The 72,089-nt window shown below is 42.6% G+C and overlaps 1 protein-coding gene across 1 annotated transcript; it reads left to right on the top strand.

Annotated features, from left to right (window-relative positions):
• Positions 1–20,731: 20,731 nt before the first annotated feature.
• LOC126284934 (odorant receptor Or2-like) lies at positions 20,732–59,064 on the top strand. Its single transcript, XM_049984197.1, has 5 exons — positions 20,732–21,531; positions 32,880–32,979; positions 40,524–40,625; positions 50,932–51,087; positions 59,008–59,064. The coding sequence occupies exons 1-5, from the start codon at positions 20,732–20,734 to the stop codon at positions 59,062–59,064; spliced, it is 1,215 nt and encodes a 404-aa protein (XP_049840154.1).
• Positions 59,065–72,089: the final 13,025 nt, after the last annotated feature.

Genomic DNA, 72,089 nt, shown 5'->3' with positions numbered 1-72,089 from the left:
CAAACACGTCTCTGACGATTGTCTGGTTGAAGGAATTTGCGACACTCATCGGTGAAGAGAACGTGATGCTAATCCTGAGTCGTTCACTCGGCATGTTGTTTGGAAAATCTGTACTGTGCTGCATGGTGTCGTGGTTGCAAAGATGGACCTCGCCGTGGACGTTGGGAGTGATGTTGCGCATCATGCAGCCTATTGCGCACGGTTTGTGTCGTAACACGACGTCCTGTGGCTGCACGTAAAGCATTATTGAACATGGTGGCGTTGCCGTCACGGTTCCTCCGAGCCATAATCCGTAGGTAGCGCATGGGTCATCCACTGCACTAGTTGCCCTTGGGCAGCATGACCGAGGCATGTCATCGTCAGCACTGTCTCTCTTCATCTAGTCCATGTTCGAAAAACATCACATTGGTTCACTCCGAGAAGCCTGGATACTTCCCTTGTGGTGAGCCCTTCATGGCACAAAGTAACAATGCGGACGCGATCGAAACGCCGTATTGACCGTCTAGGTATGGTTGAATTATAGACAACACGATCCGTGTACTTCCTTCCCCGTGGAATGACTGGAACTGATCTGCTGTCGGACCCCATCCGTGAAATAGACGCTGTTTATGCTAGGTTATTTACATATTTGGGCGGGGTTAGTGACACCTCTGAACAGTCAAGGTACTATGTCTGTGATTCAGTATCCACAGTGAACGTCTATATTCAGCAGTTCTGGGACCGGGGTGATGCAAAACTTTCTTTGATGTGTGTACATTTCATGCTCAAGGTAGTCATGTGTCTTCTTTAGCGGTTTCTATTTATATCAAGTGACTATAATGTGACCTGTTTTTTAAAAAAAGAAAAAGAATACAAAATGCCTTAAAACTAAAACTTAGAACAGATTAGCTTCTATTTACCAGTACTTCTATTTACAAGTGCCTCAGATAAATGTGACCATGCCACAACGTGATTTTCATTAGAAGGGATCCTGCCTAATGCGTTTTTGGTTAGGGAAACTGCGAGGATGCGTTTTTTGGTAGAAGGGAGAGTGCAAGAATCGTTTGTTGGGCGATTACGAGACTGTCGGAATATGCTAACGGCTAAGATATGAGACTGTCCAATGGTAATTCGAAATAAAAACTGATGCTGTTGATGATTTGTAGATTGAATGTGTTATCCTATTGAAGCGTGATTTTAAAAATTTTGTTAATATTTTAGTGTTTCAAATACCATGTTGACAGCATTAATTGACCGATAGAGTGTGAATTTGCAGCATTTATCAGGCAGTGCTTTATCCTGTTGGAAGTTAGCAAAACTGTGTAACTCCAAACTTTTGCTAGATCCGGAAGTGAACTTAGAAATGAAAGTGTAGCTTTCTTTTCAATTATATTAAGTTTTGTGCAGTGGAAGTTCAATATTTAAATTCAGTAAATATAATTTGTGATTTAATGTTGCGCATGTGACTGTCGCATTGCTGTTGGGAGTCGTGGATTCTGCTCCAACCATCGGTGAACAGCATTTCAATATCTGACTTAGAGAAATTTTATGTTGCATTCTAGAACTCGTAAACGATTGTGTATATTGTTTTGGAGGCGTGTTCAGTCATACGATCGCATGTTAAGTCGAAGTCAGGCGGATAAAAGGCGTGAAGCTCAAACTCTGTTAGATAGATCGAAAATGATGGAAGGACATAGGCCAGGTAAAAGACAGGCGGCAGACGGCCTGTAAGGGGTAGAGCGTGTATTCCAGCAAGGATACTTATGTGAACAGTGCGAGGTAGCAACGATATGCCACGTTATGAAACTGAGACAGATTCAAGGCACTCACATCGAGGGGTTGACACTGAGAACTGAGAAGAGGCAGTATATGGCAGAGATGTAAATTTAGATGATGCTGGGTTGGAGGATCTCGAACCGAGCATAGTTGTAATGAAACAACTGTCACATCATAAGAGCGAACGAATGAGTGTCAGTGCACTTGCCCTCTATTCAAAACTTAAGGTAACGGTTCAGAATAGACAGATGAGAGAAAGATCGCATAAATTACAACTGGTAAAGATACAAACGTACCCGAAAATATGTTTACAATGTTTGGTACAAGCCATGCAAAATGTTCAAGCGAGTTTGTTGGCACAAAGACGTTAAACCGAAAGGGGGTTAGCACAGACGAATACAGGTATACGAAATTTAATTGAAAGGATGGATGAGACTGGAAAGGAGAAAAAGAAGCACTCATGTTAGATGCGTTCTGAAAAGATTTAATAATCATATTTTGAAGATAGACACGAGTAACAAGGAGCAGTTCCAAAGACTCAGAGCGAAATCATTGCGAAGTACTGAAGGACTAAGTGATAACGAAAGCCTGTGTTCAGAGTTCGTTACGACGTCTGAATTCACTGCAAATTCAAACAGAGACACTGTAAAGCTCGTTCCAAAGTCATCTTCAGAGAATAAGGAAGTTCGCGAAAATGTGGCGAGTCGCGAAAGTAGCAGCATGTCTGAGTGCACAAATGTTCAAGGGATAAAACAAGGGAATAAGTGAGTACACCGATGCAGAGAATGGGTACTCGCAAGCTGCAGTCGAACGTACCAGTTGATCAGAGTCCTATAGAGACAGAATAGCGGGCAGCACAACATCATCAAGTAAGTCAAGTGCAAAATGTAAAGTATGCTGGTTAAAGTTCACGAGAGCAGTATGCAGTGCCGCAACAAGTAGATCAGGTAACAGCAATTTGCTACACGGAACAGTACAGGCGATACCAGAGTCTGATGCCACTGGCAAGAATGGATACTGATCCTGTCGTGGACAGTATGTGCCAAAATCCCACACCACTAACAATGACAGAGAAAACAGGACGTGTGGCTCAACTTGAGACGAATAACTATATACCTTCCAACGGTTTAATACTAATGTAGAAGATAACGGAAACGTGCAATATCCAGTGGTGGTACAACGCATAGACGTGAATGAAAGAGGCATCATTGAAGGGAGGAGTGCTCGTTGGGAACAAACACCATTTGGTGCCAACACTAAATCTGACAATGACCACTTCCTTACTGTAAGTAAACTTCAACATTGCAAAGAAGATGGAAAGTCCATGCATTCAAGGACCTTTATCAATTAGTTTCAGATTGGTTTACCAAAACATTGGCCATAATCGTACAAGTTACATTCCATTTGTGACACCTGTGCGGTGCGATTGCAGAGATGATGCAAAGGATAGCTCAGATTTGTAGATCATAGCTTTAAATCGCTATTTCTGTCACAATATTGGTCGCCTGACGCAGAAAACAGAATCGAATATGAACTGCTTCAGAAGAAAATGTGTGAGATTTCAAAAGAAAAGAGCTCAGTTAAATTCCTGGAGAACATGGTAAACAAGAACCAATGATTATATGATCCATTCAGTGATGGAGAAATAATCCACTTATGTACGATGAAACTGCCATTAAGATACCAACAATCATTAGCAGGCAGAGAAGGAGATAATACATAAGCTTTCAAGTGATTCCTGCATGAATTAGACTTGATAATCAGCGACGATAAGGCATGAAAGTGAAGAAACCAACAAGAAAATAACGGTGATAGGCCGAGGACAGGTAATGGGAACAATGGCAATACTAATTAGTCAAGGCAGAATTCCGGCCGGAATAATGGACGAAATGAGGGAAATTGGAATTCTGGTGAAAACGGCAATGGATACAACAGTCGATTTTACCGAAACAATAATAATGGCAGAAATGGGAACCGGAGAAATGGTGACCAAATTGGCTGCTGCCACAGAAATATTCAATTTTGAACAACTCTTTGGGGACAGTAAAAGAAATACAGAATCCGAGTACGTGAAATCGGCAATGGGAACACTAATTACCTAAGGTTGTGATTAGTCCACGTGAGCCAGAAAAACGTGATAATTGACTTGCTGCAGAAGTGGGGGACCAGGAGGATAACTCATGACCCACGAAAAATTGTGAAGTTTACAGTAAATAAATTAGTCGACTTGCACATGATTCAGAACAAAAGAAACGAGTGATGGAGACAGAAGATCTAGGATTGAGTGCACATTAGCATATTGGGACACGTTTGTTTGGCATTCAACTGATGATGATGCAGAAGTCCGACCAACTGAAATAAAACAGACAGAGGATGATAAGGCATTACACTGTTCATACAAGATGTTTGATACAAAGAAAAGAGTGGGTACAATTAATGACGATAACGAGCAATGAGGTGAAAGGCAAATTGGAGTACAGCCCGATAGTAACTGTATATACAGGGTGGTCCATCTGAAGTTTCGGATGAGATTATCTAGAAAACTATACATAAGGTAAAAATAGTGGTTAAGACAAGTTCGTAAGTTCAAAGGAGGACATCAAATGATACTACACGTGAACCCCAGCCCCCACCCCTTTGGTGAGGCGGGGGGCAGCTTTCTACATCTTAAATGGAAACCCCCATTTTTGTTACAGATTCGGTTCTCCATAAAAAAGTAATCAAGTTTTCCTTGAAACATTTTTTAAAACCATTGACAGATGGCGCTGAAATCGAGAAACATTAAAATTGGTGAAGAATTCCTATTTATTTAAAATGATCCCAGACTGACGCATAAAGTCGATACAAAATGTGCACCAATTCTTTCATTACGGCTAATTAATCTATTATTTTACAAAATGTATCCTACCCGTCACAGTTTTTGATGGAGGGAGGTGGAATGATATTAAAATGTCGTTACGAAACTCTTCACAATTGCATTACTCACCCGACTGTGGCGCTGACATGGCCAAACTGAGAACTATCGCTCATTATAAAGGTCGGTGCTATGTTATCAGACGTCCATTATCCTCCTACTGAGATTGCTGATATGATGTTAATTTTAATAAATGAAAAGCACCAGTTTGCTTTTATTCTACAATATTACTTTTATTGTTAACTGGATTTCGGCTTACTAGGCTATCTTCAGACATTTGCTGAGTTTTATCACCAAAGAAGTTACAATGTCTGCAAACAACACTGGAGGAGAAGTAACACGTCTACATTGAAGTAGAAACGTACAGTAACATCTCTGACACGGTGGTGGTAATGCAATGAAAAAATAAAAATTGAACACTACATAAATAACAATGGAGGAGACAGGAAAATGGGTCAAGTGGTTCAAATGGCTCTGAGCACTATGGGAACTAGTTAAACGTAACTAACCTAAGGACATCACACACATCCATGCCTGAGGCAGGATTCGAACCTGCGACCGTAGAGGTCTCGCGGTTCCAGACTGCAGCGCCTAGACAGGAAAACATTTAACACAAAAGAGGAATAGCATTGCTACATAAAAGTTTCTATTAATAAACAAAACTGTTAAAATAAAATAAAATTAGTGCTAGACGAGGCTACATTAGGAGGTAAGAAACATGGAGAGTGATAACCAAACAAATTTAAAAAAGAGTGAATTATCAATGTAGGTACAGAATACATACACTTAAGCAATATCAATAAGATAAATAGAAATAAATAAATGCAGGAAAATAGAGGCTTTTGAGGGATCCTACAGTTAATGCAATCTTTGAAAGTGTGGTGGTATTGCATTTTGACATCAACATTATACTCAATCCAATGGCTGTGTAACATTTTCTATTAAATACATGAACAAAGTAAAATATGAACAATATTTGATGAGACAACTAGAAGGGGTATTAAACATGGACATTAATACCCGTACCTGTAAAAGAAAGCCTTAACTATTGAAACTGCAGCCTATATGGAATATAAAGACAACTTCAACAAAACAAGAGAACTTAATGAATACATGGAAATAGGAATACGTAGAAAGAGACAGGAATGGTCATATGAAGTTTAGGAGAGGGGGATGTGTTGAGACTGTGTCTGGTCATTTAGGGTTAGATCTGGACTGTGAGCAAGATGTCTGTTAATTTCCAGGGCTTGCAGCAGGTTGAGTTTAAGGCCTTTGTTTGCTAGGTGAGGTACATGGGAGACTGGTTGGTAGTTGTGACCATCATTCAGTACATGCTCAGCAAATGCAAAGTCTGAATTCTGCAACCTCCAGCTGCGTTCATGTTCAGCCACCCTAGATGCTATGTCTCTGCCTCACTGACCAATGTAAAATTTGTTACAATCAGAACAGGTGATTTTGGCTAATAATTGGATCTTATCTTTGCTATTAAAATCACACTGGGCTGTCGTGTCCCTGACATAGTAGGAAAGCCTATACTTGCTGGATATCCTGTTAACAAGTTAACTTTAGGTGAATGACGTAAGAATTACGCTAAAGCTGCGCAATTGTGTGCGGATCGTTTCCCAGACAGACGACATCCAAGCGAAAACATTATACGAAATTACACTCAATCAGCTCAGAATGGATACATGCACCATCCACTTCGTCATCGCAATTACAATGAAAATGACGCTCGTACCCTTACCGTTCTCGCCTTTGTTCAACTGGATCCCGACATAAGTAGTCTTGCGATTCAGAGACAAACTGGAATACTGAAATCAACTGTTTTGAGGATTTTGAGGGCACATAAATGTCATACATATCATGTCACACTGACACAGTCACTAACGCCGGAAGATATGCAAATACGCGTGCACTTCTGCCAGTGGCCTTGGAAATGATAAGAGGTGACAACGATTTTTTTAGATACATTATGTTCTCCGATGTAGCCACATTCAAAAACAAGGGCAAATTAAATCGTCATGATTGTCATTATTGGTTCCCTGTCAATACACAGTGTCACAGACCCGTTGAGAATCAACACAAATGGTAGTTAATGGTCTGGTGTGGAATTTCTAACGGTTACTTATAGGACAGTATTTTCTTGAACGAAATGTTACTGGGAATCTTATTTACAACTTCTCTGTGATGACTTGTGGGAGCTAATGAAAGATGTTGATTCAGAAACTAGGCAACGAATGTGGTTCCAGCAGGACGGAGCAGTTCCCCATAATGCAAAAAGTGTGTGAAACGTTTTAAATTTATGGTACCCTGGTTGGTGGATTGGACACGGCGGACCAATTCAATGGCCTCCGTGTTCACCACACCTAACAGCTGATTTTGTTCTTTTGGGTTATTTTAAAAATAATGAAACTTCCTGGCAGATTAAAACTGTGTGCCCGACCGAGACTCGAACTCGGGACCTTTGCCTTTCGCGGGCTAGTGCTCTACCGACTGAGTTACCGAAGGACGACTCACGGCTTGTACTCACAGCTTTACTTCTGCCAGTATCCGTCTCCTACCTTCCAAACTTTACAGAATCTCTCCTGAGAATCTTGCAGAACTAGCACTCCTGAAAGAAAGGATACTGGTAGAGCACTTGCCCGCGAAAGGCAAAGGTCCCGAGTTCGAGTCTCGGTCGGGCACACAGTTTTAATCTGCCAGGAAGTTTCATATCAGCGCACACTCCGCTGCAGAGGGAAAATCTCATTCTTAAAAAATATTGTTTATGAAATACAACCCACAACCGGAAACGAAATGGAGCAACGCATTCGATGAGTGTGTGCAGTCATACCACAGGATGTGTTGCTAAAAATTGTGACCAACTTTCGCAGACGATGTATTAAAGCAAGTGGGGATAGTTTTGAACAACTTCTTCGTGGCTAGTTTTATTGATTAAGCACCCCAAATCGTGAGAGCAAGAGTGCAACCTGGTTGGTAGGTACTCAGAGAGCGCCCAGGATAAGGCTATGATTGTGTATGAGGCCATAAACAGTTACTGTGAGTTGCACAATCTTATTTTTCTAAGAACCACTTACTTACACATTGCTTTAAAAATCACAACCAAACAATACGGCTGAAGGCCTAGTCAAAGAACTTGAGATACTTTCAGGGATGAAGGCCCTAAACCACACCACATCAAGAACAGCTGAAGGCCAGGCTTAGAAATTAAAAGCAATTAAATATATAAGGTAAAATTATTTTTTCCTATTAAAAAAACATGCAACTGAAAACAATTAGCGGCTAAAGGCCTACACTACACGTCTGACGGACAACTAGAATTAAAACACATTAATAAATAATTTTTCCAACCAAAAAAATTCCTTTTAAACTTACAACAGGACAGCCAAACGCCTAATTGAAGAAATATTAACTTACTGCACGCTGAAGGCCACATACAAATTTGAAACAGTGGCTGAAGCCGTGACCAAGAAGTCAGATAAACAATTAAAAATAAACCCTTTCTTCTAATAAAAATTTTCCTTTAAAAAATACACACAACTAAAGGCATTATTAAAATGGTTTTCCGTTAATCCTCAGCCTAAGGTCACACATAACACATCGAACAACTAACGGCTTAGGGCCCGAATTACAAACAGTTTTAGATAGTACAAATTTGAAGGAAATTTTAGAAAATAAAATCAATCTTCAAAATTTTAGCAATACACAGATGAAGGCCTCACACAGTTCTTCAAACTAAAATGAAAATCACAATCTATAACAAACAGAACAAGTGGTGCACAGAAGTATTCCAATGGTCAGCCTGAGAAAGTACCTGAAATGTACGGTAAGGTGAGATAAGCAGCCAAGAATTACAGTTAAAAAATCGGATGGCAACTCAAACTAGGGACAGTCCAAGGACCGACCAATTATTTAACCAATTTCCCTCCATCCCACCAATGGCACAACGATGGAAAATATTGGCTGAGAATGAGGACACAAACAGCATTACGTCTTCAGAAATTGGTGACTAAAAACATGCAAGGAAAGAATAACCACTCTAAGCAAAATGTGATCCAAACAACTTGAAAGGCTGCCAAACTACACTCAGTGCTGGACATCATCAACACGAGAAGGAAATGCGCACTGCTGTAAAGCTACACTAACGACCAAGGCAGGTAACTGTAACGTTAATGGCGTCAGGCCGGAAAATACCGCTGGTGCACTTCACTGGCAAGTAACAGTCATTTTAATAATTGTTGTGTACATAGTTCCGCGTAGTCATCTCGTACACAACTTTCCCACTAGAGCGCGCCCCGCTAAGCACAACAGCGCAGGCGCTGCGCTCGTCCATCTCCGCACTAGGAGATGGCGCTGTCTTAGAGACGGACCAAATTCTGCTTCCGCCGATCCGCGTATTAATATGTAAGGCAGCCAATAAGATTGCTGATAACGTAGAACCTTTTCTCCTCACGGATCACACTCACACAGTGTTACCTGAATGCGCGAAGTATTATAACGAGTGTACGGACCTCCGATTAGTCAGTCTGCATTAGTCTGCGTTAGTCTGCATTAGTCTGCATTTGTCTGTAGTCAAGTTTCAGTCTGCGCCTAATAAGATTATCATATTCCTGTACATAGCCATGAAGAGAAATGTATAGACACCATCAGACATATGTGAGAATAAGATTAATGTACCAAGACCAAAGGAACTTCAGATTGTCAATTGTAAACAGCATCCAGAATCATGTTACGTAATATCTATGTTTTTATTATTTTAATAAATGTGTGAAAATTAATCAAATTCTTTTTAAAGTTGGTCACGGTCAATTTGCTACTCTATGCGTGCAAGTGGCATTTCTATCGTCTGACCTAACGGCAGAAGATAAACACGCCACGATAAGACCACGAGACATATTGATGACACTCGCCTACTTTGTTATAGCGACAAGTCAAATAACCTGATGGTGTGTATACCGAAAGTCTTACAGTACGCACACCACAATAATTAATCACAGTATTGGAAGACGGTTGCAAGATTTTGCCAACACCAACACATCGTATGTTGCTGGTAGCCTGAACGGCCCAGGGCACAACAACCCGCAAGTGAACGTAGAGATGTCACAATAGTTACAGTTTCATAACAGGTTAACTGATCACCTAACTTCAGCGACGAGGTTCGGTGGGCAACGAACTTTGCAGCTCTTGCTGCTAGTACCTCACGAGCCGACAGCACTTGTACGCCGCCTAGCCTGGCACCGCGCCTTGGAGACTTCCTCTTTCTCGATGCTCCGCCCCAACCAACTGACCACATCCAGCATGCAGACAGCGTTAAAATAACTGCTCAGTCAAAACCACACACGCTACACACGGTTCCGCGAAAACACTTCAACAAACAACTCGAACAATACCACAACCAATCACTGTGAAACAACTAGCAGGAATCACAAGTCGACACACACAGAGAACCCAGAAGCGGTCTTCAACCAAATACATGTCGTCCGATAAGACGACCGACCAAACGAACAACCTAGGTCGTACCCATTGAAGTCATGTGCGCCGGAAGATCCGACAGCACGTGCACGCTGCCTAGCCTGGCACCGCGCCTTGGAGACTTCCTTTTTCTCGCTGCTCCGCCCCAACCAACTGACCACATCCAGCATGCAGACAGCGTTAAAATAACTGCTCAGTCAAAACCACACACGCTACACACGGTTCCTCGAAAACACTTCAACAAACAACTCGAACAATACTACAACCAATCACTGTGAAACAACTAGCAGGAATCACAAGTCGACACACACAGAGAACCCAGAAGCGGCCATCAACCAAATACATGTCGTCCGATAGGACGACCGACCAAACGACCAACCCAGGTCGTCCCCATAGAAGTCATGTGCGCCGGCACCCGGCAATGGTCGGGCGAGTCATGGCTGTCCGGACCTCACTGCTGCTCCGTCCCCACTGAACACCCGACACACAGTGACCCGGAAATACTAGCGGTCACTTCAAAGGTAGTATGACAGTGCCTTTATCGATAAACGCTGCTGCTGCCACTCACGGGCAGGCTAGCCAGCAACTTAGTGACGCAAGTAAATCGAATAAGAAACGAGACGACAGTACTGCAAAGACAACTCGCACTTACGAAGTACCCCAACACGTGACAGGCAAGGGTACTCACACTAATAAGGCACCCCATGGGAACAGCGTTCAACTAGAATTAGACTTTCACTCTACAGTGGAGTGTGCGCTGATATGGAACTTCCTGGCAGATTAAAACTGTGTGCCCGACCGAGACTCGAACTCGGGACCTTTGCCTTTCGCGGGCAAGTGCTTTACCACCTGAGCTACCGAAGAGCGACTCACGTCCGGTCTCACAGCTTTACTTCTGCCAGTAGGAGACGAGATACTGGCAGCATTAAAGCTGTGAGACACGACCTGAGTCGTGCTTCGGTAGCTCAGACGGTAGAGCACCTGCCCGCGAAAGGCACAGATCCCGCGTTCGAGTCTCGGTCGGGCACACAGTTTTAATCTGCCAGGAAGTTTCATCATTCTATTGAGTACATGTCGTTGTTCCTGGATAACGCTAAAAGTAGGATACAGTACATTTTGTGGAAAAGTAGCTTAATTTGGCGTAACGAAAGAATTGGTGCATAATTTTTATCGATTTGATGAGTCTTTCTCGGATGGTTCTAATTAAATCGGAGATCTTCCCCAGTTTTAATATTCCTCGATTTCAGTGCCATCTGTCAATAGTTTACAAAAATTTCAGACAAAACTTGATGTCTACTTTTTTGGAGAACCAGAATTTGCAATGAAAAACGGGCGTTTCCATTTAAGATATAAAAGTTGCCCCCCGCCCCACCCAAGCTGGCGGGAGCTGGAGGTCACGTGTAGTATTATTTGATATTTACATTTGAGCTAACGAATTTGTCTTACCACTATTTTTACCCGATGTGTAGTTTTGAAGATAATATCATCCGAAACTTCAAATGGACCACGCTGTACAAAATTCAGAGGCCTGTTGTGGGATAGTGCGAGTGTACAGGGAAGATTATAGCGGAATTGTAGTAGCAAAGACTAGGGAAACCATTCAGAAAAAAGGAGATGAAGTAATCGATGTAGCGAATGACGAAGGTTTTGTCAAGAGTACAGAAATTAATAGAATTATTTATGACTCGATTGAAGAAGCGCCTATGATAGAGGGTGAGCGAAATTTATCTCTCGAGATACACACAGTAAATAGGCTCAATTTTGTAGCACAACTGTAAATGCAATAACTGACAGCTGCAGTGAGATGACAGACATTTGGGAACAGGCACTTAATCACTGCAACATTGAAGGTGAATTTCTGGCGTTTAAGACGCGAAAAACGAAAGGACTAATTGTTGGCCATAATCTGAAGGTTTTAGGGATCAGGCATAAATGTAAGGAAAAAAATGGAAAGTCATTGAGGATATATCATGTAATACCAGAATGAAATTTTCACTCTGCAGCGGAGTGTGCGCTGGTTGCAGAAGAGCTTCTGTAAAGTTTGGAAGCTAGGAGACGAGATACTGGCAGAAGTAAAGCTGTGAGTGCCGGCCGTGAGTCGTGCTTCGGTAGCTCAAATGGTAGAGCACTTGCCCGCGAAAGGCAAAGGTCCCGAGTTCGAGTCTCGGTCGGGCTCACAGTTTTAATCTCCCAGGAAGTTTCATCATGTAATTCATTTAAAAGCATATGTGGATAGATTGTGAGATACAGAATTCAAAAGATTGACTCAGATGAGGTATATTAGTGGTGTTCCAGTTTATATGATACTAATGGAGTTAGTATCTGCAGGTCACCTATATTTCCTATTACAGGTGTAGAAATAGAAAAAGAATCTTTGAACTATTGGAAGGGGATTGGAAATTATGGCCTATATATATATATATATTGTCATAATTTCTCATGTGTAAAGGTGCTGACAAAGCAAAGATAAATGAGACGAGAAATATGTCCAAGGGGTACAGGTATTCGAATAATTTGTCAGTATACTACTGAGATAATTTGATGAGCATATATGAATTCATCAGAAGGGGAACATAAGCAGCAGAGAGGAGACTGCATGGGGCAAACAAGAGTGATGAAAAAAATAAGAAGAAAACGAAACATCTGTAGATTTAATTTTTATCTTTCTCTGCATGAAAAAACGAACGAAGTTTGCAGTCCAAGAAATAAATACTAACTGCATGTGACAACTAACGTCTTCAATGTACATCACCATTATTCTATACTTTGACTTGTTGAGGAAACTTGATTAAGATTAAGCATAAATTTCATCTGTGTAAAGTAAAACAGAATTTCATTAAAATAATTGTTAGACAAGGCCAAGGCCCATTTTAAATTTCTAGAGCAGCTATGACGGGAAAACTCCAATTAGCATATCATAGATTAGAAATTTTTTTATAAAATGAGTTGACATGGATTACAGCAGCTTGACGTCACAAGTCGATGACGATCCATACGTCAATATAAACATCCCGCATCAGATGAGGTGCCAGAGTAATGGCGAGAGGGAAATGCGGACTGAGTGACAGGAGAGGCGTTTGAGTTTGCTGCTCCGTCCCTACAGTAGCAGACAGTTTAAAGTATACTACAGAGCAAATTAGCAGAAATGTTCATCCACAAAGACGGAACGAGAAGTTAGGCAGACGCTGGAGCAGCAAATGTAGTTTAGAACAACCGTTCAGCAATATTGCTGTCCGACAAGGCAGCCTGGAGCTAAAAAAATATCCATGTGAGAATTAGTCGTCACATTGAGAGGTGTATCTACCACGGGAGAGTGCTTTTGAAAGAATAGCATCTCGAGGAACATCATGGTAATTAACATCAATACCAAGTATCAGAAGTATAAATAAAAGGAGTACTGGAAGATGCACTGGGGACGACTGTGTTGACAGCAAACCACTTCATCCCTTACCACACTGTTAACCTCAGGAACTATTGAGAAACAATAATTATAAATCATAGAAATCCTAATTACCATATCCCAGCCCAGAGAAAAAACAAGATATAAGCAAGAAGAAAGGAAGAAGCGGCAAATACAGAAACGACAAAGTAGACGACAAGGAAGAAAGAAGATGAGCTAGGAGAAGGAATAACATACCCTCCCATATTCCATCCTTACTTATCACCATTACTATGAAACCAGGATTAGCATGCAACCCTGAAATGCTCAACTGGACGTCAAATCCACCTTAATAGTATCTTATCCTATGGGGAATGAGTACAATAGAGACTACAAAATGTTCAAATACGTTTGAACTCCTAAGAGACCAAACTGCTCAGGCCCTCGGTCCCTAGATATGCACACTACTGAAACTAAGTTTTGCTAAGAACAAAATTCACGCCCATGGCCGAATCTCCTGCGGGAGGGGCCGGGCGATCCGTGACACAACACCTCACACCGCTAGGCCACTCCGAGCGGCGAGAGTCCAAAATTATGTAATAACACTGATATGGCATAACGACATATTCGATGGGTTGACAAAGCCATATATCAACGAGGCATGTACAGTTTACGTGACTGCTCTGTGACGTTGATCTGCTAATAAACGTAACAGTCATAGGACTATATATGGAGCTCCGACGACACACTCTCGTATTACTCACTCTTGGCCGAATCCCTCCTATCGTCTACATGGCGTCGCACACCCAGTTCAGGAGACTTCGACATCAATATTTATGGAAGATGAGAAAATTGTGTAAGAACTATGTAGAATATTATATCGTGCTGTATCCTCAGAAAAAAGAAACTCAAAAATGTTCAACTCTGGCAAGTTTGGTGGCCATCGAAAGTGTTTAAACTCCGAAGAGGGTTTCTGGAAACAGTCTGGGGAAATTCGGGACGTGTGGGGTGTCGCATTGTCCTGTTTCGTTCAAATGGCTCTGAGTACTATGGGACTTAACTTCTGAGGTCATTAGTCCCCTAGATCTTAGAACTACTTATACCTAACTAACCTAAGGACATCACACACATCCATGCCCGAAGCAGGATTCGAACCTGTGACCGTAGCCGTCGCGCGGTTCCAGACTGTAGCCCCTATAACTGCTCGGCCACTCCGGTCCGCCGCATTGTCCTGCTGGAATTGTCCAAAAATGGTTCAAATGCCTCTAAGCACTATGGGACTTATGAACTCATCAGTCCTCTAGACTTAGAACCAGTTAAACCTAATTAACCTAGGAACATCACACACATCCATGCACGAGGCAGGAATCGTAGCTGCGACCGTAGTAGCAGCACGGTTCCGGACTGAAGCGCCTAGAACCGCTCGGCCACAGCGGCTGACTGGAATTGTCCAAGTCCGTCGTAATACACAATGGACATGAATGGATACAGGTGATTAGACAGGATGCCTAAGGACTTTTCACCTGCCAGAATCGTACCTAGAGGTGTCAGTGGTCGCATATCACACGCCCCACACCATTACACAGCCTCTACCAGTTTCAGCAGGCCCCTGATTACTGAAGGGTCCATGGATTCATGACGCTGTTGTCACGCCCGTAGGCGTTCATTCGCTCAATACGATTTGAAACGAAACTCGTCCGACCAGGGAACATGTTTCCAGTCATCAACAGTCCAAAGTCGGTGTTGATAGGCCAAGGAGAGGGGTAAAGCTTTGTGTCGTGCTGTCATCAAGAGTACAGCAGTGGGTCTTCGGTTTCAAAAGCCCGTATCTATGATATTTCGTTGAATATTTCACAGGCTGACCCTTGTTGATGGCACAGCAATTTGCGAAAGGGTTGCATTTCTGCCACATTGAACGATTCTCTTCAGTCGTCGCTGGTCCCGTACTTGCAGAATCTTTCTCTTGCAGCAGCGATGTTGGAGATTTGATGTTTTAGCCGATTCCTGATACTCATGGCACACGTCGTAAGGTAAAATCCCCACTTCATCGCTATCTGGGAGATGCTGTGTCCAAATGCTGGTGCGGCAATTATAACACCACTTTCACACTCCCATAAGTCTTGAAACCTCACATAGCAGCAGCAGTAACCGAACTGCGCTAGACACCTCTTGCTTCGGACCGGAGTGCAGTATTCTGCCTGTTTACGTATCTCTGTATTTGAATACACATGCCTATACCAGTTTCCTTAGTGCTTCAGTGTGTAATCAGAGTCTTCATCTGCTCCTGGGTATACCTTACAATCCAGTATCTAATTTTGCAACCTCCACCTGACCTTGGTGAACTCTAACTGGAATCTTCCCGCAATCTTCGGCCTTTTCCAAGTGTACCTCCTTCTCTTGTTATTCTTATATAGAGTATTCGCTATTACTAGCTAATAAGGTGGGAATTTAGGAAGATGGGACCTGGATAAACTGACTACACCAGTGGTTGTACGGAGTTTCAGGGTGAACATAAGGGAACAATTGACAGGAATGGGAGAAACAAATACAGTAGAAGAAGAATGGGTAGCTTTGAGGGATGAAGTAGTGAAGGCAGCAGAGGATCAAGTAGGTAAAAAGACGAAGGCTAGTAGAAATCCTTGGGTAACATAAGAAATATTGAATTTAATTGATGAAAGAAGAAAATATAAAAATGCAGTAAATGAAGCAGGCAAAAAGGAATACAAACGTCTCAAAAATGAGATCGGCAGGAAGTGCAAAATGGCTAAGCAGCAATGGCTAGAGGGCAAATGTAAGGATGTAGAGGCTTATCTCACTAGGGGTAAGATAGGTACTGCATACAGGAAAATTAAAGAGACCTGTGGTGAAAAGAGAACCACTTGTATGAATATCAAGAGCTCAGATGGAAACATACTTCTAAGCAAAGAAGGGAAAGCAGAAATGTGGAAGGAGTATATAGAGGGTCTATACAAGAGCGATGTACTTGAGGACAATATTATGGAAATGGAAGAGGATGTAAATGAAGATGAAATGGGAGATATGATACTGCGTGAAGAGTTTGACAGAGCACTGAAAGACCTGAGTCGAAACAAGGCCCCGGGAGTAGATAACATTCCATTAGAACTACTGACAGCCTTGGGAGCGCCAGCCCCTTACAAAACTCTACCATCTGGTGAGCAAGATGTATGAGACAAGCAAAATAACCTCAGACTTCAAGAAAAATATAATAATTGCAGTCCCAAAGAAAGCAGGAGTTGACAGATGTAAAAATTACCGAACTATCAGTTTAATAAGTCACGGCTGCAAAATACTAACGCCGATTCTCTATAGTCGAATGGAAAAACTAGTAGAAGCCGACCTCGAGGGAGATCAGTTTGGATTCCGCAGAAATATTGGAACACGTGAGGTAATACTGACCCTACGATCTATCTTGGAAGCTAGATTAAGGAAAGTCAAACCTACGTTTCTAGCATTTGTAGACATAGTGAAAGCTTTTGACAATGTTGAATAGAATACTCTCCTTCAGATTCTGAAGGTGGCAGGGGTAAAATACAGGGAACTAAAGGCTATTTACAATTTGTACAGAAACCAAACGGCAGTTATAAGAGTTGAGGGGCATGAAAGGGAAGCAGTGGTTGGGAAGGTAGTGAGACAGGCTTGTAGCCTGTCCCCGATGTTATTCAATCTGTATATTGAGCAATCAGTGAAGGAAACAAAAGAAAAATTGAATCTTATGAATTTGACTTTGGTGGTGGTGGTGGTTAGTGTTTAACGTCCCGTCGACAACGAGGTCATTAGAGACGAATTTGACTTTGGTATGAAATGGAGTGAACTACTGAGCTATAAATCTTCGTGACTTAGTGCGCACGGAAACAAAACATTTCACCAATAGCCAAAATAGTTGGAACTATATGTTACTGTTATTTGTCCTTAGCGACACTTTCTTTACAATACAAATTTTTTTATAGAAATTATTAGTCATTTACATATCTGTACGGCAGATGTGTAGGCAAGTACGAGGGGACTTCTAAAAGTAGGTTTAACATAATTACGGCAAGCCAAGTAAATTTTATTGACTGCAACACTACACTTCAGAATGACACAGATACGTGACACTCGTTTCCTACATTCTTACCAAGTACTCTACTTGTAAACCACTGTTCGAATTTTCTAACATTCGTTCAAATCCTCGACGATAGAAATCCACTCCCCGGGCACGAAACCATTCGAGACCCGCTCCTGAACGTACTCATTATTGGAAAATCTACAATATCTGCCAATCGTTTCCTCAATTGCCTGGACCTGTATCCTTGATACCTTTTCACTCTGAATTTTTATCCCACTCTTCAACCTATCATTTCCGTGATTGCTTCTTCGATGTATAGACTGAAAATTCTTTTAAGTGTGAGCACTTCGATGTTGGTCTTCCACTCTTATTATTCCTTCTTGGTTCTTATACATATTATACGAATGTAATAGCCGTCGTTTTCTATAGCTCCCCTCTTTCTCTCAGAATTTCGATCATCTTGCATCATTTCCCGGGTCAATATTTCCTTTTCTTCAGCCTTTCTACCATTACCGCATCGCCAGAACTGCCTCTCTCGTGTCTTTACCTTTCCTAAAGTCAAGCTACACGTAATCTCATAAATCTTGCCAGCAGCTTTGCGGCACGAACTGTTAAGCTGACTGTGCGATAGGTCTTACACCATGTGCCGTTGCTATCTTCGGAATTGTGTGGATAATATCTTTTTTAAAGCCTCATACATTATTAGTACCAACGAGTATAGTTGTTTTATTCCAAGTCCCCCTCAGTGATTTTAGAAATTGCGATGGAATGTTATCTACCTTGTGCCTTATCTGATTTAAGTCTTCGTAAACTCTTTTGAACCACGATTCTAGTACTAGACCCCCGCATATTCCCTGCAGACTCCTGTTCCTTCCTGTTTCATGTCGCGAGAAAAGTACCAAAAGTACGTCGCACATGTCTTCAATGTGCTCTTTCCACCTGCCTGTTCTTCCTTTTGCCTTTGAAAGTGGAATTCTTACTCACTCTTAATGCTACTACCCTTGCTTTTAATTTCACAGGGCCGGCCGGGGTGGCCAAGTGGTTCTAGGCGCTACAGTGTGGAACCGCGCCGCCGCTACGGTCGCAGGTTCGAATCCTGCCTCGGGTGTGTGTGTTTGTCCTTAGGATAATTTAGGTTAAGTAGTGGGTAAGGTTAGGGACTGATGACCTGAGGCTGTTTTGACCTTTCTGTGGGCAGAGCCAGTCTTCCCGACATTTATTCGTTTTCCGATTTTTCATGTTTTTCATGCTGTCATTTCGTCTTACCTTCCTAAGTGCCTTGTATTTCTCTATGCCTAAAATTCCCTAAACATTTTTGTAGTTCCTTCTTTCGTCGACCAACGGATGTTTCTGCTCCGTTACCTATGGTTTCTTTGCAGTTACCTGCATTGTATCTGGGTTTTTCTTTCCTACTTCTGGGATTTCCCTTTTTAGAGATGTCTATACGCTTTCAACAGAACTGCCTCTTGAGTTATTAATTTTCGCAGCATGTGTAGCCTTGGAGAACTTCAAGCGTGTCTATTCATTCCTCGGTACTTTCGTATCACTCTTGTTTTTGCTTTGATTCTTCCTGACTACTCTCTTAACCCTAATCCCACTCTTCATCATTACTGAATTGTTTTCTGAGTCTGTATCTGTTTCTGGGTACGCTCGACATTTCCCTTGAATAATAAATTACTTGTTTACGAAAATCTTATCAGATATGGAAAGGATTGAGTTCATAATAGTACAGAATCGACTGGTAACCAACATCCAGTCCAAACAGGAGTCATGTGTATACTCCTAGTACGATTGCTAGGATGGCACTAATAATGACATACTACATAGAAAAGGTAATAATTTGTATTTCTAGGCCTACATCTGTTTACAGGCGGCGTAGGTACAGTTAACACGTGGACTCTGTGGGGAAATGTGGGTTATCTGCAGTCCATCGGCGCTTCAGTAATAGTTAGCAGCGTATTATCAGAATATTTAATGTTAACAGCCTGCAAGTAAATGAACGAAAAGAATCTACGCTCAGTATGCCACATGTGTCGCTGTAATAAGTCGCAGTGAAGAGGTATTTAGCAGTTTTGATCGCAGCAACTTAAAATGCAACGAATAATGAACCTTCTTTCCCTTATTTCTCTAAAAAAAAGTAATTCTGTGTTTCGTGGTGAATGTATCGTTTAGCACGCTAGTTGGCTGTTATCACGAGGACTGATCTCTATAGCTTATGAAATGCAAAGTTCCTTGCAAGTATCTGACCCACTAGACTGAAAATACTGTTTATTTACTTACGTACTTCTGAAATACAATCAGTTCTACACAATCTGAAACTATATCGGAAATCGTTACTACTGAAAATTTAAGATATTCTCGAAAAAAGTGCAGTTACGAAAGGTAGTTATAATGTTCAGTACAGATGACGAAACATCTCAGATGCGGAAGGACGCACAAGGAACCGACTGTGGTCTTGGAAGAGAAAGCATCTCTGATTCGCTAGAAGTGAACAGCGCAAACACAATCACTACAAGGGTAAGCAATTCTCACATAGCAATTTGCTTTTGGTGTCATTTTTCGTATGCTTCCCCAGATGATCTACCAGTTTTATTTGTGAAGAACGTCTATAAATTATGAAGTGGTGCCACTGTTTCTGATTTAAAAGTCTGGCGATTTTTTTCCGCTTCAAACTTTTATGTGCTGCGGTACGTAAGATCATTACTTGTAAATGACACAATTACCCTCCTCGTGCGAGCCTATATTCAATACATGAGAGGTTATCTATCTTTTAGATTACTGGCCTGTTAAGTTTATTTATATTATATTACAGGGACCGAACAGGAGCAGAAGAGACTAAATTAATAATCCACAGAATACTTCAGTATTACTTGATAATTCAGAACACTTCTCCAGCGCTGCAAATATTCACAACAGCGGTCGTATGGCTATATAAAGAATATCTTCCGAGCCAATAGACTAAAAGGTCGAGAAGAATGAAAAAGCGTTCATTCGTTCTTCGCCTTCAGCTTATCTCACTTCCCTTAGTTACCGAAGGTATTTGATTAGGAACACAGATACTGAACGGTACAACATTATAAAAGAGCAAGTGTACCTGTTTCGGCTTTGTGTTGGCAACACGATACAAATGTATCCACGAGAAGGTATGATAAAGCCACTGTCTTGGACAGAAAGTGGGCAATCAGTCCTAAAACTGAACATCCGTCACCTGTGGCTCTTGGGAGTGTGGCCGATGGATGATTCTCCTTCAGTGTTCAAACTGTACACAGGCTTCACATTCGCAGTGGGCGTCTGGAGCGTTGCGGAATGTCTGTTGGCTGTTTACTTCAGTTGGGGTCACCTTGAGGAAACTACTCTAGTGTTTATATTCACTTCGACGTGCAGCTGCGGCATCATCAAGATGGTTTTCTTCGTGCGCAACCGGCAGAGCTACAGCCTCATGGCACGGGAAGTGGCTGGTCTCATAGCGCTACAGAACGGAGCCAGCTCCAAGGACCCTGCGCTGGCGGCCATCCTACACGACTCCCGCAAACATGCGTTCCGCATTACTATGGGCATGCTGCTCTTCATGTTCTCACAGTGCTTCATCTGGTATCCCATCCCCATTGTTGCGCATGCAGGAGAGCGGCGTCTGCCATTTTCGCAACACGGGTGGGACAACAACAGTAACTTCTACGAACTCTCTTACACTCTGCAGTGCGTGTCTGGTCTGTACATGAGCCAGATCAGCTTCGGTCTGGACTGTCTGTTTGCGTCCATCATGATCCTCGTGACTGCACAGCTGAAGATCCTCAGAAGACGCATTTTAAAGTTGCACAAGGAAGTGATCCCTGCCGATGGAAACGATAGTTTTCGTCGGTGGGATCAGATGCCGGCAGATAAATGCTACGATAATATGTACGAAAGATTGTGCCTTTGCATCGACAGCCACCAACATATTCTCAGGTACGCTATAGTAGTTAATTGTATATTAAGAAACGTGTTGTAATTCAGAAAGAATCATTCGATTTCACAAATGTCTTCTACGTGAATGGTAACAGAACTGAGGTACGGATTTTAACTTCTGTGTCGAAAGTAAAAAATTGCTTTGGCGATGGGCGTAAACTGCCATTTCATATGCTTGTCTGTATTGGTCTCCTTGAAGCTCCTAGGTCACTTGGTCGCCCTCACGTTCATTATCCAGCGTTCGACGAGTCGAGATAGTGAAACACAGCAATAAATGGCGTTCCCTGTGGCCTGGTTTTCAGGTCCTTTGAGGTAGTTGTAATTGTGCACCGTAATTTTCTTACGAATGTTAAGTTCTGTGTGGATCTTACGATCCATTGTTTGACTTCAAGGTCACGTGATCCTTCGGTATGTGATATTTGTGGAGGAAATTGTGAAAGACTACATCGCGATTGCACGCCTCCCTTGCCACACAGCAACAGCAATGGATGTGGTAATTCCTGACATGCTCGCGAAGGTATGATACGAGTTTTTACTCTCGTCCGGATTTTTATGGTGCTTCCAGTGAAGGGCACATGAAACATACGTGAAAGCTGTATGAAATCTTTGATCTCAAACAAAACTGTGAAGAGTACCCCAGGGTTGTATGAGAATTCACGTAAAGGCTATACGGTTATGAATTAGGACGAAGTTATTCAAAAAACACTGTTCGTGGTATTTTTTATCTGCTCCCTGGTTAGATAGAATGTAAACAGTAGTTTTGAAAGTAACTTTATATTCCCCCAAACTCAACCATATGATACGAATGCATAATTTTAAGGATAATTTAAATAGTCACTATCGCCATGAGTTGACAAGAAGTGTTCATTTCTGTTGTATATAACCTGTGCACTTAGCTGTGTGAAACTAAAGAGGTTAAAGTGGCATATGATGCTAGATAAAAGAGAAATATTGCACTTATTAGGTAATGTTACAGTGATTTGATAAGTCTGGTAAAAAGCAAGAAAAAATGTTTGTTTCGTCTACAACTTACCCTACTTCTCGAGATAGTCTTGTTTGAGGGTACACACAAATTGCAGCTATCCCCCAGCTTTTTCATCCCATCGGAAGAATAGGTGCTGTCAAACACGGCAAAATAGTCGTTGCCTGCAACTATCACTTCCTGATTCGCTCAAAATTTCTTCCCAACAAGTCAGAGTTGTAATTCAGGGAAGAGAAAGATGGATTAGGGGCTAATCTGCTGAATAGGGTGGATGAGGTTCCAGTTCAAAGCTTAATTCATGCACTTTTGCTATTGTTATCGCTGATGTATGGGATGGTGTATTATCTTGGTGAAAGAGTCCTTTTTTGAGTGCCAGCCTTGGTATTTAACCAGCCATGGCAGGTTTAAAATAATCCACCGATGAGGCATAATAGGGTCTAATTATGGTTTTTCCTATTTCCAAGTAATTATTATTGGAACTATTCCTTGATAATTTCCCCCCTTCCCCCCAAAAATAATGGCCATCACCCTATCAGTTGAAAAATGGTCTTTAACTTCGTCGGTGAACTTTCACCAGCCCTTTTCACTCGTTTTTACTGTGTTATGTAGCGATGGATCCGGGTTACATCAACTGTCAGAAATTGGCGCAAAACGACTTGTAGATTGCGATTAAACATCGCCAGGCATTATCTAGAGGTGTCGTGCAGGATGCGCTTTTGCTCGACTGTGAGCAGTCGCAGCACCCACCTCGCACACATCTTTTTCATTGCCAATATTCCGAGCAGGATATTATGAACTCACTCAGTTCAGATGTCAATAGCCTCAGTAGCCACACCAAATTTTCTTCGGCGGTCTTGCGTGACCACGGGTTTTGGTGATCTCACTTGGACGGCCGGAGCACGTTGCGTCTCCGATGCTTGTCCAACCAACAGATTAATCCAAAAGTAAATCGTATTTGTATGGAGTGTACCCATGTTCGGAAGTGAAACATGGACGACAAATAGTTTAGACAAGAAGAGAACAGAAGCTTTTGAAATGTGGTGCTACAGAAGAACGCTGAAGATTAGATGGGTAGATCACGTAACTAATGACGAAGTATTGAATAGAATCGGGGAGGAGTTTGTGGCACCACTTGACAAGAAGAAGGGATCGGTTGGTGGGACATGTTCTGAGACATCAAGGGACCACAATTTTCGTATTGGAGGGCAGCGTGGAGGGTAAAAATCGTAGAGGGAGACCAAGAGATGAATACACTAAACAGATTCAGAAGGATGTAGGCTGCAGTACGTATTGGGAGAGAAGAAGCTTGCACAAAATAGAGTAGCATGGAGAGCCGCATCAAACCAGTCTCAGGGCTGAAGACCACAACAACAACAACAAATCGTATTGAATGATGGTGCAGAGTCTGCGTGAAATACATCCACTTCTGTTCTGCCTTGTGCGGCAGGTCAGGCGTTTATAAGAAAATGTTAATAACAACACGAAGTAGGTCTATTCTTTTCTCAATCGTAGTCGACAGACTGACCAATTCAGACGGCTATCAACAATGAACTGTACGCTGCACTTTGTTGAAATTCTTTGTAGGATCCTCAGGAAGCTTACCAACAACGAAGGCTCAAAGAAAATATTCCATTCCTCTATGGAAAATTACCAGTCTTATCAAACCACACTTAGTAGTAGGGTGTTATTAAGAGACTGTGTTTCGACGATGAACTGCATTGTTGAGCTGAGAAAATGTACATTTATGAATTCAGTGTCAGTGGACGAGCAGTTTACTTCAGTTGTGTTCCTGTAGTCTATAGGAAGTTGTCATTCACATTGCACTACAGAAAATAAACGACAGTGGTGCTGCAAAATTATATGCTCAGCAAATTCGCTCAGTCATCTGTGAAAGATTTTAAAACAGTACCTGTTTGAGTTTGCATAGGACTGCATTCTCTCCTTCCGTTGCATTATCGACACTGCATAGTGTTTTTCGCATTGATGCACACAATATCCACAACCTGCCTTACGGTTTCGGGGAAGAACTCGCCTGTTGTATATTTCTGGTTCGCTGTCGCTGAGCTGCTGCGTTCTGGCGAAACTTGTTTGAGAGCTGCAGCACAGAAGTGCAAGGTAAGTAAAATGTTGTCCACTGATATACTGCAAAAAAGCGTTCTTAGTAATTTTTACATACACAGTGCTACAAAACTGTACACACGGAATTCGAAATCGTGCAGAGGTTATTTTGAGAGAGAAACTGTAGATACTGGCCGGTGTCCGGAAACGTCGTCCAACGACGCAACCGATCGTCGAAGGCATAGATACTGGCGCCGGCCGCAAGGCCACCCCTTTTGCAGCAAACGTGACTCTGTCTGCTGGCCATCCTATGTGGCCGTGCGGTTCTAGGCGCTTCAGTCTGGAACCGCGTTACCGCTACGGTCGCATGTTCGATTGCTGCGTTAGGCATGGATGTGTGTGATGTCCTTATGGTGGTTAGGTTTAAGTAGTTCTAAGTTCTAGGGGACTGATGACCATAGATGTTAAGTCCCATAGTGCTCAGAGCCATTTGAACCATTTGAATCTGTCTGCTGACGGACTGTAGAAGAAGCGCCTTACGATGTTGCTTGTTATTCGTTGATCACGACTGAATGCCATAACCGATAGCGGAGAGGACGGAGGTATTTGCTTCATAGTCAGGTATTTCCTGTGTGAATGCCATGTTGCGTCGCCTTGGTCGATGATGGTTTTTGATACTGATTTCCAACTGCAATTTATTTTTCTCCTGTATAATGAAGAACACTGGATATTTTAGATGGTCCCAGGGGAAAAATTAACCGTGGATGGAAACCTGTTTCCACAACCGCCGAACACTGAAGCAACAGATCCGTTAGCGAACGTGGCAATCAATCGCGAGCACTTATAACAAACAACATTGTAAGATGTTCCATGTATAGTCCACCAGCGCAAAACGTATGCTGAAGGGGTGGGCTAGTGGCTGTAGCTGTGGCCTGTTACTTCAAAGCTCGGTAGCATCATTGGATGACATTTACAGGTATGGGTTTCCCTATACGTTTGTCGGCATCGTTTTGTAACACACTTTATATCTATACATCTATTCTCCAGAAGTTGATTTATCATGCTTGGCAAAAGGTACTTCGCCACCCAGTTTCTGTTCTACTTGCGAACGATGGGAGTAGGCTTTACGAGAGATTTAAAATGGAAATATCATATAAAGTTGATCGTCGGTATGGCAGATGCTAGACAGATTCATTGGAAGAATCCTAAGGAAATGCAATCCGAAAACAAAGGAAGTAGGTTACAGTACACTTGTTCGCCCACTGCTTGAATATTGCTCACCAGTGTGGGATCCGTACCAGATAGGGTTGATAGAAGAGATAGAGAGGATCCAACGGGGAGCAGTGCGCTTCGTTACAGAATCATTTAGTAATCCCGAAAGCGTTACGGAGATGACAGATAAACTCCAGTGGAAGACTCTGCAGGAGAGACGCTCAGTAGCTCGGTACATGCATTTGTTGAAGTTTTGAGAACATACCTTGACCGAAGAGTCAAGCAGTATATTGCTCCCTCCTACGAAGAGACCATGAGGATAAAATCAGAGAGATTAAAGGCCACACAGAGGCATACCGACAATCTTTCCACGTAAAATACGAGACTGGAATAAAAGGGAGAACCGATATTGGTACTCAAAGTACCCTCCGCCACACACCGTCAGGGGGCTTGCGGAGTATGAATGTAGATAGATAGATGTATATGAAGAACAATTTCTGATAAGCATCGGTGTTTGAAATTCTCTGTAATTGTATCTGGATGGTTATTTCGCGAGATGTTCCTAGGGTGTAGCAGCGTGTTGGCTGACTGTTCTCGAAACATACATTCTTCGAACTGTAACAGTAAACCACACTTTGAAGCGCAGGCGCACAGTGGCCCTTACGCAGGGTCGGGAAATGGGGTTCTGTCAACGTCTCCACGACTCTTTCGTGATTACTAAACGAAGCTCTGACGCAACGCGCTGCTCTTCTTTGGTTGATCTCTATTTGCAGCATCAAGTGTATCTATGCCGCAGACTGACGTATATCTCTAGACTATATACTAAGTATTTCGTACTGATGCACTTTCAAAAGGACGAATCAGGAGATGGTAAATGGCATATTACCTTTACACAGTTGTGAATAAGTTGCACTAAGCATTTCAAAGCGTACAAAATATGAAGGACAGAAAGTCACAGAGTGAAACCTATTAAAGCTATTTGCGTGGCATATAGAATAGGGCTAAAACATGTAATATGTGAACATCTTTGTCGGTAGCTGTTTGTGTCTCAAGACATCTGGCGAGTGACGCAGTAATCTTTGACTATACGTTAGCATGTACACACATAAAATAAAGGTTTGCATCACCTCTGTTCGAGAGTTCCGGAACCTGTACAGAAAATTGGAATAGAGAATAGAGATCAACATAAACATCATCTCCGCCCTTTTTCTTACCACACATTGCATGTTGTACCACCATATAGCGAGACCTCCAGAGATGGTGGTCCAGATTGCTGTACACACCGGTACCTCTAATACCCAGTAGCATATCCTCATGTCCTCTTGCGCGGATGTATGTCGGTATTCGTCGTGGCATACTATCCACATGTTCATCAGATTGTCCCACTCCTCAACGGCGATTTGGCGTAGATCCCTCAGAATGGTTGGTGGGTCACATTCTCCATAAGCAGCCTTTTTCAGTCTACCACAGGCAAGTTCGATACGGTTCTTGTGTGGAGAACGTGTAGGCCACTCGTAGGATATCGTTTTCCTGAAGGAAGTAATTCACAAGATGTGCGCGATAGGGGCGCGAATTGTCGTTCTCAAGCAGAATGCTTCGCCAATACGCTGTCGATATGGTTGCACTATCGGTCAGAGGAAGGCATTTACATATTGTACAGCCGTTACGGTGCCTTCCATTACAACCAGCGGCGTACGTCGGCCCCACATAATGCCACCCCAAAACATCAGGGAACCTCCACCTTGCTACACTCGCTGTGTGTTTAAGGAGTTCAGCCTGACCAGGTTGGCTCCTAATACGTCTTCGACAATTGTCTGGTTGAAGGAATATGGGACACTCATCGGTGAAGAGAACGTGATGCCAATCCTGAGCGGTCCATTCAGCATGTGGTTGGGAAAATCTGTACCGCGCTGCATGGTGTCGTGGTTGCAAAGATGCACCTCGTCATGGACGTTGGGAGTAAAGTTGCGCATCAAGCAGCCTATTGTTCACAGTTTGAGTCGTAACATGACGTCGTGTAGCTGCACGAAACGCATTATTCAACGTGGTGGCGGTGATGTCAGGGTTTATCAGAGCCATAACTTGTACGTAGCGGTCATCCAGTAGCCCTTGGGCGGCCTGAGTGAGGCATGTCATCGCCAGTTCCTGTCTGTCTCAATCTCCTCTATGTCCATAAACATCGCTTTGGTTCACTCCGAGACGCCTGGCAACTTCCTGGCACAAAGGAAAAATGCGGACGCGATCGAACCGCGGCATTGACCGTTTGGGCTAGTTGAACTACAGGCAACACGAGCCATGGACCTCCTTACAGGTGGAATGATTGGAACAGGTCAACTGTCGGACCCCTCCGTCTAAAAAACGCTGCTCACTCATGGTTGTTTTACATCTTTGGGCCGGTTTAGTGACATCTCTGAACAGTCAAAGGGACTGTGTCTGTGATACAGTATCCACAGTCAACGTCTATCTTCAGGAGTTCTGGGAACCGAGGTGATGCAAAATATTTTTTTACATGTGTATACTCAGGCGGATACTGACATCCTGTTTAATTGATGCGAAGATTGTCCACGGGCGCTAAAACCAGAAACGACTGTAGTTCTCAAAAATCAGGCAATGTTGTTCGTTCACTTCATGTCGTAGCGTGTCTTTGTGCGTGACTGCCGCTGGTACAAAGCCGCTGGTGCAACACACTAAATCCGCATGCTGGAGTAGCTGAATTCAAATACCACTAGTCACAAATACTTGGGAAGTTCTTTTTAATCGGACGCGGCCATTTTTCTACCAATGCTTGTCTAACCTGAGCTTGGGCTCAGTCTGTAAGAGTCTCATCATCTGTACGTTGAACTGTAATCTTCCTCTTTTCAGTCGTAGGTAAACAATAGACTACATATGGGGAAGCTGCAGCTATACTATAAAAGTCGGGAACTACCTAAATCGCAGAGTTGGTTGATTTTGTGGGACCACCTCATTAATGACGAAATGGACTTAGAATTAAAGTTAATTAGATTCTACAGCAGTAGTTCCCAAACCAATGGTACTTATCAACTGATGGATAACATCAAAAGTTCTAGGGCGTAACAATGGGAGCATTGATATATCAGGGCCCGTATTCGATTCTCGCTACCCCCTCAGAATTTTTCAGTGATACAAACGTCCGAACTGGACTCCATTGAGCCACGTGAGGCCAAATGAGGAGCTGACTTGAATCAAGAAGCAGCAGTACGGTGAGGATTCATCTACTGGATATAACGGCAGGAACGACTGGCGAAGTGGTGATCCCATGTCCCACAATGCGTTATTTAAATGAATACACTTCGATGAACATATTTCACAGATATGCCATGATTTCGTGTGTAACATTTACCACTGCACATTATATAAACAAATACATTCATGTTATGGAAAAATCACTCCACAGTCGACCTATGGCCTATGGCCAAATCGATAAGCGACTTTTAGTTTAGTTTGGTAAAAACCGAATGCGTTTATTATGGTTCATTCAGGAAAATAAGATGTTTTAAGAAATCAATACAACTACCCATAAGACTGAAAACTTTTATTACATATTAATTAACTTTAAATTAAGAAAATTGTGGACTGTGCGGCTGGTCCCGGCGGAGGTTCGAGACCGCCCTTGTTAATGGGTGTGTGTGTTTGTCCTTAGGATAATTTAGTTTAAGTAGTGTGTAAGCTTAGGGACTGATGAACTTAGCAGTTAAGTCCCATAAGATTTCACACACATTTGAACATATCAAAATTGATCATTAACGCATGACGCGATGACGTGGAAGCCACGGCGAATGTATTAATATTATTTGAAATTCGCGCGTAGTCGACGATGATAGCTAGCAGCAACCGGCATCGTTCTTCGTGGAGCACGTTCTTATTGGCTCTACCGACCTATTGGCTAGCTCACTGTTCTTCTTCCGTTAGTCAGTAGTTCGCCAGACAAGTAGATGGACAGGTGAATTGAATGCTGTGTTGATGCCTCTGGTTTCCGTATCTTCTCAACCTATTCCGGAATGTTAGACGAGAGACGAAAGCAAGTGAGCGAAATTTTTCCCATTCTCGAACCAACTAGTGAGTAATTAATTTCTGATTTACAACACTGACTTTTCTATACGATTTGACATAAATAGCTCAGTTGCTAAGATGTAAGTTGGTGTGTATGCCTTTGTCTTGTTTGTAGTTGTCGAGATACTGAATGGTAATGGTAAAAAGACCGCTACACATGATGTACACAGTTACAAATTTAAATATTACTTAATAGGTAGGGCAGAACTGATTTCTGAATTGGGTTGACTGCAAAATGAAAGATTTACATGTAAGATCAGGGTTTCACACGTGTGCATAATCGTGGTTTGCAAGTTAGTGAAACTGAGGAAATTTAGGGTGAGGAAAGTTCTCAGATACACTCCTGGAAATGGAAAAAAGAACACATTGATACACTCCTGGAAATTGAAATAAGAACACCGTGAATTCATTGTCCCAGGAAGGGGAAAGTTTATCGACACATTCCTGGGGTCAGATACATCACATGATCACACTGACAGAACCACAGGCACATAGACACAGGCAACAGAGCATGCACAATGTCGGCACTAGTACAGTGTATATCCAACTTTAGCAGCAATGCAAGCTTCTATTCTCCCATGGAGACGATCGTAGAGATGCTGGATGTAGTCCTATGGAACGGCTTGCCATGCCATTTCCACTTGGTGCCTCAGTTGGACCAGCGTTCGTGCTGGACGTGCAGACCGCGTGAGACGACGCTTCATCCAGTCCCAAACATGCTCAATGGGGGACAGATCCGGAGATCTTGCCGGCCAGGGTAGTTGACTTACACCTTCTAGAGCACGTTGGGTGGCACGGGATACATGCGGACGTGCATTGTCCTGTTGGAACAGCAAGTTCCCTTGCCGGTCTAGGAATGGTAGAACGATGGGTTCGATGACGGTTTGGATGTACCGTGCACTATTCAGTGTCCCCTCGACGATCACCAGAGGTGTACGGCCAGTGTAGGAGATCGGTCCCCACACCATGATGCCGGTTGTTGGCTCTGTGTGCCTCGGTCGTATGCAGTCCTGATTGTGGCGCTCACCTGCACGGCGCCAAACACGCATACGACCATCATTGGCACCAAGGCAGAAGCGACTCTCATCGCTGAAGACGACACGTCTCCATTCGTCCCTCCATTCACGCCTGTCGCGACACCACTGGAGGCGGGCTGCGCGATGTTGGAGCGTGAGCGGAAGACGGCCTAACGGTGTGCGGGACCGTAGCCCAGCTTCATGGAGACGGTTGCGAATGGTCCTCGCCGATACCCCAGGAGCAACAGTGTCCCTAATTTGCTGGGAAATGGCGGTGCGGTCCCCTACGGCACTGCGTAGGATCCTACGGTCTTGGCGTGCATCCGTGCGTCGCTGCGGTCCGGTCGCAGGTCGACGGGCACGTGCACCTTCGGCCGACCACTGGCGACAACATCGATGTACTGTGGAGACCTCACGCCCCACGTGTTGAGCAATTCGGCGGTACGTCCACCCGGCCTCCGGCATGCCCACTATACCCCCTCGCTCAAAGTCCGTCAACTGTACATACGGTTCACGTCCACGCTGTCGTGGCATGCTACCAGTGTTAAAGACTGCGATGGAGCTCCGTATGCCACGGCAAACTGGCTGACACTGACGGCGGCGGTGCACAAATGCTGCGCAGCTAGCGCCATTCGACGGCCAACACCGCGGTTCCTGGAGTGTCCGCTGTGCCGTGTGTGTGATCATTGCTTGTACAGCCCTCTCGCAGTGTCCGGAGCAAGTACGGTGGGTCTGACACACCGGTGTCAATGTGTTCTTTTTTCCATTTCCAGGAGTGTATATGCTCCTAAGTCATGTGTACATAATTCTATTTTATTAATGGATTCATTTGCGTACTTCCCTCATCCAGCCATTTCTCTCTCTTGCCCTCTCCCGCACTCCTCTAGGAGTACGCCCACCACATAAATGGGTGTGGGAGCCACCATTATGAGACAGACATTTGTGCTCCGTTACCTTGATTGAACACCAAGAAGAAAATGCGTCACCATCAGCACCAGCAAATATCAGCCACTGACAATTTATGACCAGTTCCCATTGCTATTCGCAGTTTTGGAGCATTTTGTTACAGTGTTGGTCAGAATTGACCAGTATCTCAAATACCCACTTTTACCTAATTTTGAAGATCGTCATCCAAAGACACAAGTAGATTATTCTAAATGTGAGATTTTTAATGTCAAACAATTACCACAGTGCGTTATTTAAATAAATGCACTTCCATGAACATATATCGAACTCGGGAGCTTTGCCTTTCGCGAGCAAATGATCTACCATCTGACTTACCCAAGCACGACTCAGATGGTAGAGCACTTGCCCGCGAAAGGCAAAGGTCTCGAGTTCGAATCTCGGTACGCCACACAGCTTTACTCTGCTAGAAAGTTTAATTACTGCTTCTGACGGGCCGAAGCTCCTAAAATTACATCGAAATTACGTACACACATGAAATTAACATTACGCAATAAGTAACAACATTGATTATACGTAATACTTGTACACTACATTGCATCTTACATACAAAATAATTACAATACAACGTAAGCGACGTTAGCACAGGATACAGAAAGAAAAACGCAAAAAAAGAAAAAACGCATACTGACTTCTCTAATTTTTACAAAACATTAAAAGATTAGGAGTAGGGGGTGTACGAGACAGTAATATAAACTAAATGAGCCGTTACAACACAGCAATAATTTCTGAAGAGACAGATTATAGTGCCTTCTGGTGTGGTAGGCCGCTTCTTACTAGCTCTTTCAGGAGAGATGCTTCAGTCCGGATCGGCACGACTGCTACGATCACAGGTTCCAATCCTGCATCGAACATGGATCTGTGTGATGTCCTTAGGTTAGTTAAGTTTAAGTTGTTCTAAGTTCTAGGGGACTGATGACTCAGATATTGAGTCCCATAGTGCTCTAAGCCATTTAAACCATAGGATGCCTCAGTTTTTGAGTAAACGGTAGCACACTTCCTGTGGAAGTTGACACGCACCAATAACATCTGTGTCATTGTTCCAGGTTCGTCAAGCACCTGCAAGTTACCATGAGCCCCATAGCAATGACGCAGTTTGCTAGCAGTGTGGTCATCGCATGCATGGCGCTATTTCAATCGACATACGTAAGGCCACAAATTTCATGTTTTACTGCATGTGATCATAGGTAACACCCGCCACTAACAACTAACTACTATACATCAGCTTACGCATTATTATTTTGGTTTCTTCATGGTCTCTTTGCAAAACTTAAGATATTAACAAAAAGTTTTAAAAATTAAATGCCCCTTAGTTACAATGGCAACAGACTAAACCAATGGGGAAGTTCAGGAGGCTAATTTTTCTAATGGCGTAGTTCACGGGTTTCTGTTGCTTTATGTTCAGTCGAAATGTCACGACCGCTCTCAATAAAAACGGTAAATGTATGATCTTTGTACTATGTAAACCACTCGTCACGGCGGTAAGGTAATTGTAGCAGTTATTTAGAGAGAATACTGGGCCTCTACTGTCGAACATTACAACCTTAAACAGAAAAACCATGCTTGATGGAATAAACACCACCTTTTATTTATCAGACAGGCAGGTTTTCTCCCAATAAATTGTACAGAACTTGCTTCAGTCCCCTAAGGTGATGAACCAAAACACTTTATAGGTACTATTATTATTATTATTATTATTATTATTATTATTATTATTACTATTAAAACATTATTAATCTTACTAAGTAACATCTTTCTCTGTGCATAAACTCCTGAACAAAGGCAGAACATGATCGAAACTTTATGCTTTATGGTAAATTAAATATAAAAGAACTAAAAGTGACTAGTAGCAGGAAATAAAATAAAAACTTGTGATCGTTGCCCACAGCGAGAATGAGTACCGTCCGTTGGCACTGCTGCCACGTGAAGCGACAAGGAAAGTAGACAACCGCAGCAAATACGAATAGAAAATCTGTCCAATGATGATGATGATGAGGTCCCATACTCCGAGGAGACCCGCTCCGCCGACTACGCAAGGTCTTAGCGGAGGTGGTTTGCCATTGCCTTCCTCCGACGGCAACGGGGATGAATGATGATGAAGACGACACAACAACACCCAGTCATCTCGAGGGAGGGAATAATCCCTGACCGCGCCGGGAATCGAACCCGGGACCCCGTGCGTGCTAAGCGAGAATGCTACCGGAAGATGATGATACGGGCCGCCAATGTGAAAATCCAATCCACTAACTGAGGCAGATCCGACAAAAGACGGATTTTTGTGGCCCAGTTCATGTTAACGAGCATTTCGGAAACGGCGTAGCTAGTCTGCTGTTTGTGTCCACCGGAGTGGGCATCTGTGGGAAGTAGTACAAGTGTGGAGAAACCAAGACTAGGCAACAATGTGTTGACGCCCCACCTCTCATCACAGAAGAGGAATATCAGAGGCTTGTCCATTGCGTGGCAGATATGACCGCTGAGTTTGAAGCTCATACAGGCGCGAGTGTTCCAGAGCACACAGTTCAACGGCCGCTGCTGAACATGCGACATGGCAGCACACGATCCCTCTGTCTTTACGTGACGGCCCAATGACACTGTGAATTAAATTTACAGTGGGCATGGTTTCATTGAGTGCGTAGCGCGGATCCGTGGAACCTGGTCGCCTGTTTAAACCACATTTTCATTATATCAGGTCAGAGGTCGCGTTCAGGTACGGTATCATCCAGGCGAACGGCTGTTTGAAACATGCTCAGCGCCACCGACTCAGGACAGTGGGCAGCGGTATTATTTTATGGGGTACATTCACTTGGGATTCCTTGGAACATTTGCTAGTAATCCAGGGCATCGCGTTAGCTGAGACTAGATGAATATCTTTGAGGACGTCTTGCATCCCTTCATGCTCGATGTCTTCCCCAACAGTGATAGCACTTGCGATAACCCTCTGTGTCACAGGGACAGAATAGTGTTACAGGAGCGTGATGGTGGACTCGCACTGACCCTTTGGCCACCAAACAAGCCTGACCTGAAACGGATGGAACGTATCCGGAACATTACCAGGTTTCAGATCTGCTCACCAACTATCGACTCATGATTTACGACAATATCGTGTTCTGTGCTTAGAAATCTGATCCCTCTCACCCGTAGAGCCTCTCAACGACTTATAATATAATGGTCATGCAGAATCGCTGCTGTGTTGCGCTCTCAATCTTGTCCAACATATTATTGAACAAGAGCCATATTCCTATTTGTCGAATACTGAATTTTTATGTACAAAATACAAGTTAATTTTTGCAGAGAAGAAATACCAACGGGCCTCTTTTGATAATGTTATTTATTCAAATAAAAACCATTGTTACCTGTTTATAACTGAAAGGTTCATAATCAGAAGGCTTGTGTATATTAAGAGACATTTTTGTTGTAGTGTGCGGAACTTTTCAATTATTATTCCCCCTTGCAGTGAAAGTTCCTTTGGGTGTCAGTACCTTACAACGAAAATCTGCGATACACCATCTGTGCCTTTTAACGATTGTAGACAAGTTATGATGTGAAAATGTGTTAATAACTTAAGTCGGTAGCACGCATCATTTCGTTACGCCGGCCGCTGTGGTCGTGCGGTTCTAGGCGCTTCAGTCCGGAACCGCGCTGACGGTCGAATCCAGCCTCGGGCATGGATGTGTGTGTGTCCTTAGGTTAGTTAGGTTTAAGTAGTTGTAAGTTCTAGGGGACTGATGACCTCAGATGTTAAGTCCCATACCGCCTGGAGCCATTTGAATCATTACGCTGCACAGGTGGCTGCTTTGCTTGTGCAGTATCGAACGATATGGAAAGCACTATTTCATTATATATGTACAAACATAATGTAAAGCACCACTCAAACACACCAGAAAGTTTTGCCACGTTAAAGAACGTATACTGACATGGTGATAGCACAGTCCTGTCTATGCCAAAGATTATACACTCTCCGGGATAAATTGATATATACTTTGATGTGACAGTAGAAATTTACAGATTACAAACATTTCATTTCTTACAATTTGTATTACATTATAACTGGTTAGAATTAAGACAAATTAGCTATAAAATGTAACTGCAGTGACATTATGTGAGTATTATGGCGTACATAGGGAACAAAGTACATGTGAGGGCCAAATTTATACAAATAAATATTAGAACAGTGGACATTACACAGAAAACTAATAGCTAGCTGAAGATAACCGTATGACTAACCAAGCTGTAATACACTGAATAGCTAAAAAACTGGTATACCTGCCTAATATCGTGTAGGGCCTCGCGAGCACGCAGAAGTGCCGCAACACGGCGTGGAATGGACTCAACTAATATCTGAAGTAGTGCTGCAGGGAACTGACACCACGAAGCCTGCAGGGCTGACCATAAATCCGTAACAATAGGAGTGGGAGGAGATCTCTTCTGAACAGATATGGTCAATAATGTTCGTGTTTTCGGGAGTTTGGTGTCCAGCGGAAGTGTTTAAACTCAGAAGAGTGTTCCTGGAGCCAATCCATAGCAATCCTGGACGTGTGGAATGTCGCAGTCTCCTCCTCGAATTACTCAAGTCCGTTGGAATGCACACTGGACATGAATGGATGCAGGTGATCAGGTTGCTTACGTAAGTGTCCCCTCTCAGAGTCGTATCTAGATGTATCAGTGGTCCCGTATCACTCCAACTGCACTGGCTCCACAACATTAAGGAGCCTCCACCAGCTTAAGCAGTCTCCTGCAGATATGCGGGGTCCACGGATTCATGAGGGTATTTCCGTACCCGTACATACCCATCAGCTAGATATAATAAACCAGAGTGTTCTGACCAGGCAACATGTATCCAGTCATCAACAGTCCAATGTCAGTGTCGACGGACCCAGGCGAGGCGTAAAACTTCGTGTCGTGCAGTCAACAAAGGTATACAAGACAGCTTACGGATTTGAAATTACATGCGGACAAAGTTTCGTTAAATGTTTCACAGGCTGACAATTTGTTGAGGGCCCAGCTTTGAAATCTGCAGTAAGCTGCGGAAGGGTTGCACTTCTGTCACGTAGAACGATTCTCTGCAGTCATGGTTCCTGATATTGACGATCTGCTCGCGGAATGGTCGTGCGGGAAAATCCCCACTTCATCGTTACCTCGGGGACGCTGTGTCCCATCGCTCTAGTTGTAGCAACCGATGTAATGACTGCGCACATACAGGGGTTGCCGGCCGCAGCTTCGTATTCTGCCTATTTTCATATCTCTGTATACGCATGCTTTTTCAGCTTCAGTGTATTTTATTCACTGTTTCATGTTGGATTAGTGCCTACATATTGTTATTGTCGGAGGAGATAGTGTTTATTTTAAAATGGAAATTACAAGTGATTACTATTAAGACAAAGACACGAGGTAGTTGGTTATAAAATGTTACTACAGTGACATAATGTAAATATCACGGTGTACCCAGAAAACAAAGTAAATCCTCAAGGATGGATTTACATAAATAAATATTACAGAAATGGACATTATATTAAAATGTGAAAGGAAGTGTAAGGTATTGACGACGAAGCAAGTTGTTATATTTTTTGCATTGTTTCATATTGAGTTAGTGTCTGCATGCTGTTATTATCAAAGGGAGTAGTGTTTGTTTTATAGGAGAAAGATTTTGTGATGATCCGATTTTATGTACATATATTTCACTCTCTTCGACCAAATTCATCGTAGTACCTTTCTCAGCTTCAGTGCTTTGTGTTACGCAGTAGGTGAGAGTTGTGTACATTGCAGATGTCGATTTGGATGTGTGTTCAAACGTATGGCATATATATACGCTTTGAATCGAGTCTCCAAGCTTTTCTCACTTTGTCCTATGAAGTAGGAAACGGAGGTTAGGCAACTGAGTTTGTACACTTTATGCCTCATTTATTTTATGAGTCCTTATTATCCCCTAAGTTGTGAACTTCGGGGGGCCGCTTTAGTGTCTTCCCGAGTTCGCTTATTGCCTGTTTCTGGCCTGATAAAATTCAGCGCCACCGCCCGTACATTATGAGCCGCGCCTTGCAATGGCAACAGTAAGTACCACGACCTGAAGATAATAATCACTATTATCGATGAAATATTGTAATATTTGCACAATATGATATGGCGGCAGACCTGAGAAGTATATTTGCAACAGATCCGTCGGGAAACGATGAAAAATCACTGGACGCGATTTACCTGGCGATTGCCATACAGCTGAGATTCCTATCACAGCAAGGGTTTCCCGGCGTCGTGTCAAGTCCTGCAGCCGAGCGCTGCTTTAGCAGACGCCATGATGATGCTGTCAGTACTGCACCTTGAGGTACAAAGGAACAGTGTAGGTAGATACGGGACACTCTCAAAAAATATAGAGGTGGACAATGTCGAGATGTATGACGTTTAACAAAGAAAAACACGAAAGCATTTACCATAAGAGTGCTTTTGGTGCTGGGTGAAAAATTTTTTCACGAAGATAGCATCTCTCTAAGTTGTTTGAAAAGCAGTTGCCACTTTGGGCTCTGCTTTCTTTTCGGTTTTCTGAGGGTGGAAGGTGCCGGTGTAGCACTCAGCCTTCAAATTTTTTGATTGCCCATATCTCTGTGAATTGAATTGGTGTCAATTGGGGTATTCAGAGAAACCCAAGAGTTGGTGAAGTAACTGTTATTAGCTTCTCAGCGTCAGGATGAATCTGATTCCACAATTCTTGTTCAATTAATGATGATCCGCTTCAGCTGCTTTTTTAGAGCCTAATTAAGTTCACACAATAGTTTTCATTTGATGTTCTGTTTCTGCACCACACTTTTCACCACACTTTATGATGCCCCAGTATATAAGCCGAAACCTGTCGTGTGAACTTAATGAAGTCGTAAAAACTTAATGAAGTCGTAAAAAAGCAACTGTAGAGGATTTTCATTAAGCTGTAGCTATGTTTTTAAACTTTCCATTGGAAAGAAGTTTTGGAACCAGCCATCCGACAGATGAAGGAAGGTGCACGAAATGAGACCACGAGCTGGGTTAGCGCTGCTGCCTCCGGAACACGGGGGCCCGGATTCGATTTCCGGTCGGGTCGGAAATTATCTCCGTCCGGGGATTGTGCGTCTGTACGGACCATTTCATAATCATTCGGTAAATTGGCGAGACTGGAATGTGAAATGATTGGGAATTTGTACGGGCACTGATAACCACATTGTTGAGCGCCCTACAAACCAACATCATCATCATTGAACTGTTGAACGAAGAAGAGGAGTCTTGGGGTTGATTATCTGGTAGGCACTCTTGGCACGGAGTTGTAAGAAATCTTGGTCTCCATTAACGGCTTTTGGGACTTGCTCCGAATCTAGAAAAACTTTCACGCTGGTAAGATGCGGAGGCGGAACGGTCTTGTAGACGAGGGACACCTGACCTCACCGCATTTAATTTCTGGGGTCCATACGGTTGCAGCAACGCTTGTCTTCCCGTCACACAACTGTAAGATCTATCAGCAGCAAAGAGTTTCGAGACTTTCAGGAAATTTAAGTGCGATCGTACCAGGGGAGGAGGGGTGGGGTATTATTCAATCTGAAGTCGTCATCCGCAAATGAAAATGTCAGTATGGGTAACCAGTGCTCAGTTGAGAAAAGTATTGTGTCCGGGGCTGTGTATAGCGTCAAAGCACGTTCGTGTAACCACTCTATGAACTAACGACTAATGGTAAATCGTCTTTAAAACCAAATGTGGTATTATCCATTTGGTGACCCATTACTAGCACGGCCTCACCAAACGTATGATGTACTAATAAACGATGTCAATGTTTGTATGTTGTATTGTCTTATCATCCCTTTAGGTTTCGTGATGTCAAATTCTTGTTCCTTGTATGATCTTATGTGAACACACGCTGAGTAAAAAATAGCGGAAATTTCACTTGACCAGCAATTTGATTAATGCGTTGAGGAAATCTGTCAATTTTCGTGTTATGGATTGCAAATATAGAGGTACCGACCCAATGACATAGGTACTTCGGCACATTTTGGCATCGTTTAAATAATTGATACATATTAACTGATAAATGTTCCTGTTAATAGGAGCTCTCTGACTGACGTAGCCCCTGACGGACTAAACAATTTTACCAAACTGTGGTTCGGAGATCGGTTGGCGTTTTGCGACATATTCTTTTAACTTTAATAAGTAGCCAGATTTCGAGGAAATATGTTATGTGGTAACTTGAGTTATATTTTATACAACAAAAACAAGCATAATAAAATTGCTGCCGGCCGCTGTGGCCGAGCGGTTCTAGGCGCTTCAGCCCAGAACCGCGCTGCTGCTACGGTCGCAGGTCCGAATCCTGCCTCGGGCATGGATGTGTGTGACGTCCTTACGTTAGTTAGGTATAAGTAGTTCGAAGTTCTAGGGGACTGATGACCTCAGATGTTAAGTCACCTAGTGCTTAGAGCCATTTGAACCATATTTGAAAATTGCTGGAACAGTGGTTACTGATTACTTTTTGTATGAATCAACACCATTTTACTAATATGATGGTCTTAGACATATCCGGTTTAAAAAGAGTCATAACATAGGCATCGATTGAGGTGGAAACGAAGACCATGAAGTTACCTTGGAGAAAACTTACTAGAGGGTAGAATTGTGGACGATTTGGCGTCGTGAAACTCTTCTTAAGCAAATATTTGGGTTAGTGATCCACGTATTCCTTTCATTTACAGGGTGAGGACATTAGTGCAGCGCTGAAGTGCGCCTCTTACCTTCCAATTCCAGGAGGGCAGGTCTACCTCTACTGCTGGGCAGCTAACAGCGTGACCGAAAACGTGAGTATCACGCCACAGTTTAAATGGGAAAAAGCTGTTTTCGTTAACCACATCTCTAATCTCGTACTCTCTGCCGCAAACTACGTTTTTCCATGTGTTGTGGCATGCTGATGACGTTCTACACTCCTGGAAATTGAAATAAGAACACCGTGAATTCATTGTCCCAGGAAGGGGAAACTTTATTGACACATTCCTGGGGTCAGATACATCACATGATCACACTGACAGAACCACAGGCACATAGACACAGGCAACAGAGCATGCACAATGTCGGCACTAGTACAGTGTATATCCACCTTTCGCAGCAATGCAGGCTGCTATTCTCCCATGGAGACGATCGTAGAGATGCTGGATGTAGTCCTGTGGAACGGCTTGCCATGCCATTTCCACCTGGCGCCTCAGTTGGACCAGCGTTCGTGCTGGACGTGCAGACCGCGTGAGACGACGCTTCATCCAGTCCCAAACGTGCTCAATGGGGGACAGATCCGGAGATCTTGCTGGCCAGGGTAGTTGACTTACACCTTCTAGAGCACGTTGGGTGGCACAGGATACATGCGGACGTGCATTGTCCTGTTGGAACAGCAAGTTCCCTTGCCGGTCTAGGAATGGTAGAACGATGGGTTCGATGATGGTTTGGATGTACCGTGCACTATTCAGAGTTGTACGGCCAGTGTAGGAGATCGGTCCCCACACCATGATGCCGGGTGTTGGCCCTGTGTGCCTCGGTCGTCTGCAGTCCTGATTGTGGCGCTCACCTCCACGGCGCCAAACACGCATACGACCATCATTGGCACCAAGGCAGAAGCGACTCTCATCGCTGAAGACGACACGTCTCCATTCGTCCCTCCATTCACGCCTGTCGCGACACCACTGGAGGCGGGCTGCACGATATTGGGGCGTGAGCGGAAGACGGCCTAACGGTGTGCGGGACCGTAGCCCATCTTCATGGAGACGGTTGCGAATGGTCCTCGCCGATACCCCAGGAGCAACAGTGTCCCTAATTTGCTGGGAAGTGGCGGTGCGGTCCCCTACGGCACAGCGTAGGATCCTACGGTCTTGGCGTGCATCCGTGCGTCGCTGCGGTCTGGTCCCAGGTCGACGGGCACGTGCACCTTCCGCCGACCACTGGCGACAACATCGATGTACTGTGGAGACCTCACGCCCCACGTGTTGAGCAATTCGGCGGTACGTCCACCCGGCCTCCCGCATGCCCACTATACCCCCTCGCTCAAAGTCCGTCAACTGCACATACTGTTCACGTCCACGCTGTCGTGGCATGCTACCAGTGTTAAAGACTGCGATGGAGCTCCGTATGCCACGGCAAACTGGCTGACACTGACGGCGGCGGTGCACAAATGCTGCGCAGCTAGCGCCATTCGACGGCCAACACCGCGGTTCCTGGTGTGTCCGCTGTGCCGGGCGTGTGATCATTGCTTGTACAGCCCTATCGCAGTGTCCGGAGCAAGTATGGTGGGTCTGACACACCGGTGTCAATGTGTTCTTTTTTCCATTTCCAGGAGTGTATTTATAATTAGGTGACGACACTCGAGCAACTGCAATCCCTTAGCGGCAGGAGCACTCTCACTCTGCAAGAAATTAGTATCCACTGCATTGTTTATTATTCATTTTTAAGCAATACCAAAACTTCTCTCATTCTTCGTACATTTACAGTGTAAACTCACATCCACTATGGAGCCAATGCGGAAGACATTCGCCTCTTACAGTGAGCGAACACGGCAAGTAGAACTCTTTGCTCATGTCTCCGTAGCTTTAGTATCAACTTGTATTCGATATGACTCAGGACCCTTACCTGGCTCCTCTTTTCCAGAAGGACTCACTTCAGCTAGCGGCATACATGGGTGAGGCCTGCGAAAGATTATGAGAATAATAAGTACGTCTTTGTGGCCGCATTTTGGTCTGTGATGACAAGAGTCCTCAACAACCACTGTCATGCATTTCATGACTGACACGTGCCAGATCATCTGTTTTGTTTGCAGTTCATTGTCACAAGCAATATAGAAAGTACTGTGTCCCTACAGGAATTCCCAGTATTCAGGTATATGACAAGAATGATCATTCGAAGCAAAAAGTTTGGAAAACATGGGCTCTAAATGGCATAACGTAAGAGCTACGAGCACTTATTGAATATAAGAGATTTGACTCACACAGTCGAAGATAAGCAAGGGCTCATATGTCTTAAAATTATGCAATTTAGAGCACATATCTACTGTAGTTTTCCCTGGTCTGTGATTCATGTTACCTCCTCGAAGAATATGGAAACCAATGAGCTTGTTATAGAAGAGATATTTTTCAGAGCATCGAAGACGAAAAAGTTCTCATGGCCATTAAAGTACTCATTTCAGTGCCCCTGTTCACTAGACTTACTTGCTTCCATTGATCATTCCTGGCATAAACCTGAATACTGAACATTCCTACTGGAAATCCCTATATATACTTAACATATGTAATGAACATACTCTTCTCTTCAGATTTTCTAAACCGTTTCACTAATACTGAGGAGAACATTGAAAGCTAAACTCTGGCAACAGCTTATGTTCTAGAGATGTGGCCGCTGACACGCTTGCTTACAATTGTTTACAATTTCCTTATTTACTCCATGACCGGCTTCATCTTTATACTGAAGACGTACGCTAGTGGAACAGAGAACTGACGTTTTAAAAACAATCAACCGTCGTCCATAATAAGTAGTGAATACTTTAAGACTTTAGGTGGGTGGAACGCAGAAGGCCCCACACGAAATAACTCCAAGATTAAGATGGTAAACCAAAGTCATATGATTACGAATGTAAAAGTCGCATAAATTTAAATTAATAACATGTTTTACGTTTATTATGAGTTACATTTGACAAATTCGAAATTTTAAACTGTGTTCTTTACCGAAGAAAACCCAAAGGTAACTGTTTGGATTTAGTGAACTTCTAACATAATTGCACTGCACTGTGTGTCGAAGTCAAGCATAAAGTCCTCTACCGCGAGTTGACAAAGTCAGAACACAGAGAACTGTAGACGCACGTTGTTCGCCATGGTCGCTACGTGAACTGTTTACATGGTAATAACGCGTTTGTTACAACCTAAGCGCAGCTGCAAAATTGCAGAAAGACTTTAAAGGAAGCTATCAAGCTCGTCCAGGTGTAGCATCCTTGAACTTGGGTTCGAACCACATCACTGCAAAAATCATCAGCAATGGCGGCCAAAAACTTCCTGCATAAGAAGTCAACCTTGTCCTGCCAACCATCTTGTCAAAGAGGGCAGAGGAGCGGACTGTGCTTCAGGGCACGCTCTTGCTCTTGGGATGGGTAACTATCCTGAAAGACAGAAGAATCAGCAATGAACAATGGCATGACGATGAAATAGAAACCACGGTAACATGTAGCCTGCAACTGAAAGAAGTTTTATCATAATCTCGCTATTCGCAAAAGATTCCAAATTAATGCCCCATTCAGACCTCCAGAAGGTGACAGTCCAACGAGAGGTGACCATGAGAAAAATATTGAATAATGAACGAAAGGGTAACGTTCCACAGCAGAGGAGTAGAATGTGGAACGTGGTAGCAGAGATAGCAGATCTGAAAAGGGGAATGCTGTGGCGCAGCCTAGATCTAGTGAGAGTCAATGATGTGGAAAAGAAAGACAAGGAATTCTGGTCAGACGAGTTTAGGCTACAATCAACGGCAGTAGAACACATTAAAACGGGATTATTTTTCGTTATGAATAGGAACGTAGGTCAAAGAGTGATTTATTGTGAACAACTCTGTGACAGGGTTGTTCTCATCAGTACAGATAGCAAACCTATATTGACAATTAATTCAGGTATGAATGTAGACGTCGAAAGTCCAAGTTGAAGAGATAAAGTATATGAGGATACTGACCGGTAAATCATTACGTAAAGGGAGATAAAAATGTAATGGTCATAGGTGACTGGAATGTAGTTGTAGGGGAAGGGGCAGACTAAAGGATTACTGGAGAACATGGGCTTGGTACTATGAATGATGGGGGTGAAAGCCTAATTGAATTCTGCCGTAAATTTTAGCTGGTAATAGCGAATACTCTGATCAAGATTCACAAGAGGCGTAGATATACTTGGAAAAGACAAGGACAAAAGGGAAGATACCACTTAGATTACATCCTGGCCAGGCAGTGATTACGAAACCAGATACTGGACTTCAAGGCGTACCCAGAAGCAGATCTAAACTCAGATCAAAATTTAGTAATGATGAACAGTAGATTGCAGTTGACGTGGCCGGTCAGGAAAATCAGTGCACAAAGAACTGGGACACGGAGGTACCAAGGAAAGATGAGATACACTTGAAGTTCTCTTATGCTATAGACACTGCGACAAGAGCTCAGTGGTCAGTTCAGCAGAAGATGAATGGACGTCTCTAAAGACGGCCACTGAAGTTGGAAAGAAAACAATAGACACAGGGAAGGTAAACGTGAAGAAACCATGGGTAACAGAACAAACACTTCAAATGATCGACGAAAGAAGGATGTACCAAAAGTGTTCAGCAAAAACTGGAATACAAAAATACAAATCGCTTACCAATGAAATAAATAGAAGTGCAGGGAAGCTAAGGCGAAATGGTTACATCGAAAGTGTGAAGAAATCTAAAAAGAAATGATTGTCGGAATGAGTGTCTCAGCATATAGAAAACTCAAAACAGCCTTCCGTGAAATTAAAAGCAAGGGCAGTAACATTAAAAGTGAAAAGAAATTTGATTATTAAATGCTGAGGAGACAGCAGATGGATGGAAAAATTGCTTTGAAGACTTGTGTGGTGGAGGCATTGGCTAATGATGTGATAAAAGAAGGACTAGGAGTCGAGAAAAAGAGGAGCCAGCATTAAGAACAAAATTTAAAAGAATTTTAGGAAGCTTAAGAAGAAAAAAACAGAAGGGATGGATAACATTCCACCGAAATTTCTAAAATAACTGGGAGTAACGGCAATAAAATGACTTCAGGTTGGTGTGTAGAATGAAAGTATCAGACAGGCGATATATCTTCAGACTTCCGGGAAAACGTCATCCCCAGAGTTCCCAAGATGCAAGACCGGAAAAGTGCGGGGATTATCGCATAGTCAGCTTAAACGTTCATGCATCCAAAGTGGTGAATGAAGAATGGAAAAGAAAATTGGGGATATGTTGGGTGACAATTAGTTCGGTTTTTTAAAAAAAAGGAATGGCACCAGAAAGGCCGTTCTGTCGTTGAGGCTGGTAATGCAAGCAAGACTGAAGAAAAATCAAGATACGTACATAGTATTTGTAGACATGAAAAGAGCGTTCGACAATGTGATGTGGTGCAAAACGTTCTAAATCCTTATAAAAGCAGGAGTAAGCTATAGGGAAAGATGGATTATACATAATATATGCAAGAACGAAGAGGGACAGATAAGAGAAAGCCACCAATAACAAAGTGATCATGTTAAAAAGGGACAAGACAGGGTCGATGTCTTTACCCTAGGGTTCAATCCATACATTGAAGGAACAATGACAGAAATAAATGGAAAATTTAAAATTGAGATTAAATTCAAGGTGAAAAGTTGTCATTGATTCCCAGTGAATATGATGGAGAACCAGAATCTTTTGAATGGAATGAAGTCTAATTGGTACAGTATACAGTGTGTTAAGAATGTACGGCCAAACTTTCAGGAAACATTCCTAACACACAAATAAAGAAAAGATGTTATGTGGGCATGTGTCCGGAAACGCTTAATTTCCATGTTAGAGCTCATTTTAGTTTCGTACACCTACCCTCAATGGAGCATGTTATCAGGATTTCATACGGGATACTCTACCTGTGCTGCTAGAACATGTGCCTTTACAAGTACGACACAACATGTGGTTCATGCACGATGGAGCTCCTGCACATTTCAGTCGAAGTGTTCGTACGCTTCTCAACAACAGATTCGGTGACCGATGTATTGGTAGAGGCGGACCAATTCCATGGCCTCCACACTCTCCTGATCTCAACCCTCTTGACTTTCGTTTATGGGGGCATTTGGAAGCTCTTGTCTACGCAACCCCGGTACCAAATGTAGAGCTTCTTCGTGCTCGTATTGTGGACGGCTGTGATACAATACGCCATTCTCGAGGGCAGCATCAGCGCATCAGGGATTCCATGCGACGGAGGGTGGATGCATGTATCCTCTCTAACGGAGGACATTTTGAACATTTTCTGTAACAAAGTGTTTGAAGTTACGCTGGTACGTTCTGTTGCTGTGTGTTTCCATTCTATGATTAATGTGATTTGAAGACACGTAATAAAATGAGCTCTAACATGGAAAGTAAGCGTTTCCGGACACATGTCCACATAACATATTTTCTTCCTTTGTGTGTGAGGAATATTTCCTGAAAGTTTGGCCGTACCTTTCTGTAACACCCTGTATAGATCGAGAGTAAATCGAATAAATACGAAAGCAATGAGAAGTAGCAGAAATAAGAACAACGTGAAACTTAACTTCAAAGTTTGTGATCACGAAGTAAAATTCTACTGCCTAGGCAGCAAAATAACGCATGATGGACAAAGAAAGGAGGATGTTAAAGGCGACTAGCGGTAACAAAAAAGGCAATTTCTGGCCAAGAGAAGTCTGCTGGCATCACACATAAGCCGTAATTTGAGGAACAGGTATCTGAGCACATCACTGTATGGTAGTGGAACGTAGGCTGTTTGAAAACCGGAACGGAAAAGAACGGATGGTGCTAAAGAAGAATGTTGAAAATTATGTGGATAGAGGACGTAAGGAATGAGGATTCTCCGTAGAATCGGCGAGAAAAAGAATACTGACGAGAAAAAGGTATTAGGTGATAAGACGTATGTGAAATAATCAGGAAAAAATTTCTATGGTGCAGAGGGAGCTGTAAAGGGTAAAAACTATAGGGGAAGACAGTATGGAACACATCCGGCATACACACTGAAGAGCCAAAGAAATTGATACTCCTGCCTAATATCGTGTAGGGCTCCCGCGAGCGCGCGGAAGTGGCGCAACATGACGTGGCATGACTCGCCTACTGTCTGAACTAGTGCTGCCGGGAATTAACACCATGAATCCTGCAAGGCTGTCCATGACTCCATAAGCGTACTAGGGGGTGGAGACCTCTTCTGAACAACACGTTGCAAGGGATTCAAGACATACTCAAAAATGTTCATGTCTGGGGAGTTTGATGGCCACTAAAAGTGCTTAAACTCAGAAGAGTGTTCCGTGAGTCACTCTGTAGCTATTCTAGACGTGTGGGGAGTCGCATTGTCCTGCTTCAATTGCCCAAGTCTGTAGGAATCCACAATGGACATGAATGGATGCTTACGTACGTGTCACCTGTCAAAGTCGTGTCTAGACGTTTCATGGGTCCTATATCACTCCAAGTACACACGCCCAACGGCATTACAGAGCCTCCAAGATACCACCAGTTTGAACAGTCCCCTGCTGACATGCAGGATCCATGGATTCATGAGGTTGTCTCCGTACCCATACACATCCATCTGCTCGATACAATTCGAAACGAGACCTGTCCGACAAGGCAACTATTTCCAGTCACCCACATTCCAGTGTCAATGTTGACGGGCCCAGGCGAAGCGTAAAGCTGTGTGTCGTGAAGTCACGGTTGGAACCACGGCTCCGAAAGCCCAGAATGGTAAAGTTTTGCTGAATGGCTCACACGCTGACACTTGGTGGCTCAGCATTGAAATTGCAGCAATTTGAGGAAGGGTGGCACTTCTATCTCGTTGAACGATTGTCTCCATTCATCGTCGGTCCCGTTCATACAGTGTCTTTCTCCGGCCGCAGCGATGTCGGAGATTTTATGTTTTAAAACACCACGTGCAAACTCACGTAAATCTTGAAAGCATGCCACTCTAGCAGCAGTAACCGATCTAACACCGGTGCCAGACCCTTTTGGTCTTACATAGGCGTTGCCGATCGCACCGCTTTATTCTGTCTTTTTACATATGTCTCTATTTGATGTGCTTGGCCGTACCAGTTTCTTTGGCGCTTCAGCGTAAATGAGGATGTAGTTTGCAAGTGCTACTCTGACACGAAGAGGTTGAACAGGAGTGACATTACTGGCGAGCCGCATCAGACCAGTGGAAAAAGTGATGATGCAAAAAGAAAAAAAAACTATGATGATACGCCATGTACCGAGGAAAAAGGTTTTATTAGTGTGCACTGCTCTTTGATCGTGTTTTTCCTTGAATGTTTCAAGTGTATATATATATATCAGTTTTTCATTTATGTCTGAAAGTATCCCTTCTTTATTGGTCGAAGTATTACAAGGTAGTTTCCGACGCTGCACAACGTGTGACTATTATATCTGAGATGAGCAGCAAAGGCGAATATATTTACTAAGTTTTTCGTTGTTTTTTTTTCTATGTGTTCCCCGTCTCGTGTCTTAAACTTATTTCCCGTTTAATCATTGCGACTAGCATTACAATCACAACATTACATGTTGTCTATGCCATAGCACTGTTTGTGATAATGTTCTGTGTTATAACATGTAGCAGTGAAGTTTGTGGCTTTTACACGACGAGAACATTCAGTTTTCTAAAATTTTTCTGAATTGATATGAGACCTAGCCGTGAAATATGAATCGATGGAAATTGTCACATGGTGCAAAGTATGAAAGAAATATACACTCCTGGAAATGGAAATAAGAACACCGTGAATTCATTGTCCCAGGAAGGGGAAACTTTATTGACACATTCCTGGGGTCAGATACATCACATGATCACACTGACAGAACCACAGGCACATAGACACAGGCAACAGAGCATGCACAATGTCGGCACTAGTACAGTGTATATCCAACTTTCGCAGCAATGCAGGCTGCTATTCTCCCGTGGAGACGATCGTAGAGATGCTGGATGTAGTCCTGTGGAACGGCTTGCTATGCCATTTCCACCTGGCGCCTCAGTTGGACCAGCGTTCGTGCTGGACGCGCAGACCGCGTGAGACGACGCTTCATCCAGTCCCAAACATGCTCAATGGGGGACAGATTCGGAGATCTTGCTGGCCGGGGTAGTTGACTTACATCTTCTAGAGCCCGTAGGGTGGCACAGGATACATGCGGACGTACATTGTCCTGTTTGAACAGCAAGTTTCCTTGCCGGTCTAGGAATGGTAGAACGATGGGTTCGATGACGGTTTGGATGTACCGTACACTATTCAGTGTCCCCTCGACGATCACCAGAGGTGTACGGCCAGTGTAGGACATCGCTCCCCACACCATGATGCCGGGTGTTGGCCCTGTGTGCCTCGGTCGTATGCAGTCCTGATTGTGGCGCTCACCTGCACGGCGCCAAACACGCATACGACCATCATTGGTACCAAGGCAGAAGCGACTCTCATCGCTGAAGACGACACGTCTCCATTCGTCCCTCCATTCACGCCTGTCGCGACACCACTGGAGGCGGGCTGCGCGATGTTGGGGCGTGAGCGGAAGACGGCCTAACGGTGTGCGGGACCGTAGCCCAGCTTCATGGAGACGGTTGCGAATGGTCCTCCCCGATACCCCAAGAGCAACAGTGTCCCTAATTTGCTGGGATGTGGCGGTGCGGTCCCCTACGGCACTGCGTAGGATCCTACGGTCTTGGAATGCATCCGTGCGTCACTGCGGTCCGGTCCCAGGTCGACGGGCACGTGCACCTTCCGCCGACCACTGGCGACAACATCGATGTACTGTGGAGACCTCACGCCCCACGTGTTGAGCAATTTGACGGTACGTCCACCCGGCCTCCGGCATGCCCACTATACGACCTCGCTCAAAGTCCGTCAACTGCACATACGGTTCACGTCCACGCTGTCGCGGCATGCTACCAGTGTTAAAGACTGCGATGGAGCTCCGTATGCCACGGCAAACTGGCTGACACTGACGGCGGCGGTACACAAATGCTGCGCAGCTAGCGCCATTCGACGGCCAACACCGCGGTTACTGGTGTGTCCGCTGTGCCGTGTGTGTGATCATTGCTTGTACAGCCCTCTCGCACTCTCCGGAGCAAGTATGGTGGATCTGACACACCGGTGTCAATGTGTTCTTTTTTCCATTTCCAGGAGTGTATTTACAGTGTCATTTTCAGATTCCACTAGAAAATAGCTTCCATATTATCTTTGAAATCAGGAATTGAGTAACATGAAGAACTTCTTAGCATCTTCAGCTGTTACTCATTAGAAAAAAGACATATTTATTCGAGCCATATTACTCCCTCCAAAGTCTGCCAGTTTGGCGACACTAATGGTTTGAGTTTCTGTCTGCCCTGCTTGGTATGAACACTACAACCGTTCTTTATATTTGAGTTCACAGGGAGAGTCCGTGTCCACGGCGGCTTACAGCTGCTCGTGGGTGGAGTGCAGCGCGAGATTCAAGCATGCTCTGAGAATCCTTATCGTCCGGGCACAGAAACCGCTGGTTCTCACCGCTGGACATCTCTACCCCATCAACAGAGGTGCCTTTCTCTCGGTACGAACGTAACACAAAAGCGATATTCATCACACCTAAAGAGACGAGGCAGTACATTTACACCCTTTAAACTTAAGTCCAAAATTAATATTGATAGAGAGAACAGGAAACTGAACGTTGAGTAACACCCGTGAATGGCTGTCTATATTTTTTGCTATCTGTGTAGCAAAGGAATATTTCATTATTTGAAGTGACAACCAGAAGAAATGCATCAGATTGAAAGAGTAATGGAGGTGTTTATAGTGAAACGGTAAGTGTGACATTTCAGAATAACAGTTTATCCAAACCTTCTCTTCGAGGGTAATGCCATCCATTCCTACGCTGGACGAACCTCACAGTGACATTAAGCCACCATTTGGAGTGTATAGCGACATATCCAGACCTGAGGCGGGATTGGGTTGTTTGTGGGAAGAGACCAAACTGCAAGGACTTCGGTCTTGTCGGATCAGGGAATGACGGGCGAGGAAGTCGGCCGTGCCCTTTCAGAGGAACCATCCCGGCATTTGCCTGGAGCTATTTAGGGAAATCACGGAGAACCTAAATCAGGGTGGCCGGACGCGGGATTGAATCGTCGTCCTCCCGAATGCGAGTCCAGTGTGCTAACCACTGCGCCACCTCGCTCGGTCCAGACCTGAAATATTCATAATACGTCTGGGATGCTTTGAAGGTAACGACCTGCAGGTTTCCTGAATGCGAATTCCTAAATAAATGTATGGCCACACAACACGTATATTGGAGTGGAAGCTGTGAGATACATTAAAATTACAAATATTATTCGCTGTGGTTTGTGGCCAAATACACGAAAGTTAAGTTTCTTTTTCGGGGTGAAAAACAGGCACTGTTCTCTTCCACCCTAAATATCCGTTGAACCATGAATGACTGCTTATATACAGTTGGGGTGCGGGTTAAAAGCTACACACTACCTCGTTTGTTTTGCCTGTGACGGAATGGAACGTAATGACTCCGGTAGTAATGCTCCGCAAATATCAAACTTTTGTTTAAAGTTTGACTCATCAATGAACATCAACCAGACTTATTACTGTTAACAAAATACGAATGAGTGCGAAAATCTACAAAGCGCAACGGAACATACAAAGCGAACGTCAACTAAAATTAAAGGAAGGGCAATTGCAATCAAGATCTTCAGCCGCCTTGATAGATATAAACTGTCAGTGTAAGTGAACCTCTTCTGTTAGTAAAGGTGCGCTCTATTCAGATGTAGCTGCACACTGTGTGTTCTTAAATTTAACAACAAGAAATTGATTCATAGAAATGCAAACAATCGTAAGATTCGTTGATGCAGAACGTTTGTTGAAGTTCTCAGCACATATTTTACATAGGTGCAAGTTGTGCATAAAATAGGTCGCGCGGTCTAACGCGCTGCTTTCAGAACAGGAAGGCGTGCCGGTCCACGGCACCAATCCGCCTGACGGATTAGTATCGAGGTCCAGTGAGGTGGCCATCCTGTGGATGTATTTAAGGGCGGTTTTGCATCTACCTCGGCGAATGCGAGCTGGTTCCCCTCTATTCCGCCTCGGTTACATTGTGTCGGCCCCTTATTCCGCCTCGGTTACAGTGTGTCGGCGATTGATACGTAAACATCGTTTCCACGTGCGCGTACACCGTACTTATTCTACCACGCAAAGATTCGCAGAGTAAACCTGGGTTTTCGGTGTGGGGCGACGGTGAAGTGTGTGGCCAGTTGTCGGGTTGTGAGCCACAGAGGGCTACGATGGTACGAAGCCTCTCCGTCGTTTCCAGGTCCCCGGTTTAATATAAACGTATATATATATATATATATATATATATATATATATATATATATATATAAGAGGATAATGTTGTGTCTGCTGAAGACAGTTTATCAGAATATTAACTATTACGATGGCAGTCCATTTTAAATACGTTGTGCAATTTCCCTGTTACCAGTATAAACCAACGATAAATGTACTCATGAGCGAATGACTACAAAATTTCGAACAACTGAAAAATGATGACTTCAGGTGCACAGTAAATCGCGAAAAATTTGAAATTAGCCGCAATTAATCTCACAACAGGACGAAAACGTACAAACAACATACAAAGGTAACTAGGTGTGTGAATGCGACCGCAAGAAAAAAAAAATTATAACTCCACATGCCATTCAATCTCCGTAGCAATATTTAGAGAAAGTTACTTGAAAGTCGACCTATTTTACCTGATGAATCAAGTAAAAATAGATCTTGATCCTTGCATATTCAAACAAAGACGTGATCTGAACAATGTGTTAACGTTGCCCACATGGATATACAATCACAGAAGCATGTCTCACAGATGCACCCGAAAAATCATTAAAACTGAATTACGCCAATGCAAAACAAGCAAGCAACGACCTCACCAATAAGGCTGGACGCTAAAGCGTATTAAATGCCCATCAAAATAATACGAACCTGACCTTCACAAATCGCCAGCCGATGCTAAGATCCTGAGAGCTCCAGGTGGAGATCAAAAGAAGACTGGCCATCTGACTACGTGGCCCTGCCGTACATCGAACTTGGCGCCAAGCGCACTGACTGGATGCCTAGTCTCCTCACTCAAAGTACACGCATTTTCACTACTCCGCCAAAGATAAGATTTCGCTAGGAGAGTGAAACTTGCACCATACAGACTTTGAGTCAAGTGGCTGATTTGCAACTAGCACAATGTTACACTATGTTTTTCAAATTTGACTGAAAAAGCATGACAAGTTTAAAACAACGCAGAAACTGCAAGACTGGCGAACTTTTACAGAAGCTAGAAATTTAACACGACCTTCAATGCTAGATACTTTTAATATTCTGCACAACGAAACTGTATCAGTAATTTTGCGGAAAACCCAAAGAGATTCTTGTCATCTCTGAAGTACACCAATGGCAAGACGCAGTCAATACTTTCAGTGAAAACTACCAATGTGAATGTTACTGATGACAGTACCACTACCGCAGATTTAGCGAACGTGGTTTTCCGAAATTTCTTCATCAAAGATGACGAAGAGCCCGCCGCGGTGGTCTCGCGGTTCTAGGCGCGCAGTCCGGAACCGTGCGACTGCTACGGTCGCAGTTTCGAATCCGGCCTCGGTCATGGATGTGTGTGATGTCCTTAGGTTGGTTAGGATTAAGTAGTTCTAAGTTCTAGGGGACTAATGACCACAGCAGTTGAGTCCCATAGTGCTCAGAGCCATTTGAACTATTTTTAGATGACGAAGTAAATTTCCAGAATTCGGACCAAGAACATCTTCCAACATGATTAGCTTTGGAGTAGATACCCTCGGTGGAGCGAAGCAGCTTAAATCACTTAATAAATGAAAGTCCTCCGGTCAACACTGCATAACAGTTATTTGTCTTTCAAAGTATTCTGATACAACCCTCATTACTGAGCAACCATGTACAACCCGTCGTTAGTTAAAAAGGCCACTCACTTAAAGACTGCAAATTTGCACAGTAAACACAAATACTCAGTACTCAGTAAAGGAAATAGGACTGATTTGCTGAATTACAGTCCCATATTACTGACGCCGATTTGCACTAGCATGCTGGAATGTATACTATTTTCGAGCATTATGAATTACCTCGAAAAAAAAACAATTTCTTTAGAAATAGCCAACATCGATTCGGAAAATATCGTTCTTATGAATCACAACTAGCTCTTTATTCTCACGAAGTAATCAGTGCTTTTGATATGGGGTATTAGACTGATTGGAAATTTTTAGATTACCAGAAGTCTTTTGACACCGTTCCTCCCAAGCGACTTCTAATGAGATTGAATGCCTGTGAAGTTTCGTCTTAGTTGTGTGACTGGATTTGTGATTTCAGAAAGTTCACATTTCAGAACAACTGACGGAAAGCTATCGAGTAAAACGGATGCAAAATGTGGCGTTCACGAAAAAATATTTCAGGTCCTCTGCTGTTCTTGATCTAGATAAACTGAGCATCCCTCTGTGACTGTTTGTATATGATGCTGTCATTTACCATCTTATAAAGTCATCAGATGATCAAAACCAATTGGAAAACGATTTGGACAAGATATCTGTACAGCGAGAAATTGGCAAATGATTCTAAATAATGAAAAATGTGGCTTCATACACACAAGAATTAAAAGGAATTTGCTTAACTTGGGTTATAGTGATAAATCAAAGTGAATTTTATTCATAGTGAATGCTGTTGAACTCCGTGACTGTTCCTTTATAGGCTGTGGAGAAACATCCACTACCAGTCACAATAAGAGGTTATTTATTCGTCACACGACCGGTTTCGGGCTTGTACCCAACCTCAGGTGTTTATACATGCATCTACATGCTTATATTGCGAAAATTCGCTATCCGTGTAACTGCAGTGTCTGACGTCATTGCCACCAAGAATCTTGAGCAGTAGGGTGACGCACCATTATTAGGGACGTACAGATCGGAGACGGACATGCGCTAGTTGTCGCACCACTGGGATTGCACAATAACCATTCCTAATGCTCATATTATGGTACTTAGACACTCCTGAATATGTAGGTTGTGTACGATGTAGTGGCAAGATATAACTACTCAAACACTGACGATGTTTTGGTTGTGACTCGTAATGTAGTGGAGGAGATCAATTTAATTTTTTCTGGATTTTCAAGATATCATGGGTACTTGTGCTGCATCCTGCGTGGCAAGGGCATTAATTAACTACATCTCTGCAAAGTACACTCATGCCCATAAATTAAGGACAATTGCAGAATCTGATGAAACACAACGTGGCACTACATAAAACTGGCGCTAATAGCATCGGCACAGAGGGAACACACACGAGACAGATCTGTAAGTCCACGGTATTTGTGATACGTTGAGAAAACCGTCTCGAAATACATATGCTAGAAAACGCCACTGTTTCCTGCGCATGTATCCCGCCATCAATATGGGATATGATCACCATGCACACGTACACAGGCCGCACAACGGGTTGGCATACTCTGGATCAGGTGGCCGAGCAGCTGCTGGGGTATAACCTCCCATGCTTGCACCAGTGCCTGTCGGAGCTCGTGAAGTGTCGTAGGGGTTTGAAGACGTGCAGCGATACGTCGACCGAGAGCATCCCAGACGTGCTCGATGGGCTTTAGGTCTGGAGAACAGGCAGGCCACTCCATTCGCCTGATATCTTGTTTCAAGGTACTCCTCCACGATGGCAGCTCGGTGAGTCCGTGCGTCATCATCCATCAGGAGGAAGGTGGGAACCACTGCTTCCCTGAATAGGCGGAAATACTGGTGCAAAATGACGTCCCGATACACCTGACCTGTTACAGTTCCTCTGTCAAAGACATGCAGATATGTAAGTGCACCAATCACAATCCCAGCCCACACCATCAAATCACGACCTTCATCCTGCTCCCTTTCAAGGACATTAAGGAGTTGGTATCTGGTTCCTGGTTCACGCCAGATGAAAACCCGGCGAAAGTCACTGTTCAGGCTATACGTGGACTCGTCGGTGAACATAACCTAGGATCACTGTTCTGAAGACCATGTACTGTACTCGTGACACCAGGCTTTATGGGCTCTCCTGTGACCAGGGATCAAAGGAATGCACCTTGCAGGTCTCTGGGTGAATAAACCATGTTCGTTCAGTCGTCTGTAGACTGTGTGTCTGGAGACAACTGTTCCAGTGGCTGCGGTAAGGTCTCGAGCAAGGCTACCAGCAATACTCCGTGGCCGTCTGCGGGGACTGATGGTGAGATATCGATCTTCTTGTGGTGTTGTACACTGTTGAAGTCCCGTAGTGTGGCGCCTGGACACGTTTCCTGTCTGCTGGAATCGTTGCCATAATCTTAAAGATCACACTTTGTGGCACACGGAGGGCCCGTGCTACGACCTGTTGTGTTTGACCAGCTTGCAGTCGCCCTAGTATTCTATCCCTCATAACGTCATCAATGTGTTCTTTGAGCCATTGTGAACACACAGTCACCGTTAACACGTCTGAAACTTTCTGCACACTTACTCGCTGCACCGTACCCTGACATACATCAACACATCTTTGCGTCTGTGGACTGCTGCCAGCTGCACCATGCGACGACCGCAGGTCAAATGCACCGCATGATCGTACCCCGAGGTGATTTAAACCCGCAAAGAGCCCACCAGAGCGTTGTTTCACCATGTATCAGCATTATCCGTAATTTATGAGCATGAGTGTAGATTCGCTGTGTTGCGGCATTTATATGATATAAATTCTCATATGAGAGACGTTTAGTGTGTGGCCTCTGGGCCGCCAGTACACGCACACTTGCGTTTGAGAAAGACCAGTGAATTCTGATTGTGTTTGGATCTAATTACGAACGTACAACCAGGAACAAGACCTGTAAAATTCTGAAATTCTGAGAAGCGCCACCTTTCGTTTTATTTAGATTTAATGAAGTATATACAACCACTTATTTTGAGTACACTGAGCATCAACTTTTACCAGAATGTGTGTAGTAAAATTCTCTGAGTCTGGTTGTGTTGGAAACTTAATTGGACAGAATTCAACTGTTGGGGTGCAGCGTACTAATAACTTCAATTGAGGTGAGTTTGACAGGCCAAGCGATTGTGGCTGGCCTTCAAGGATGCAGCACTGGTAAGTGGGGCAGTATCAACAGAGGCACACACATCGCTTTAAACTGTCTCTTAACGGTAACAGTGCTTTATGTCCAACAGTACCACTGTTAATTATGGTTTGTTGTTCCAAATTCTCTCAGAGTTATTTTGTTAATTAGTAACACAATTGGTAAATTTAGTTTAGGAATTAATCGGAGAACGTCATGATGTTGGAAACATAAATATTGCGTTTTGATTTTACTGTTGGCGTATTAACTCTTGATATATTTATACTGCATGTACTGGCAGTCACTTCTTGTAATCAGAAATATGGCGTCCGTCTTTTACAAATAACATCAATGTATATTCTGAGTATACGCTGCATAATGAATTAGACGTTATCAAGTGCAAATTGTTACTGCAGTTACTGATAGGGTACGGCAAGGGGCATCTCTTAAGAGTTCCTAAAACTTACTTAATGCAGCCGAAGGTGACCTAGTCCAAGACAAAGACGGAGTTCTAAAACTTACTGCGACAATTTGCTGCGCAGGGAAGACACCCTTTCTGTTATTCGTGACGTGTAACCAGCAGAATGTGTTTCGCTTAGCAATGTGTTAAATTCATAGCGAGCAGCTCGCATACACGTTGTACGATCTGTGCATGGAGCTGGTACAAAAGTTACGCAACGTAGCTTTAAATGCACGCTGGATTGTTAAGTGGTTCTGCTTCCTTTCAAGAACACAATGTATGTCTTCCCCATATTACTTTTAAACACAGTTGTTAGATTACTCGGGATATTTCTTTATTTCTTCTGAAAATCAATATCTCGGGATTAGAGTGAATCATAAGTGCGTAGTCTCTTTATCGCTGCGTTTACATTACCTGTCTTGACTCCTACACGACACTATATAGTACACCCCATAGTCGGATGAGATGTCGTTGATATGCGGAACCTAGCACAAGTTACAAAATGGCTGCCTTTATCGCTGCCATCTAGGACCAATTTTTACTAACCCAGATTAAAAAAATTTGCATTTCACATCGAGGTGTTGTACAGTACCTCTCCTAATGCACTCATTCCACCTTCTGAAGCTGATCTTCTTGACGGGAGGTGCCGCTTTGTAACTGCAACCGTTACACCACCTGTCGGAGTGTTTCCTATGTTATTCTTCAGAAGATCAGACCCTAGGAAAATCACAACAAATATGGAGATTTCAGACTTGTCATCAAATCACCAAATATATCCGAAACAGTGTTTAACTTTTAATGCATTGAACCTTATAAGACGAAATAATAAGGAGATTCTAAGCAATATGTAGTAATTTCATCATATTCCGCGCATGCTTCAACTCTGTTCAACTCTGTTGCAGCTGCTGAATGCCTCCTACTCCTACTACGCTCTGCTGGGCCAAATGAACAAACGCTAGATGAAGGACTCGGCGCAAAATAGTTAACTGAGCTGGATACTGCCTGGACATCCTTCTAACAGTGATTTCCGCCGCCGTTACAGTTGTATGTCTGTGATACAGTATCACACGAGAAACGTTTCTAAAAGATTGCTGTGACTTGATTGATGGAAAAGATACAATGTTCTTGACATGAGGCATAATAATGAATGTATGCTGTCGCTTGAGTTTTTTTCTAAGCCACAGTTACTTAGTTCTAAAGGTATAGTTACATATCACGTAATATTTTACATTGCATTTTATCTTGCATATCAACTGATATTAAACGCAATGAATATTGCAAGATGTAAAATGTATACCAGTGCTCAAAATTTTGGATCCGATAAAAAAGTTCCTTACCTGTTCACAAGTAAATTGCTTTCATGTATCTACAATGCCCATATTTCTGTAATGTAACGGTCTAAAGAAATAACAAAAGCAATTTTTGTGGAGATGTTACAATATACGTTTCCACAATCTATGTCCTAAGAGTTGAATGAATCACTATTGCTTACTGTGACACTAACGACGAGACATCAGAGGTGAGTAAGAAAAATGAACATAAGGTCTATGACAGTGCTGTTCTTGACTTTCAGAGTTGTTGTTGCTTTAAGTCTTGAGACTAGTTTGATGCAGATTTAATGAAACATGTATCGCGTTCACTTCCGTTACCAGGTTTTCAGCCGCCATTAATGCACTCTCTTTGGTGAACGTCTGCTGACGGAAAGGGTTGATTGTCTGAAAGAATCATATAAAACTGATGAGGGTTGAATACGCTAAAGTACAGTGTCTCTACTTGCAATATAGTAATGACCAATGTAACCACTAACACCCCACAAGAAGAGAAAATTATGAATTGTCATCCTGATGGAGGGACGCGGAATAATAGCTGCTACGCTGAAAGACACTGTATGCTCTTCTGAACTGTGTTGTCCCACAGCACTCACTACCAGCGTGACTTGTAGCAGAAGTGTCCAAAAGTGCGCCATAGAGCTCCCGATGATGTCTCGCAAACGCACAGGCTATAAGAGCACCTGAAACTGAACGTAGCGTAGCAGAAATATTGAAAATGATTTCAAATGTTCCGTTTCCAGGTAACATACAGATGTACTGCCCAAGTTCTAGCAGCACAGAAAAGATGAGTTGTAAAGATATTGCTGATAATGTGGTTGAAAAGCAGCTGAAGTCGCTACAATCACACAGTTCTACAAGGCCCCATAATTTCCTTTAAGAGTTTGTACAGAACAATCAATTAAGTTAGCTCCCATTTCAACCACTACATAATGAAGAGCCAGCGAAGACAAATATGTGCAGATGGACTAGAAAAAAATAACGGTTCATGAATGTCAACAAGAAGGGTAACAGAACTCATCCACAAAATTACCATCTGGTCGCATCAGTTGTAGAACACTATAACATTATTTTAGCACAAACATGGATAACGAAAGCAACGATCTCACGAAACCAAACTTGCACTTCTGTCACATGACTTCCTGAAACCCACGCATCTTGGATATGAGAGACGGAGTTGTTCTTCATTTCCTCATAACATCTGATTCGGCACAACGCCAGGTTAAATTAGCATGTGTAATATTTCATAACATATGAAACAAAGCTTATAACTGTGTCGACGATTGCGTGGTATGCAAGACGCAACACATTACCTTGGATTGAGTCGTCAACAGATGTCAAAGTAACTTCACGGGCTGACCAGGAAAGAGTGAAGCGAACTTTGTTGTTTGTGTTTTATATCAATGACGTGGCAGACAATATTTATAGCTAAGTCAGAATTTTTGCCGATGGTGCAGTTACTCGCCACGACAAGGTGTCTGAAAGAAGCAGCTGAAATATTCAGTCAAATCCTGAGAAGATTACAAGGTATTCCATAAAATAGCGACTTGCGTTAAATGTAAGATTATGAGCTTCAGAAAACGAGAAAAATGTCGTGTGGTACGTCAACAACAAAACTAATTCACAATTACCATTGGTCAACTCACAAAACTCAGTATGTGGCAATTGGAGGGAATATGAAATGGAAAGATCAAATAGCCTCAGTAGTTTACAGGCAACGTGAGACACTTCGGTTCATTGGTAGGACTCTGAGAAAATACTGGCAGACAGCAAAAGTTAAATATACAAGTCTTTCTCTCCTATCCTAGATTACTCCGACAATTTGTGGGAACCAAACGAAATAGGGTAACAGGGATGTACAACGCATAGCAAAAAGCATGGCACCAGTGGTCGCAGGTTACTTTGGCTCAAACTAGACAGTCACAGTAAAGTAGAAAAACCTGCACGAGTAGACACCTGAAGACAGTCACACATTATCCCTCGGAAGCCTGCTCACAAAATTTCAAGACCCTGTATTAAGAGAAAAATACAGAAATATTCAGAATGGTACGTACCACTTCAAGTTCGTGGATACAAAATTATACTAAGTGCAGCATAAGCAGAAGTATGAAAGCGCTCATTCATCTCGCGCTGAAGGTTAAACGTGACGAAACACCACTCTATAGTACTACACAAATACCGTCTGCCATGCCCTTCAGTTTGCAGATTGTGTATGGTTATGTGTACATACTTCGTGTAACACGGAAGATACCCGACCTTGCCACGGAGGCAAAGAATCTCAGGTTGGGTTGATTAACCATAAAAAACTGTTGTGCCGATGACCTCATCACTTCTGGCGTGGGAGGTCATGGACTGTAGACAAAAGTGTATTTAATGTAACAATAGTCTCCTCATTGTGTGGCTGCTGTGTACGGACGCAGGAGGAGCTGGCCACTCTTCGCGAACAGCTGAGCGTGTTGATGGCCGCGGTCAGCCGTCTTCAGGCTGCTGCCTCGGAGTGTAGCGGCAGTGGGGAGTCTGGTGCGTCGCATGGTGCACCCCAGGTGTTAGATGCTTCACCCACTGTCCCTGCTGTCGAGACATCTTCGTGGGTACCGGGCGCGGTTGGGCCACCCTCTCCCCAAGGGGAGTGGCGGGTTCAGCGGCGTTCGCGGCGCACGAGGCGGAGGGTCAATGTGGAGGCTGGCCGTGTGGCATCGCCCGCTCTGCCTGTGAGTGGACATGTGGCTGCTCCTTCAGCAAGGTCCGAGCAGGCACACGGGGGGAGGGGTTTATTAGTTATTGGGAGCTCCAACGTTAGGCGGGTGATGGAGCCCCTTAGGGAAATAGCGGAAAGGTCGGGGAAGAAGGCCAGTGTTCACTCTGTCTGCTTGCCGGGGGGTCTCATCCGAGATGTGGAGGAGGCCCTACCGGCGGCGATAGAGAGCACTGGGTGCACCCGACTGCAAATTGTTGCTCATGTCGGCACCAATGACTCTTGCCGTCTGGGTTCAGAGGTCATCCTCAGTTCGTACAGGCGGTTGGCGGAGTTGGTGAAGGTGGAAAGCCTCGCTCGCGGGGTGGAATCAGAGCTAACTATTTGTAGTATCGTTCCGAGAACCGATCGCGGTCCTCTGGTTTGGAGCCGAGTGGAAGGCTTAAACCAGAGGCTCAGACGATTCTGCGGAGAGCTGGGGTGCAAATTTCTCGACCTCCGCTATCGGGTGGAGAAATGTAGGGTCCCCCTGAATAGGTCAGGCGTGCACTACACGCCGGAAGCGGCTACGAGGGTAGCGGAGTACGTGTGGAGTGCACATGGGGTTTTTTTAGGTTAGAGAATTCCCTCCCTAGGCCCGACAAGACGCCTCCTGAGACGCGGCAAGGCAGGAGTAGGCAAAATGCAACAAGGAATAACAATATTAATGTGCTAATAGTAAACTGCAGAAGCGTCTATAGAAAGGTCCCAGAACTGCTCTCATTAATAAATGGTCACAACGCCCATATAGTACTAGGAACAGAAAGTTGGCTGAAACCAGACGTAAACAGTAATGAAATCCTAAACTCTGATTGGAATGTATACCGCAGAGATAGGCTGGACAGTGAAGGGGGAGGCGTGTTTATAGCGATAAGAAGTGCAATAGTATCGAAGGAAATTGACGGAGATTCGAATTGTGAAATGATTTGGGTGAAGGTCACGGTTAAAGCAGGCTCAGACATGGTAATTGGATGTCTCTATAGGCCCCCGGGCTCAGCAGCTGTTGTGGCTCAGCACCTGAAGAATAATTTGGAAAATATTTCGAGTAGATTTCCCCACCATGTTATAGTTCTGGGTGGAGATTTTAATTTGCCGGATATAGACTGGGAGACTCAAACGTTCATAACGGGTGGCAGGGACAAAGAATCCAGTGAAATATTTTTAAGTGCTTTATCTGAAAACTACCTTGAGCAGTTAAACAGAAAACCGACTCGTGGCGATAATATATTAGACCTTCTGGTGACAAACAGACCCGAACTATTTGAATCAGTTAATGCAGAACAGGGAATCAGCGATCATAAAGCGGTTACTGCGTCGATGATTTCAGCCGTAAATAGAAATATTAAAAAAGGTAAGAAGATTTTTCTGTTTAGCAAAAGTGACAAAAAGCAGATTACAGAGTACCTGACGGCTCAACACAAAAGTTTTGTCTCAAGTGCAGATAGTGTTGAGGATCAGTGGACAAAGTTCAAAACCATGGTACAATATGCGTTAGATGAGTATGTGCCAAGCAAGATCGTAAGAGATGGAAAAGAGCCACCGTGGTACAACAACCGAGTTAGAAAACTGCTGCGGAAGCAAAGGGAACTTCACAGCAAACATAAACATAGCCAAAGCCTTGCAGACAAACAAAAATTACGCGAAGCGAAATGTAGTGTGAGGAGGGCTATGCGAGAGGCTTTCAATGAATTCGAAAGTAACGTTCTATGTACTGACTTGGCAGAAAATCCTAAGAAATTTTGGTCCTATGTCAAAGCGGTAGGTGGATCAAAACAAAATGTCCAGACACTCTGTGACCAAAATGGTACTGAAACAGAGGATGACAGACTAAAGGCCGAATTACTAAATGTCTTCTTCCAAAGCTGTTTCACAGAGGAAGACTGCACTGTGCTTCCTTCTCTAGATTGTCGCACAGTTGACAAAATGGTAGATATCGAAGTAGACGACAGAGGGATAGAGAAACAATTAAAATCGCTCAAAAGAGGAAAGGCCGCTGGTCCTGATGGGATACCAGTTCGATTTTACACAGAGTACGCGAAGGAACTTGCCCCCCTTCTTGCAGCGGTGTACCGTAGGTCTCTAGAAGAGCGAAGCGTTCCAAAGGATTGGAAAAGGGCACAGGTCATCCCCGTTCTCAAGAAGGGACGTCGAACAGATGTGCAGAACTATAGACCTATATCTCTAACGTCGATCAGTTGTAGAATTTTGGAACACGTATTATGTTTGAGTATAATGTCTTTTCTGGAGACTAGAAATCTACTCTGTAGGAATCAGCATGGGTTTCGAAAAAGACGATCGTGTGAAACCCAGCTCGCGCTATTCGTCCACGAGACTCAGAGGGCCTTAGACACGGGTTCACAGGTAGATGCCGTGTTTCTTGACTTCCGCAAGGCGTTTGACACAGTTCCCCATAGTCGTTTAATGAACAAAGTAAGAGCATACGGACTATCAGATCAATTGTGTGATTGGATTGAGGAGTTCCTAGATAACAGAACGCAGCACGTCATTCTCAATGGAGAGAAGTCTTCCGAAGTAAGAGTGATTTCAGGTGTGCCGCAGGGGAGTGTCATAGGACCGTTGCTATTCACAATATACATAAATGACCTGGTGGATGACATCGGAAGTTCACTGAGGCTTTTTGCAGATGATGCTGTGGTGTATCGAGAGGTTGCAACAATGGAAAATTGTACTGAAATGCAGGAGGATCTGCAGCGAATTGACGCATGGTGCACGGAATGGCAATTGAATCTCAATGTAGCGAAGTGTAATGTGATGCGAATACATAGAAAGATAGGTCCCTTATCATTTAGCTACAAAATAGCAGGTCAGCAACTGGAAGCAGTTAATTCCATAAATTATCTGGGAGTACGCATTAGGAGTGATTTAAAATGGAATGATCATATAAAGTTGATCGTCGGTAAAGCAGATGCCAGACTGAGATTCATTGGAAGAATCCTAAGGAAATGCAATCCGACAACAAAGGAAGTAGGTTACAGTACGCTTGTTCGCCCAATGCTTGAATACTGCTCAGCAGTGTGGGATCCGCACCAGGTAGGGTTGATAGAAGAGATAGAGAAGATCCAACGGAGAGCAGCGCGCTTCGTTACAGGATCATTTAGTAATTGCGAAAGCGTTACGGAGATGATAGATAAACTCCAGTGGAAGACTCTGCAGGAGAGACGCTCAGTAGCTCGGTACGGGCTTTTGTTGAAGTTTCGAGAACATACCTTCACCGAAGAGTCAAGCAGTATATTGCTCCCTCCTACGTATATCTCGCGAAGAGACCATGAGGATAAAATCAGAGAGATTAGAGCCCACACAGAAGCATACCGACAATCCTTCTTTCCACGTACAATACGAGACTGGAATAGAAGGGAGAACCGATAGAGGTACTCAGGGTACCCTCCACCACACACCGTCAGGTGGCTTGCGGAGTACGGATGTAGATGTAGATGTAGATGTAGATTGCAGGAAATTTATTTATTTTATTCACTTCATTTCTGTTAACGATAAGGTAAATGAATAAATGGAACGTAGGAGATTATTTACTGTAGGATTAAACTACTGCTTATAAATCATTGTAAACAGTAACAACCATAAAATATCTGTGAATAACAACCCGGAACCACCTAAAGCGGACGGACCATATAAAATCATCTATGCGAAAAGCGGGAACCAGGATGAGATTCTGTGAAAGAATCTTACGGAAACGTGTGTGACTCCCGAAACAAGTGGCTTACAAAGCAGTAGTTACAGCTATTCTTCAGTATTGCTTATCAGTCTGGGACATTCATCGGAGTAAAGTATATTTGTAGAAGTCGTAATGCATTAATATGCACTACGACCGACCCGAATCAACTGCCGAGTGAAGCGTTCGTCATGAGAGCGATGTACTAGATAACAAGGCTGCGACTAATGGCCGTAAAGCAAAGGACGTCATTAGCTTGCATAAGAAATTGAAGAAACACGTTATATGGTTTGTCTGGATTTATAGTACATACTTTACATCACATATATAAAATTATGACCATTTTCGGATTCATGGAAACAGAATCGTCGGCAATTTTTCAAAAATATGTAATCTGGTCAAAGGGTAGAATGTGTTGTGCAAGCAGTTATTGTGAATTTTCTCCAAAAAGTGAAATACATCAGTTTTTTCCAAAATTAATTAAGAAATTAAAAAGCAGTGTAGATAGTTAACACGAAACACATGTTCATTGTATTTGCTGACTGGTGAACAAACTGATCTTTTTTCACATATGAATAGAACGAGAGAGGTCTTCCTTACCGACATAAAACAAAGCACAAAGGAAGAGTGCATACGCATATTCAGGTGGCTGTAAAATAAAATGAAGCTCGTGTGCGAAATCAAATGAAGCGAAATGGGCTAATCTTTTGTAGGAATAAGATAGTTTTTAGTTCGGGGAATGCAGCGGTAGAATATTTTTAACATGCTGCAGCAAAGTCAGCATTTGTAAAATACAATTATATTTCAAATCAGAGCGATACTGACGTATTTTTGTGAACGCTGCATCTCATGTGGAAATCAGCTAGAATCCACTGTTCCGGTTGAGAAGATTGTCATGCCATGATCGAATTGCGGAATCCGTTGCCACAGTACAGAAGGCTTTCTAGGCAAATTACTAAGTGCTTCATTAGGGGTTCATTACTATTTCTTAGTCCACTTGAGCAGATGTAATTTCGATGGATAGTTCACGCGCTGCCAGAGATATGGAATATCTATGCTACAATAGAATCGCAGGTCAGAGCAGTGTTGGCAATAAGTTAAGTTTAGTAGCTCGCAGAGAGCAGTCGTGTTTTGTAGCTCGCACACAGTACCTCAGTTACGGACAAGGCGGTGCAGCTGTTGACTTGAATTGGGCCAGTCGTAAACAACGATGACGGTGCCTGAGCGATGTGGTATACGGGGGAAATAAAATTAATGTTCTTTGTAGCGGCGCGCATATGTTAACTGCCACAACTGATTTAACCACAATTGTAATGTTAAAGTCCAATGTAAATCCTTGCAAAAACGTTTCAATAATAACTCTTTTCCGAAGAGACTTTTACCAATTATTTATCTGAGTTTAAAAATCTTACGAATTTTTCCTGTGCATTCTCATCTTCACTAAGGAAACAAGAAAAAAAAAGACTGTTGTTTTCCTACTTAAAATCTAGTGGCCAGCAGTACACTGGGCTATGCCAACAATTTCTTATAGGAAGAGAAATGTAGAAAGTGTTATCTTGAGATAAAAATTTTTTAGTTTACTCAGGATGATTTCACAGGGCCATGACGCAGCGCTGCTGACGTCAAAACTTATTAATGTCGATATTCAGTCAGTCATTACTGGCAGGTCCCATTAAAACTTGAAATTTTATTATTGCAAACAAATTTCTCTATTGGGAAGTTGAACGTGACTTTTCTGTTGTGAGGTTACACTTGTCAACATCCTGCCAGGATTGTATTTTGAGATTTTTCTAAGAAGTAGCCCACTATACATCTCCTCTTATTTATCAGGTGTTAAATGTGGTTTGCATTTGGGGCAACACATTTGCTAATTTGTCATGTATTTTTCACAAATCATCAGCAATTATTGCTCTTTGTTGTCAATGTATTTATTCGGCTTTGTACCCGCCTTGTCTTGGTTTGATTTTGTGTCCAACTTTAATTTATGAAAAATGGCACAAGAAACTGCAAACAGTACATCACGAAGTGTAATGAATGGAAACACTGACCTGAACAGTATGACTGACAATATTAGAGACACTCAGTGTAATAATTCTAATGTAGCAACTTAAGAGTGTCAACCGCCAGTAACAACTAAAACTTAAATGATGAGCAAACAAATTTAATTATGTCCACTGTAAATTTAACAACAATTGATGATGTGGCATGTTCCACCACAACAAACGCTGCCCAGTTTGACACATCAAATGTGCCAAATTTACACAGTGAGCAGATAAATGTTAATGATCGAGACAAAAAACTTACTCCAAATATTCAAGGTTTATTTAATTCCGATGTAGTGACCAACAGTGCACAACCAATCAGGAAACCTTTCCGTACACTATCATACAGCACAGGAAACAGAGCCACTAAATTTGACATTGTCACATTATGGCAATATTGCTACAGCTTAATGCTCGAACAAACATCTTAATAAAAATTTCAAACAGTCGAATGAAAAACACGATAGGTCGTGCAAACTAACTAATGAACAATTCAAAAAGATTAATGAACACATTACAACTATTTCCGTACAATCTAATGAAGCTAAAGTACAATTACATGAGGAAATTAAAGCTTGTGCCAGGAACAGCAGTGAGGAAATTAGATCAGTTGCACAAGAGATACGCAATACACATAATGCCAAAACAAAATTACTTAGAGATGAGTAGCAAGTGGGTACATTGAGTGCAGTCAGAGAAAATTGAATAATGTTTTTAATCTACTTATGAACTTTTCTCTTATAAACTATTTTCTTATAAACTATCTTTCTGAGCACACTATCCATTTACTTACTAAACTTTTTTACAAATCGATGAAAGTTATAAAAAATATAAATTTTTAAACATTTTCAACTAAAATTCTACAGCTATACAAAAAACTCCAGATCATGAAATTCGTTATCATTTCTTTCAGTTCTTTTCATGCCGTAATAGTTTAGTTTAATATCACCATCCATAAAAAATTGGAAGCCCCAATTTTCTATTACTTTATTGAACCTTTCTGGCAAATTATTTGTAAATTTACTATCGAGTTCAAGAGAAATTTTCTCACCATATCTAGTTTTTAAACATTCACAATCAATAATGTAATAACACTCATTTGTCTCAAGCTCACTAATCATTTGAAGCAGATTATATTTGATTGCATTATTGAGCTTCTTCAGTAGAGTGTCCATTTATATAGAACAAAAGTTCAATACAATTTAAAATTTTAATGTTTATAAATATGACTACTGTATGGTATTAATTTCAATTTGACATCATTGTTGAAAGAATAAATATTTTAAACCATCATTAATTATAGAACACTTGAGAAGTCAGGATCATACTAAACATGTTGGTTCCTTAAAGAGATTTTACAGAGAAGAATCTGAACAGTACTTTGATAACTATGAGGAAACTGATATATAAATATGAGAGGAAATAGAAAATTTGGATTCTCTCTTTTCTATAACTGAAGCAAATAGTGGATTCTAATTTGCTAATTAATAATTTACCTACAAAATTACAAAATTTAATTAAAGGCTATTCATTTTTTTTAAATTATCAGTCTATAACCAGAAAGTTAGACAATACACAATACAACAAAATGCAACTAATTAATTTATTCTATTTGTGTAAGGCATGTGGTATGAGTTTTTTTGCATTAGAAGATATAGATAATTTTTAATATCCGTAAGGCACTGTACCATAATTTTCTAGAAAAACTCCTTTATCACACTGAAATGAAAATTATTTCTTACCTGTCTGTTAACCAGATTTTTCGTAACATTGTCTCTGATTACCTGATAGTATTCTAACTGTATCTTTCCCTTAAATTCAATTCCGATTAATCTTATTATCGATTCACCATTCCACTTTTGAATATTCTTGTACTTTAATGTGAATCCTTTCACCTTCATGTCTGGTTTTCCATCATTTTTCTCATAATAATAACTTTTTGGTCCTGTTAAAGACCACTCGGTACTCCAATTATTTCGTAATTCATTAGTCCATTCACCTAACATACAACATGTTTCCACAGTATTTTTAATAATCAATATATACTACAGAATCAGCATCAAAATATACAAGAGATTCTCCTAGTTTATCTAACATATCATACAATCCAAACCTTGTATTTGATGTAGTGAATACAGCTATGAAAATATTAGTAGATGTATTGTTTGCCATGTAATAATACTCAAATGAACCATCTGCTCCGTAAATTTATCTAATCGGTCATTCAGTAATATCTCACAAAATCATTGCAAATCTGTCACATATTCTGTTTGACTAATATTTTGCCTTTGTCCAAATTGGCCCCATAGTGAATTAAGACGTATCTTAGCAACAGCTTGTTTTCCTGGATTTTCCTTTATTCTGTCACTATCTAAGTCAATATCCAATTTCTCTTTAACTATTTTGATGTATTCTTCATCACTTTCGAAGTTATATGAACTAGTTTCTAATTTTATATTCATAAAGTATTTCACATAATTTTTAAACAGCATATTGATTTTATTTTTAAAATCCCACACTTCATAGACTTCTAAAAGTTTATATCCTTTTTCTACAGCTTTCTGTACTTCATCAGTTGTCGAAGTTCCAATAAAACTTCTTGCTTCTTCTCTGTGATTGCATTTACTTATTTGTTCTTCTGCACATTTAACACACAAAGAAAATGATAGTTTTTCCTTTTTATAAATTTGCAGGCGTACAGGTAACACAGGATGAGACAATCCTCTAGGAGCCAATACATTACATTTTATTAAGCCATGCCAATTTTTATAATAATATCAAGGTCCAAATATAATCATAATATCGCACAGTAGGATAAAGACTACATACATCAATATATTTTATTTTTGAGCTAATAATATTTGCTTTAACTTTTAATATTATTACATTTGTTCATCCACCCAAAAACGCATCTCTTGGATTCAATGCTTCGTAACTTTTGGTAACTCCTTTAATTTTTTAGCGTTTCATACTCTGTTGAGCTCAACCAGTCACATTACCGTATTTCCACTAAATTGTATCCAGCATTTCTTCTTTCTGCACTACTTATTAAGGTTTTTTGATGAAGATTGTCCATTGTTTCCTTATTTCTATTGTTAATAGTTTCACTTTTGAAACATTATTTACATCCATATCAATAACAACCATGGTATTGATCAACAGTATTAGTTTCATAATAAAATCCATTTACGTTTGCTCCTTGTAGTACTACAATGCTGAAAATTAATATTACAACGATGTCAAATATTATTTTCACGATTTAATGAAGTATTCAAGATATTAAAGATGTAATTATAATTTTATTATTTTCATTTTTGTGCTCACTGTATCTAAGACTTTCCAGTGCACAGAATAAATTAGCATTGTTTGTACTACAAAACTATATTTCATTGTTAAGGGTTAAGCATGTAATAATTCGATGTAAGACATTTAGTTGAGTCTGAATTTGTTCTCTTACTGATCGCTAGAGAAGGAAAAGTTCCTTAATCGATGTGAAGGTATAAAGGCTGTAAAAAGGAGAGAGAGAGAAGGTAAATACAAGTTATTCAAAGCAAATATCTCCAAAGTGTAACGTCTAAGACAAACAAATTAGTACTGTTATACAGAAGAAACTACCTGTGATGTTACAACGAGCAGGAACACAACTGATACATGAAAACAACACAAAGATTCATGAACTCCAGACTGAATTACAAAACGTGCAGGAAATGCTTAATGAAACACGTATGCAAACATCTCATAACAGTTCACCGGAGTGTGTTAGTATCACAGAAACACGCCCTGATCAGTATGAAACGCCTTTAACTGAAAGTAGGGGGCAGATGGGCAATAATTTCAATCCAACACGTGGAGTAACATCCGTTTATCAGGACCATACACAATCACTGGTGACTCAGGATGCTTTAGTGAAGAATTTCCAGTTTCAGAAGTTTACCAATCATAAGAACGGACCCCATCCAATTGTGTTTATCAAAGGGATCCACGGAATAATGCCAAAAAATTGGAACGAAAGGAAGAAAATTGTCTTCACCATTACACATATTCAAGGTGAGCCAACGTTGTTCGTTACACAGAAAACTGAACAATCCACTCCTTCGATGAATTTGAACAAGCTTTTCTAAAAAAGTATTGGTCGCGTGGAGTACAAGAACGATTAAGAAAAGAAGTTTATAGTCCTGAGCCATTTAATAGA

Source organism: Schistocerca gregaria, chromosome 8 (genome assembly GCF_023897955.1).
Source record: "Schistocerca gregaria isolate iqSchGreg1 chromosome 8, iqSchGreg1.2, whole genome shotgun sequence".
Taxonomy (NCBI): domain Eukaryota; kingdom Metazoa; phylum Arthropoda; class Insecta; order Orthoptera; family Acrididae; genus Schistocerca; species Schistocerca gregaria.
Note: the sequence above shows the minus strand (reverse complement) of the source record. Positions and strands in the feature narration are given on the sequence as shown.

Coding starts and splice junctions, on each gene's coding strand:
- LOC126284934 (XM_049984197.1), top strand. CDS start 20,732: ATGATAAAGCCACTGTCTTGGACAGAAAGTGGGCAATCAGTCCTAAAA. Junction 32,980..40,523: donor CGCTATTTCAATCGACATAC/GTAAGGCCACAA, acceptor TTTCATTTACAG/GGTGAGGACATTAGTGCAGC. Junction 40,626..50,931: donor CTAACAGCGTGACCGAAAAC/GTGAGTATCACG, acceptor TTGAGTTCACAG/GGAGAGTCCGTGTCCACGGC.